This window comes from Anopheles moucheti (genome assembly GCF_943734755.1).
Source record: "Anopheles moucheti chromosome X unlocalized genomic scaffold, idAnoMoucSN_F20_07 X_unloc_1, whole genome shotgun sequence".
In the NCBI taxonomy this organism is placed as follows: domain Eukaryota; kingdom Metazoa; phylum Arthropoda; class Insecta; order Diptera; family Culicidae; genus Anopheles; species Anopheles moucheti.
Genome location: NW_026453515.1, coordinates 1376267 through 1448355, shown reverse-complemented (window position 1 = coordinate 1448355; position 72089 = coordinate 1376267). Strand labels below are relative to the sequence as shown.

General features: G+C 45.2%; 2 protein-coding genes across 2 annotated transcripts; one reads left to right on the top strand and one right to left on the bottom strand.

Annotated features, from left to right (window-relative positions):
• Positions 1-25828: 25828 nt before the first annotated feature.
• Positions 25829-33467, bottom strand: LOC128307508 (uncharacterized). Its single transcript, XM_053045390.1, has 4 exons — positions 33248-33467; positions 32760-32898; positions 26052-29814; positions 25829-25957 (listed from the first exon to the last, which is right to left on the bottom strand). The coding sequence occupies exons 1-4, from the start codon at positions 33465-33467 to the stop codon at positions 25829-25831; spliced, it is 4251 nt and encodes a 1416-aa protein (XP_052901350.1).
• A 743-nt stretch (positions 33468-34210) lies between these two features.
• On the top strand, positions 34211-45954 carry LOC128307507 (uncharacterized). The gene is made up of 4 exons (XM_053045389.1): positions 34211-34244; positions 35923-36777; positions 37388-38708; positions 45759-45954. Exons 1-4 carry the CDS (start codon positions 34211-34213, stop codon positions 45952-45954), a joined length of 2406 nt encoding a protein of 801 aa, XP_052901349.1.
• Positions 45955-72089: the final 26135 nt, after the last annotated feature.

The following is a 72089-nucleotide window of genomic DNA, read 5'->3' as shown; positions in this document are numbered from 1 at the left end:
TTTTATGGCCAAACCGGCCATGTAAAAATTAACTGATGATGATCCCCATTTTTCACTATTAAGACCCTTTCAGTAGGATCTGTGATCATTGCCCCTTGCTTTCTTATGGTATCCAACCGCTTGCATTCGGCAGACAACTGATCTAAAGTGATGTCCTTCTTGTCCTCGATGCGAGCTAAAAGACGAGTGCGACTATCAGCATCTTGTTCTTCTCGGAGTCCACACACGAACACTAAACATTTCAGCTGGTCCTCCGTCATTTTCCCAAGTTCGAATTCGACGCATGCTCGGTTTACTCTACAAGCGAAGGCCAGCATATCCTCCGTGCGTAACTTCGTGATGTTCGCGCACTTGAAGCGCTTGCTGAGGAGTGACTCCGCTTTGCCGAATAGCTGCTTCAATTTGTCCACGATGGCATCGAATGTAAAATTTGATGGGGAGCTAGTCAAAATGAAATTGATTAATCTTTCATGCTCTGTAGGACCCAACTTACGCAACAGCAATCGAACTCTGGCAGCCTCATCGAGTTGGGAGGCATCCTTGGTAAGCAAACCCTCGAACCGGGAGAACCAAGCCTCGAATGTGACACCAGTATCAGGTTCGAACCGAAACTCCGTAATTTGGTTAGCTAGCGCGCTCCATATCGGCTCCGAATTGCTGGTCACTGCCTGATGCTGCTGTGATGAGATTTGCTGCTGTTTTAAAAGTTGCGCCATAAACTGCTGTTGCTGGGCCATTTGCTGCTGTTGTTGAGCCATTTGTTGCTGCAGTAATTGCAGAACTTGAAACATATTATTTCCGTCGCTTGCCGATGACGCCGCATTTGCAAAGGAGAATGATGGCGGCTGGGCTGCATTTTGCGATGGCGGGAAACTTCCATTTTGTGCTGCTGGCACGTTCAAGTTCTGTGCTGGGGGCGGGTGGTGGTGTTGCGATGTGGTGGCACCGAAATCGGTCGGCCAGTGTAGCGATGCACGTCGCTGCTCATCCGCAGCGGAATTTTCTGGACTACTCATTCTTCGCCGTTTGCGCGTAATTTTTAATGAATGTTCGCGTACGCGTTTCACTGTGTATCACTGTAATCGTTACGTTTTCACTTTTAGTCCTCGTCGCCACTTTTGTGTTCGCGTAGGGGGTTTGGTGATATTACAAAAACAACGGGTTATAATATCGATAAAACACTGAACACAAATAACAGATTAAAACACTATATTAAAACATAAACTCCTCGCGCACACGCAACACGAACGCACCACGCGCGACTCCTCTTGTTGGCAGCTTAAGATCAAGTCCCCGCTCTTAGGTGCCAACGTCCTGGCCTGCAGGATGACACCAAAAATGGGTGCGCCCTTATCCTGTCGCACGTGGTACAGCTGACACCTGTCATCAAAGGTCTGTCGCGCGACACGAGCGACCCAGACGACAATGTTGCGCGTCGGTCAGCATGTCCACAACACCCAGCAGCAAAGTGGTAGTGGGGGAACCAAGGAATACGGCGGTGTTGCCAGATTTCACCTAGCGCGTGATCCGGCGAAGTTGCAGCGTTGGAGACCTTACTTTATTGTCATCCCTCGTATTTTCGCCAAAAACACGCTTATAAAAGGCCATTTTCAATGCGGTTTGCGTTTGTAACGCAAGATCAGACGCCAATAAAAGCAAATCAAGCGATAAAAAGTGTTTGCCGGCTAATTCAAGTGCAAAATACGGAGTGGCAAATTTGCGCAAAGGATTACAACAACAACAACAGTGTGTGTGTTCGTTCTCGTGTTTGCGTAAAAATTCGGTCCAAACGGGCCGGATGTGGCTAAAAACTGTAGTTTTTGCACCCCTGATCGTTCCAAAGCAGAAAATCGGATGAAAATCGGACAATTATTGCCGAAAATCTGCGATTGAAAAAGTGCGTGTGGTGCTACCACGGGAGCACGTGGTTTGTTAGTGTCGAAAATAATTACGAAACGCCAATAATTTTGCGAGTTTTGATCGGATTTGCGTGCGGTTTTCACCGCTGTGATTGTTTTCGTGTAATTAACAAGATCCAAGCAAAAAAAGAGTGAAAATCGTGGAAAAATTTTGTGAAGGAGCGTCCAGACTGTAAGCGTAACATACGCTCGAATGGTTTTCGAGCAGAAAATCGGCGTTTCTGGCAACCAAATTGACATAAAATTGCATTTTAGGATGAATTGGCAACACTGAACGGACCGTAAAAAGTGTGGACGCAAAATCCCCCGCGTAGCGTAACAAGAATCTATTTTATTGCTGAAATACATTATTTTCGCACAAAGACCATGGGAAAAAGTTTAATTCCGTGCTTAGATCAACCGCCAATGTTTAAAAATTGTTTCCGGTGCAAAACAACTCGAACTTGCTAAATTCGAGCATATGTTACGGTACGGATTCGACATTTCGCTATTCTGGTTTTGTTACGCGTAACAAGTATAACATAACAAAATTTTGTTACGTATAACTGTTAAGGAGCGTCCAGACTGTAGACCATAACAGTTATACGTAACAAAATTTTGTTATGTTATACTTGTTACGCGTAACAAAACCAGAATAGCGAAATGTCGAATCCGTAGTTTGGCGTAACATAACATATGCTCGAATTTTCAGTTTTCGAGCACAGTCGAGCAGACGAGCTGAAACCACAAGAAGTTTTGTTTTTCTTTGTAAATCCATGTGCTGGTGTTATTAAGTGAAGAAATATATTTGCGAAATGAATATCAAAACTGAATATTCTGAGAAACCTGTAAGTAAATATAAATATATCGTTACAGCAATTGTGAGAAAATTTTATCTAAATCTGTATTTTAGTCGAAATTAAATGAAGAACAATGCCTCTCTTTGATTGCGGAGGTGCAATCCAGACCTGCGCTTTGGAAAAAAACCAATGCAACATACAAGGACAAGCAAAGAAAACATGATTTGTGGATTGAAGTAGCCAACGTGTTGGGCATCAGCGTTAACGAAGCCAAGGACGGTTGGTTAAAGTTGCGGAGTTCGTACCGTACGATCCGGGCTAGGTTACGATCGCTACCGACAGGATCCGGTGAGTATTTCCTATGATATCATCATTGATTTGGATCATCATATCGATATGCATTGGTTATTCATTCGCTGGTGTTACCCTAGAGACGATTGTCTTCGACTTTTCGGATAAAGCCATTGTAGAATAGAGATTTTGAGACACCAACGTTAACTAAGCATTTACCAAAAATCGGTCCTTCAGTGATGCCACCAGGTGAGATGTCCATCCATGATGACCAGGCGCTTCCCCACTCGACCAGTCGCTATGCTGTCAAGAGTTGCCTCTAGGCTCAGTGCTCGGTAATCGATCGTCGAAGAGTCACCATATGGACAAAAAGGAGAATGCTGTGCGTATCGTGCATCACGTCTTTTGAAGCATACAACTTTGGAAGGTGTTCCACGCCAAAATTAACTTGGATCCACATGAAGACAAAACCCCCGCTATTCTGCTGGGGCGTTGGCGAGAAAGAATCTGATTGTCTGTATGATATTGTCTTACCTACGTAACATGAACGATGGATCATCATAACACATCTTGTAAGATCATTGCAGAAAAAATGGGGAGTTTTAAGTGTATAGTGTATATAGCTATAGTATATATATGTATCACACGTTCTATTCGAATGTCGTGGAAGCAAACATAAAAAGGTTAAAGTTTTAGTTTTAAAATAACATAAAAAATCTAAAATAGTTTTATTCCTTTTAGCTTCAACGGTTACCAGCAAATCATCACGATGGTTTGCTTTCGAAGCGATGGGATTCGTGGACGAAAATGATAAGGTTGGAGAAACGTCAGATTCAGTAAGTTACAATAATTTATCATTACTTACTTACTTACTTACTTACTTACTTATTTAATTTATCATTCTAGTCATTATGATTACTATCATTACTAAGAGAAAAAAAGGATGGGATTCTTGATCCTAGCTATGAGATTTAAATGGTATTGAATTTTTTATTCTTATAAATTCATCCGGAGATACTGCACTTCTTGCAGTGGATGTTCGCATCAATGCTGTACATGTTCGTAAAGCTCTAAGAAAAAAAGTGACCTTTTGTTAGTCACGTTTGTCTGCAAATGTTTGATTTTAGGCGATTATACAGACAAAATGGATTATAAATTAGAAACAAACATTTTTTCAATACATATTTATGCTCACAATAAGCGGTAATTAAATGTTCTTTATGCAATCGCCATCAAAAACATATAAAGCAGTAAAAAGGATGAGTTCGCCTTTTCCAGATTTTTTTTTTAAATTCTCTTCAGATGAAAAACACAACGAGAAAAAGTAATCTATTCTTCTTTTGTAGATGATAGCTAAATATATTGATTAGAATATATCGAAGTATTAAATCATATTATTTATATTTCCAGATGCCTGTCTGTCCAGAAAAGACTGTTTATCGGATGGAAAAACGGTCACGCATTCCAACTCTGAGTCCTAGCAACAATAATGACCATTCGCCAGACCAACAACCTGAACCAAGATCTCGGATTCCGCGTTTGAGCTGGGGAACTGGGGAACAACCATGTGCTTCGCGTGACCCGGAATTTCAACCCCCCATAAATGCCGAAAGTCCAAACATTATGCACACAAACGAGCTGGAACCCGTTGCGTCTACCAGCAACCGTCAACCTGTAAGACGTTTACCGCGGCAACCAACGAGCATTGATCCTCTCTTTGCTGAAGCACTGAATAACTATAATACATTGTGCGAAAAAATAAATAAGAGGTTGGACAGCAATGTAGGGTCGGATTCTTTTTTATCATACTTAAAAGAAAAAATGGATAAAAAAGTTCCCTCGGAAAGGAACGAAATAGAACGTCAATTATTGTCCGTTTTAGATAATTTTAGGGATTTAGCTATAAGTGAGCAAACCATCGAAGAAGAGGAGCATTTAGAAGAAGAATATTTAGAAGAGGAATGTTCAGGAGAGGAATAGGTTAGGTGCTAAAAAAGCATTGTATTACTGAACTCAAGAGGATATTACTGATAAATATAAATATTTCATTTATTTACACCTGTTTTGCACAACATCATGACTTAATATTTTGAACTCTCGCCTCTATCAACTCTATCTCCTCAATCATCTATCCAATGCTTAAGGACTCACGCTTCAGTCGCGTGCTCGCTTCGCACAGCGCCAGAGCGTATGTCCAATGATGTCGATGTCATCCGCAGGGAAGGGATGGAAATCGTGTCCCGGATGTCGAAATCCGTACTTCGCATGGTATCGAGCTATGATGAATAGCAAACGGGAGAGAACGTCCTTGTGTTTTATTCCCCAGTGAGATTCGAACGACTCCTTCGGCTCATTCGACATACTCTAATTTCCGAAGAATCTGTACTGCTGCATGATTTCCCATAGATCGGCGTGAACTATGATATAGCACGGAGGCCTACGGCTTTGAAATCGATGATGGTGGTGCGTGGGGATTATAGCATTTCTGGCGGGTATGGCGGAGAATTCTTTTAGCTTTCGTCGGTGCTAATTCAGATAGTAGTGCTTTACATCACTCGAATCTCAAGTCTCCTGTTTTTATGTATCCATTGCCTCGAACAGCATTAAAAAGCAAATAAACAAAGTCCCTAGGACAAAAACCATACTTCTGTTAGTTTAGTTAAGGGTACTGAAATCACGGTACAAGAAATAGTAACTGAATATAGAATAATTCAAATAGGCCAACTTGTAAGTCAGATAAAAAGAACTATGACGTATTAGTAAAAAAAGCGAAAAATAAACTTAACTAAGGTATCCTTAACTAATATATGATTAAAAAGCTAACTTTAGTAACTACATAAGAAAAAACTAACAAATAAGTAAGAATGCATGTTAAATAATCCAAATTAAAATCGAAAAAAAGAAGAAAAAACTAATTCCAAGCGAGTTCATGCGCAATATGGTTACGCATGGAAACAAGACCATTTGCTGGTCGTGTACAAATTGGGGCAAGTGGTGTTAAAGAAAGATTTTCATGACGCGTGTCGTGATTGTCTGCTGTTTGTCGCACTTCATCATGTGAGGCAAACAGCGGAAAGTTTTGATTACGTTTCCTAATGAAATTAAGCAAATAAGTAGAAGTTTTCACTACTTCTTTTGCGACAGTCGGTTGTAGCATAATAGTGTTCCGGAAAATTCGAAACATGCTACTCAAAATTCCGAAAGTTTGTTCCACGATTATTCGTCCTTTGGACAGGTGGTAATTGAAATTTCTTTCAATCGAACCCCGTGGATGATATCCTCCATAAGGCCGTATGCAATACTTGGTGAAGGCAAATGCCTTGTCCGCTAATAGCATGTACGGCACACTTACGGAGTACGGGCATCGCAAAATCTCCGCTTCGGGCAAATTCAATTCACCTTTCTCAAACTTCTCGTGAATTCTCGAATTCCGAAAAACACCACCATCGGATACAGACCCTTTGGCACCAACGTCAATATACAAAAAGTTATAATTAGCATCGACGATAGCCAAAAGAACGATGCTGTGAAAATTTTTGTAGTTGTAATAATCACTACCACCGTTATTGGGTGCTTGAATCCGCACATGCTTCCCATCAATTGCTCCTATAGCGTGAGGAAAGCCTCTCTTTCGCTCAAACTCTCGCGATATAGCTACCCATTCGTCCTTAGATGATGGTAACTGAAAACAAAATAAAATTAAGAATTAATTAGTTACTATCACTTTTATCTTCTCTTTAAGTTAGTTAGTACGATTCTAATTTGTATGCATCAATTCAGTTCGAGCCTGGCCACACAACAAGAGAGAGGGCGACCCAAGACTTAACCAAAATATAACTTACAAAACCGCCAACACTTGAGAATATCGATCACTAAAGTTGCGCTTCCTATTTTAGGTTCGATTGATTAATTAACCACGACTATTGAATTGGCCGGCCACGGTTACATTTGATGATCGTATACATTTACTATCGGCTAACCAACACAGCTTCCCAGAAATTTCTATTTTTTAATGGAAAATATACCTTCATGTAGTCCTGCAGCGCCTCGTTCAGGTATTTGCACACCTCCGGAACTATGGTGGAAATAGACTGCTTTGACACCTAAAATAAACAAAATCAAAAATAATTCCACAATGTACACAGTACGTAAAAGGTTTATAATAAGGTTTACTCACGCGAAACAAATACTGCAACTTTGTATAATCCTCACCAGTTGCAAGATATCGTAAGGTTATCATAAGCCGCTCTTGCACAGATATTGGGCGACGTAAATGGGTATTTTGTTTCTGGATTTTTGGTCCGATGGCAGCAACCAAAAAATCGAAGTCACACTTCCGCATTCTTAAAAAATTGCGGACTGTTTTATGACATTCCTCCTCCACAAGGTCGTCCAACAACTTTTGGCCGTCTCCGGCACGGTTGAAGGAAACCGGCCGCATCCAATATTCTCGGCCTTGGTGACGGTCGCATTCTTCTTTCACAGCGCTAACCATTATAAGCGAAGCATTGGCGAATTCCACAGCAATTTGCTCCATTTTTTACTTGAAACTTTAAGGAAATACTTGTTTCGCAAACAAACTCTCTTCACCAAAGCAATATAATCAAAAAAACGTGTCAAAATACAGCATGCGCGCGAACGTGTTAACCGCCAAAAGAACTCGACTGTTATTCAAACACAAGAAATTTCTAGCAGAATGAAACGGAGCATCGTATAAGAGCGAGAGGTTTTGCGTCCACACTTGTTACGGTCCGTTCAGTGTTGCCAAATGCAATTTTATGTCAATTTGGTTGCCAGAAACGCCGATTTTCTGCTCGAAAACCATTCGAGCGTATGTTACGCTTACAGTCTGGACGCTCCATTATGGTCTACAGTCTGGACGCTCTTTGATGGAGCGTATGTTACGCTCGAATGGTTTTCGAGCAGAAAATCGGCGTTTCTGGCAACCAAATTGACATAAAATTGCGTTTTAGGATGATTTGGCAACACTGAACGGACCGTAACAAGTGTGGACGCAAAATCCCCCGCGTAGCGTAACAAGAATCTATTTTATTGCTGAAATACATTATTTTCGCACAAAGACCATGGGAAAAAGTTTAATTCCGTGCTTAGATCAACCGCCAATGTTTAAAAATTGTTTCCGGTGCAAAACAACTCGAATTTGCTAAATTCGAGCATATGTTACGGTACGGATTCGACATTTAGCCATTCTGTTTTTGTTACGCGTAACAAGTATAAAGGAGCGTCCAGACTGTAAGCGTAACATACGCTCGAATGGTTTTCGAGCAGAAAATCGGCGTTTCTGGCAACCAAATTGACATAAAATTGCGTTTTAGGATGATTTGGCAACACTGAACGGACCGTAACAAGTGTGGACGCAAAATCCCCCGCGTAGCGTAACAAGAATCTATTTTATTGCTGAAATACATTATTTTCGCACAAAGACCATGGGAAAAAGTTTAATTCCGTGCTTAGATCAACCGCCAATGTTTAAAAATTGTTTCCGGTGCAAAACAACTCGAATTTGCTAAATTCGAGCATATGTTACGGTACGGATTCGACATTTCGCTATTCTGTTTTTGTTACGCGTAACAGGTATAACATAACAAAATTTTGTTACGTATAACTGTTATGGTCTACAGTCTGGACGCTCCTTAACATAACAAAATTTTGTTACGTATAACTGTTATGGTCTACAGTCTGGACGCTCCTTGACAGTTTTTGGTGACAATTATGAGTTATACACACGGCCCAGCTGACAAAATTTGAAAGGCGAGCAGTTCCCAGTAAACAAATATTTGAATCGACGGGTTCTGCTCGAAAAGTGCTCGAATTTAAAAAAGTGTGCATAAAAATTCGGGGAAGCCGTGGGGGCAAAGTGACTGCTCGATTCTATCAGTTTTGGTCGAGCTCAAAACTGCTCGAATTTCCTATTTTTATCAAATATCGCCAAAAAAATCGGAAACGACCCACAAAATACGGAAAGGCTTCCACGAACAGGGAAAACATCCCCCTGACCACCCCCCCGCCCGTTCATAATCGGCAGAGCTAAAATGGTTGAGGGGGAATATTCCGCTTTGCGTGTCGTAAACGTGTAAAGTGCCGGGACAATAAATAAAATCCAAATTTTGCTGCTGGCGTTCCGGCCAAACGGAAGTAAATCCTGTTTAAAGCGCGAGATAGTTTAAGCAGGCGATAGGAGCCAAGCCCGGACATGTCAATATCTGGGCGGGCGCTCCGTTCAAGGACACAGGCCGTCGGGGATAGGCCCTCGAAACTCCCCACCATTATGGAAGGGCGTGTGGTGCTTACACGGCCATCGGTTCCGGTTCCGAACGCGAAACCATCGAGTCCGGAGATGTTGGAGGTGCAAAAGCTCCTGGATGAGGCGTCGCTCACGAACGAGCAATTGCGTCCATAAGGGAGCTGCAACAGGAGCTGGTGATGCTGCGGCAGCGGTTGGACGCAAATGCGGATCAAGCCCGGCTGGATATGCGACTGACCCGGGAAGAGATGCAGGTTCTCCGCGAGGAAGCTCGCCAACGTGAAATGCTCGCTCGCGAATACAACAAGCGTCTACGCTGGGAGCTGATGGAGGAGCGAGCCAGCTTCCAGGAGCTAATGGTGCAGTCTATGGGATTTAGTGGTTCTCAGCGTCTGCAACGGCAGAGCACGGAGCAGGTATCAGCGGTGAAGCAGCTGCAGCAGCTGCTTCCGAGCGAGTGGCCGCAGCTGCCAGCGAAGCAGCAACTTCAGCGAGAGTAGCTGACGACCGAGCGACATCCAGTCGGTTCAGGGCTGGAGACGGCACGTCAATTGGACGGCGAAGGTGAGCAGTGGACGGTCGTTGGGCGGAAGAAACAGCAACGGCAAACAGCAGTGACTGCACCGTCGCAATGGCAGACTGCAGCAGTGGTAGGCAATGCCGGTATAGCGTCGCTCAGCATGTGGGGCCATCGACGGCATCAAAATGGCCCGGGTCCGGATGTACGCCAAACAGGTGAAGGCGTTAAGCGGCAAGTCGGTGAAACTGTGTGGCTGCGTCAGCTACATGTAGGAGGCCGCACCACATGGTGAAGTGACCGTGATACCACGCGAGGTGAGGCATTGAGAAAAATGGTACAAACACTCGGCCTTGCCCAGCTCAATGGGTGTACACCCATATTCGCCGGGAATGGCGTGGCACTGGCCAGCCATATAGATGTCACCTTTACCAGTTCGCGCATTGCACGTGTCGACACTTGGGTGGTTGATAGCAGGTACAACGTTTCCGATCATTTCAACATCGTGTTTGAGGTAGGCGTAACAGGCGGGGCATCCACGGATCGGCCACGACAAGATAAGCAGAATAGAAAACCGACCGGTAGACGCTGGAAGACGAGGGAGTTTAATGCAGATGCGTGCATCCTGGCACTTAGCCCAGCTAGATTCGAGGAACAGGCAGCGACACACTCCGGGCTGGTGGACGCGATGGTCAACGCGTGTGAGGAGACCATGCATCGTGTTCCGTGGTTGCCCCGCAGCTTCCGTCGGAGCATCTTCTGGTGGAGTCCGGAACTGGATCAGCTGCGGGAAGCGTGTCGAGTGGCACGGGACAGCATGCTTCGTACAAGTGACCTGCAGGAGCGTAGCTTTGCGGCCGCGCGTCATCGAACAGCGAGGCACGAGCTGGACAAAGCTATCCGTGCCAGCAAGCGTAGCCGTTTCGCCGATCTGGTCAAGCAAGCGAAAGACAACGTGTACGGTGCCGGATATCGGGTGGTAATGACAAGGCTTCGTGGCAGTTTCGTTCCAGCCAAGGCAGACCGTAAGGAGCTAGAGCGAATAGTAGAATACTTGTTCCCTACTCATCCAATCGTCACCTGGCATGAAAATGCAGAGGGACAGCACTGTCCCGCAGCAGAAGCACCGCTTCGTATGCGACCAGTGACAACCAGCGAGCTGCTAACCATCGTGGCAGCAATGGACAACAGGAAGGCACCAGGACTGGATGGCATTCCCAATTCGGCTGTTAAAGCAGCCATCAGGAAGTACCCGGAGGTCTTCTGCCGGATGTAACATGACTGTCTTGACCGTGGCGAGTTTCCATCGTCATGAAAGAGGCAGCGCCTGGTGCTGCTGCCGAAGCCGGGCACACCTCCCGGGGAAAGCTCCTCGTACCGGCCGCTGTGCATGCTCGACGCACTCGGCAAGGTCTTCGAGCCCCTGATTCTCGAGCGCCTGAACGAGTACCTGGAGAATCCGGAAGCTCCACTGCTGTCGGATGAGCAATACGGGTTTCGGCGCGGTAGATCCACCATCAGTGCGATCCAGCGGGTGGTCGAGGCAGGCCATGTCCTTCCGCCGGACGAACCGCCGAGACAACCGCTGCCTGATGGTGGTGGCGCTTGACGTCCGCAATGCAGTTAACTCAGGGTCGTGGCAGGACATCGCCAGTGCATTGCGCGACAAGGGGATCCCGTCTGTGCTGCAACGGATCCTGCGCAGCTACTTCGAGGGCCGTAAACTGTACGTGGAGACCAGCGAGGGAATGATCGAGAGGGACGTTAGCGCAGGGGTCCCACAGGGGTCCATTTTGGGCCCCACCTTGTGAAATCTTCTGTACGACGGTGTCCTTGCGGTGCCCTTGCCACCTGGCGTCGAGAGTGTGGCATACGATGACGATCTAATCCTGCTGGTCCCGGGAACTACACCAGAGGCGGCAGCAACATCGGCGATGCAGGCAGTTGCGGGGATACAGGCGTGGATGCAGCTTCATCATCTGGAGCTGGCCCCACACAAGACGGAGATGCCAGTGATCTCCAGCATGAAGAAGCCTCCAGCAGTGGCCATCAACGTCAACGGCGTGGTTGTGCAGTGCGCTCGCTCCATCCGATACCTTGGAGTTCAGCTGCACGATCACCTATCGTGGCTTCCGCACGTGAATCAGGTGACGGCAAAAGCCAATAGGGTTGCGGAAGCAGTCACTCGTCTGATGGAATATCATCGTGGCCCGAAAGCTTGCAAGTCTCGTCTGCTGGCAGCCGTGGCGGAGTCGGTGGTGCGGTACGCGGCGCCAGTTTGGATTGCTACGGGGGATTGGTCCGGATAGGATTTTGGTCCGGACCGTTCGTGTGAAGACCAGCTCCGCTACCGGGCCACCAATTTTATTTTATTTATTTTAATAATATTTTCATTCTCCGCAAACTTGCCGGGCGATCTTTGGGGCAGTCCGCTACTGGCGTCCCCTCGTGAGGGAGATTTGAAGCGTGGGCTTCAAGCATGGCGACAAACCGCTCCTCCCGTCCTAGGGCGAAGTCAACCGAGGACAGACCGAGGAAGTCCCTTTCGGCTGTAGAGCCGAAAATAGGGCTGACCAGAGCTTCGGCGTTGTCCTCGAAGTCGACGAACACTGATATGGCGGAGCTGCGCAAGCTCCTTGGCGAGATGACGCTCGCCAATGAGCAACTGCGCGTAATGTTGAAGGAGCTGCAGCAGAAAGTAGTCATGCTGCGACAACGAACCGAGGCCAACGAAGATATGGCCCGGGAGAAGCGAAAGCTGGCCCGTGAGGACTTGAAGTTGGCTCAGCAGCAGTTTAACCATGAACTGCAGTGGAACGAAGACCAGGCCCGCCAGTGGCATAAAGAAACTCAACGTCTCGAAAAGGAGCTTGAGAAGGAAACCGCGAGTCACCAGTAGTTGCTAGTGCATATGCTGGGTTATGGCGGCAACCAGGCACTGCAACCGCAGCTACGCAGCAGCAGCAGCCACGGCGGCTGCAGAAGCAGCAACAGCAGGGGCCAACACACTATCCTACTCAGCAGCAACAACAACAGCAGCAGCCGGCAGAGCCACGACCACAACCTGCGCCACGCAATAAGCCGGCTTAGAATAAGTCGGACGCAATAGAGATCGCCCCAGGTGAGGGACAATTCTGGACTGATGTGTATCAGTTGATACGCAGTGCACCGTCGTTCGCGCAAGACCAAGCTAAGCTTGGTGTAGGACGACGTACGACGCGGGATCGGCTGGTCATGGATGTACAGGACGGCGCCATTGTGGAAGAGATCTTGCAGCGGGTACAGGAGGTCTGTGCTCAGGCTGCACCTCCGGCCACCACCCGTCTGGTGACGGAGACCGTCGAGGTTCGATTGGACGAGGTCGACCCTTTAGCGAAGGCGCAGGACATAGCGACGGCGGTACAGACCTTCGCCAAGTGAACGGCGGAATCCTTCACCGTTTCCAGTGTGAAGTCGTGGAACGGCGCACAGACGGCCTACGTCCGGATAACGGTGAAGGCGGCGGAGCGGATGCATCAACAGCGGGTGAAAGTGTTGCACACCTCATGCCTGGCAACGCAGTTGACACCACCGATACGGGGCCAGCAGGGGTTTTTCAAGTGTCTGGAGCCCGGACACCAGCGGCATCAGTGCAAGAGCGACAAGGACTGGTCGACGCATTGCATCCGTTGCGGTCAACCGGGTCACCTGGCTCGGGTATGCACGTCAGCGGTTTGCTGTGCGGTGTGCAAGGGCTCACATCGAATGGGTCACCCATCCTGCACCCGCAAAGCATAAAGATCCTGCAGGTAAACCTTGGGCGTAGCCTGGCAGTGCAGGACCTGATGCTGCAGACGGCGAAGGAGGCGGGTGTACATGTCATTGTCGCAAACGAACTGTACAAGGTACCGAGGAGTAACGCAAACTGGGCGGTGGATGACGACCACAGTGTGGCGTGATCGCGACGGGGGCTTACCCGTCACAGAGGCTGCGGGGAAGTGTTGTGCCGGGCTTGGTGCTGGTAACCATAGCCGGTGTAACGTTTGCGAGCTGCTACGCCCCCCCAAGCATCGGGTTGTCCGACTTTACCGAGTACATCGGAGCGGTGGAGATGGTTGTAGCTGGACACGCGACGGTGGTGGTGGCGGGCGACTTCAGCGCGTGGAGTCAGGAGTGGGGCTGTGCTCGGACCGCTCGAAGAGGGGTTATTTTCCTGGGTGCGATGGATCAGCTGAGTTTCGAGACGCTTAACCGCGGCAACGAACCCACATTCCGTGGGAACGGAGTGGCTCGCGAGAGCATTGTCGACGTGTCCTTTTCGAGTTCTTCTCTCGCACGCCCTAACTCCTGGCGGGTCAGCCAAGAGTATTCGGGTAGCGACCACCGGTACGTGGAGTTTGAGCTGCAGCCGGGTAAGCAGCAGCAACATCAGCATTGCCAGCGGTTCTCCCGCTACGTACCTGCGAGCAGTGGAGCGGCCATGTTCGCTGGAGTCCGGTATAAAACCAAGCAGTTTAATCCGACCAGCCTTAAGCTAGCGCTCACCATCAAGGAGTTTCCTGAGGCAGACTCCCCTCAGAGCCTGATGGACAGCTTGTCGGCCGCCTGCAGCGAAACGATGGAGCACATCCGAAAGGCGACATTCAGTCGGTCTCCAAGGCTGTACTGGTGGAGCAACGAGATCTTACGTATACGCGAGCAGTGTGAGGAGACGGAAAAGCGCCTTAACGTGGCGGTTGATGCAGAGGAACGTGCAGTGACCTGGGCCCAGCTGTCTGATCTCCGCAGGACGCTCCAGCGCGAGTGGCTCCTCCCGAGACTGATCCTGCAGTGCTTGAGCCGATTGTTGACGCCCTGTTCCCGAGACACCCTCCTTTCGAGTGGCCAACGCTACCGACGGACAACGAGGAGGAGGACGTGGTGCAATCCATAACGCGAGAAGAGGGGCTCGCAGTTGCAGTAAGGATGGCCCCATCCAAGGCTTCAGGTCTGGATGGCATCGCAAATGCGGCTGCAAAAACTGCGATGCTGGAGCACCCGGAGGTGTTTGCCCGTGTCTACAACGATTTGCTGCAGCGGGATGAATTCCCCAAGTCTTGGAAGGAGGCGAGACTTGTGCTGATCGCGAAGCCGGGCAAGCAACCGGGGGAACCGTCGGCGAGTCGGCCATTGCTGGTGATGGGGATCGTCCCGAAGGGATTCGAACGTCTGGTGCTCGATCGCCTCAACGATCATCTAGAGGACAACAGTGCTCCCCGCCTGTCACCGAACCAGTATGGCTTCCGGAGAGGTCGGTCAACCATCGAAGCCATACAGCGGGTTGTAGCGAAAGGAGAGTTTGCGAGGACCTTCCATCGCACCAACAGGCGCGATCCTCGGTGCTTGATGGTGGCGGCGCTAGACGTAGCGAACGCGTTCAATACGGCCAGTTGGGAGGCGATCGCCCTGGCCCTCCAGGAGAAGTGGGTTCTGGCTCAGCTCCAGAATTTCCTGAGAAGTTACTTCTCCGAGCGAGAGCTGGTGTATGAAACAAGCGAGGACCCAGTCCGGAGAGAGGTGACAGCTGGCGTTCCACAGGGGTTGCTGGTCCAGGAGGATGCCAGGTGCCACCAGCGGAGACAACAGAGCGGGATTTCCATCGGCGATCTGCGAGCGGAGGAGCGAGAGGCCACTATGCGCCAGTGGCAGCAAGAATGGGACGAGTTGGCGCCTGCAAGTAGGTTCACCCGATGGGCGCACAGGGTGATCCCTGATCTTGCATCGTGGAAGGTCTGACATCATGGTGAGATGACGTTTCACCTGGCCCAAATGCTATCCGGCCATGGCTTTTTCCACGATTATCTACACAACCAGCGATTCGCGCCATCCCAGGACTGCGCTAGATGCCCGGGTGTGCCGGAGACGGCAGAACACGCGGTATTCTTCTGCCCTCGTTTTGCGGAGATAAGACGAGAACTGCTGGGTGAGGACGAGAAGCCGGTGATAACGCCGGACAACATCCAGCAGTACATGCTGGGGAGCCAGGAAAGATGGAGCGAGGTGTGCGAGGCCGCTCGCATAATTACCACCACACTCCAACAGGAGTGGTATATCGAGCGGGCCACGAGCGCACATGATGTCATGCAGGATGCTGCACAACGGTTGGATGCTGCGCACGAGAAATTGTTGGCCTTGCGCAACGAAAGGCGTAACGAGGCTCGTCGGCAGCTCACTGTTGAGCGACGAGCTGCGCGGGGGGAACCACCACCAGTAACCCATCCCGACGGACGACTGCTGACGATGGATGAAATCCAGGAGCGGGAGGATCAGCTGCGTCGAGTACGCAATAACGTTAGACGCTTCCGCGCGCGGCAGAGGCTACGGAATGTGGAGGTAGTTGACTGCCGAACGTACCTATAGGCACTCTTCGGGGTGGAAGCGTTTGACGAGGAGGACAAACCCAACGGGGATTTAATGGCACTAGGGCAATAGGTTACAAATAAAGGCCGCTGAGGCAAAAAAGAGGCGCGAACGCCCATTAGGTCTAAGACTATCCACTGAGCAGCTTGGGTTGGAAAAACAAAGTGAACTATGGCCGTTAAAGCAAAAAGAGGCGCGAACGTCCATTAGCTCTAATATTATCCATTCAGCAGCTTGGGTTAAAAAGCGTAACAAACTGAGGGCGTTAAGGAAAAAAAGAGGCGCGAACGCCCATTCCAACTCTAAGAGATTAGTCGATTAACTTGGGCTAAAATACGGAAACAACAAAGACCACTTAGGCTAAAAGAGGCGCGAAGCCCACACAGGCTAAACGGTTATCCGTTGATTTGCTAGGGCTGAAAATGCAAACCATAAATGGCCGTTAAGGCAAAAGGAGGCGCGAAAGCCCACACAGGCAGTACGGCCCCCGACAGCCCATCCCTCGCGGGTTACGGGTGTCGAGGGGAACGTCCCGTGTAATTGTCAAATTACGACTGAATAAACGGTGACATTGTTTAAAAAAAGCCACCCAAGCTCCAAACGTCACACGAAAGGGCGCCCGAAAATGCTCCCGCAGGGCGCCCGAAATTGGTACCGTCGGGCGCCCGAATAACGATGGCTAAGGCAGGTTTTGACATTTGCAGTAGCCAAAAAATTGGCAACGCTGCCAAAAACAAAATTTTCGGTTCCATCCTGCCCCTCTCCCACCATTCCCTACCAGTTCTTTTTTTCTTCTATGCATCCCCCAATCATTTTACTGTCTATATTTAGAATCGAACTCGTATTGTATGTGTTTGAATCTCTAATGTGTTATGTATTTGTCTTTTACGTCTGTGTTGAATTGGGGGCTAATATAGGGCTATAAACGCACCCATGATGGAGTCAAGCGATATATGCACTGCTGTGTATGTCTTCGTCATGAATTTGCGCTAGAAATTGATGGTGCAGTAAAAGGTCGGTATGTATTTTGGTTTCGTTGAAGCCTTGGCCTCAGCGAAAAGTATTTCCTGAATTGAATGGCGGTATAAATAGTCTGTATTTAACATTCATTTTCAGACACTGATTCCAGTGGAACAGCATCATCATTACCGTCATCAAACCGTCATGAGTTTGTCTCGTCTTGTTTTCGTGTGATCGTAGCGTAAACTATTGTGAATACATCAGAGGGGCAAATATAATGTAACAAGAGTTCTGCTTGCAACCAAACGTGCGATAATAATTTACCTTTCACGACAAAAAATGTCACATGCACATTCATAGGTCGGATGCGGTGATGAAAATTGTAACCCATTTTAACCACTGTGAGATGGCACTGGAGCTGTTGTGCGATGTAAAAGGATCATCTAAAGGTTAAGGACCCTCTTCTAGTACAAGATGGGCCTGAATCATGGTAAAAAAAGCACATTCATTTCTTTCATTCCTTTGGTTCTGCCGGCAGCATGATCATGACGGTGGTACCGGTTGCACGAACATGACGGTGATAAATGTGCGAATAACGCTTTTTTCGCTATGGTAGAAGATGCAGAAGACTCCTCATTGTTATTTTCTGCATGTAAACAACTGCATTTTATATAATTGCAGATAAAACTCGTTCGTTTCTGCAGCGGCTTCACTCGTGTTGTTTACGTGAGCTTCTTCTTCTTCTTCTTGATGACGGTGTGACACCCAATATGCTGCCCAAGGTACCAACATCAACAATAGCAATGCCCCCGAAGGTGGGCTAAAACTTGCAAAATGTTGAAAAATCGTCTGAATGTTAATAAAACGTATTGGAAAATTAGGTAAAATCTTCTTAAAGTCATATCACATAAAATTGCTGACCATAATGCAGTAAAATGCCTTAAAAACACGTGCACTCTTCGACTCTGTAGCGTAAATCGACAATGTTAGCCCGTCCGGCTGTCTTTTGCATGCTGGGCAGTTATCTCTGTGCCCAAAGAGAACAATTAGATTTTCAACGGCCAAAATTAAAGAGTGCTCTTTCTAACCGCTGTTGCTCTCCTGCTTGCGCTCTCGCCGAATCGAAAGCTCGCTCGATGACTGTTTCAAACCTGAAGGATATTCTCATGCTCTTCGCTTCTTTGGCGTCATGCGGTCTCGCTCGTGCTCATTATTTGATATTGCGCACACACATGTGCATTTTCTTCGTCAAATTTGCCGTGTGAAGATATACATTTTTGCGACGGTTGTTGATGTGTGGAACTGGATGGTATTGCAAGCGCGCTGATGTTTCGGATGAAAATCCAGCCATAAGTTATATGGCACGATGTAGAGAAGAAGGGTTAATGTATAATTTTTACTATTCCAAACATTTATGCGTGTAACACTAAATGGTGCCCTTATTATAACGAGGTCATTATGGCAACGAATGGTACCGGCACGTATATAAAAAAAGGATCGGTTGCTTTAAATTTACGGAACTGTAGGTTTGCATCTTGTTCAATAGCTCGGATGTCGGATCGCAAAAAACCACGTCTGAGCTGAATAAGTGCTTGTCGAAGAGTCCTACTTTATTACAATCCTTTTTATGATGTTTCGTTTGTCACTAATACTATCCTAAAGCTGCCGCTATAATTCATGCCGTAATTCCCAATGCGCAATTCCTAATTATCCCGACCACCATTAAAAATCTTATTTTTATCTACTTCTGTTGTAAAAGTAACGGCGAAAAAAGGTTTTGTCGGTTGTGCTAATCGTTAGCAACCACAAATTGGTCTTTATTGCCACTTAGTTTGGAAAAGAACGAAATCGTCCCTTTCACCCCCTATTTATACAATTTTCCGCTCTCCTAACGGCCATCATCTTTCTCCAATGTCGACTCGCACACTGTTTCGTCATGATCCTATCTCGCTTGACATTTCCTCAAACGGTGTACTTATTACTGCAGTAAACCTACGCTGTCACCGCGTGCGCACCACTACATTGACGCGTTGTTTTCACAACAACTTCTATAAGTTCATTGATTAATATTCATGCGAGTTCAATTATCTTATGTTCTGCTTATTTCACTAGTTCATGCAATTATCTTAATTTTCTGCATGTTAACTGTTGCTCTCGATTTCTTTTTTGGCTGCTTCTATTGGTACAATGCATATTTTTGTTGCAGGTCTTTTTACATGATCTGATTGAGCCGTTCGTAATGATACTACTCGCACTGCATTATCCTTCCCGGGATGTACATTTGTAATTCTAGCTAACGGCCATTTTGATGGCGCCACGTTATCTTCCCGGACTATTACCATCATTCCTGGTTTAAGCTCTGTAGCAATCCCATTCCACTTTGTCCTCGCATTCAGTTGTTGCAAATACTCCCTATGCCATCGGTTCCAGAAATGTTAAGCGCGTTGTTGTGTGGCTCGCCAATGATTCAAACGATTTTCTGGGACGTCCTTCATGTCGAGGTTTGGTAGCTGCTGCATGTTTGATCCAGTTAAGAAGTGCCCTGGGGTTAGCGCTTCTAGGTCCCCAGGATTGTCGGACATCGGCGTGATCGGTCACGAATTCAAACATCCCTCTATTTCAGTCAGCAAAGTCGTCATGTCCTCGTACGTCAGCGATGTGTCTCCAAGTACACGTTTTAGATGAAGCTTCATTGAACGTACCGCTGCTTCCCACAGTCCACCGAAATGCGGAGCACGAGGAGGAATAAATCGCCAGGTGATACGACTCAAGCTGCTCCACTCTTGTACAGAATTCTGAAATTGAGACGACTGTAATAGTTTATAAAGGGCGTTTAACTCGCTTGCGGCACCCTTGAAATTAGTTCCGTTGTCCGAATGCCTTCGGTGCGTTCATGACCCTTTCTGCTGGTAATTGTGCCATTGGTTGAACAACACTCGACGGCTTGGACTTGAAGCATATCACACACTGACGGCTCACCTTCCTAATAGTCGTTCTTGCGCCAAGCACCCAAACACGTTGACGAAGTGCGATTGCTGTTAACTGCGGTGCTACATGCAGTAACCTTCGATGATAGTGTTGCACTAACAGTTCTGATAGCTGATGCGTCTTAGGAATAACTATCGGATGTTTCGTCCAGTCGCTCAATGACGAATTATCCAGCCTCCCCTTCACTCGTACTAAACCATGGTCGTCCAGATAAGTGGCAAGCGTTGATAGTGGTGACTTTCCAGCTACTCGATCACCCTTTCGCAACAGTTTTATCTCTTCCGAAAATACTTCCACTTGAGCCAACCGACTTATACGAATTTCAGCATTTAATATCTCCTCCGTTGACAGACTCGTTGAAAGCTGCTTTCGTTTCGATTTCATCGGCGTCCCAAATCTCATACAATATGCTACAACTCGACATAGAGTAGTGATGAGAACGGATAATCTTAACTTGGTGAAATATCTGCGGTTTACTTCCTTTATAAAAAAGACGCGATCCTGTGGTCCGGTTGGATGTGGTCACTCTTCTATCTTTATTCATTTTTTTGCACGCTCGCTTGCTGTCACTACAGGAGTTGCTTGAGAAATATATCATTGCTCCTACTTTCTTCTTTTCCTAATTCCGCATAGTTCAGTTAACGTTTTGCGTTAACATTCCGGCCACCTTGAATTAACGCATTTATTTCAATTCTTCAATCGTTAGCAAAGCAATCCTTGAAACCGGCCGAGTAATGATCTTTCCGCGAGGTGTTCTTAATGATACTACTCTAACTATGTTATCTTTGCCAGGGTGAACGTCTGTTTTAAGGCCAAGCGGCCATTGGGCTGACGGGACATTTTCTTCCTTGAGGATCACAAGTCTTCCAACACTTATGTTGATTGCTGGATGGCGCTTGTCGGTTGTGCGTGCTTGCAGTTGTTGTAGGTATTCTGCATACCACCTGGTTCAAATGGTTTGTAACATCTTCTGGGTTTGCCTCCAGTGAATCAAACGGTTATCAGGAACTTTGGTGATGTTAGTGTCTGGAACCATTTGAAAGCTTGAACCTACTAGGAAGTGCCCAGGTGTTAACACTTCAATATCAGTTGTCTCCGTGGGAATCGGGATCAGAGGACGTGAATTGAGACACATTTCTATTTGAGAAGTGAGTGTCATAAAATCTTCGTACATCATGGTTGTTGTGCCAACTACCTTTAGCAGATGGTTCTTTAATGACTTGACTGCAGCCTCCCACAGTCCGCCGAATTGAGGTGATCGCCAAGTGATTTCATTTACCGAACACCTGTTGAATATACATTCTCTTGAATAATCGTCTGTCTTTAACATTGCATATATTTCTCGCAACTGGTGTGCAGCTCCTTTAAATGCTGTACCATTATCCGAATGGAGTTCGATCACCTTACCCCGTCGAGAAATAAACCTTTTTAATGCTGCGATAAATGCTGCCGATGACAAATCGCTGACTACTTCAATATGGACACCTCGAGTAGAGAAGCATACAAAAATAGCAATGTATACTTTGCGTGGATTGGAACGTCGTGTATTGAACTTCACTAAGAATGGACCACAATAGTCGACCCCAGATACTGCAAATGGTCTTGTAGGTTGCACACGGCTAGGTGGTAGGTCGGCTATTGGTTGGGTGATGAACGACGGTTTTTGTTTGAAACAAAGGATACTTCGGTGATATACACTACGACTAAGATTTCTGGCTCCAAGAATCCAATATTTCTGGCGAAGTGTAGCTAGCATTAGTTGAGGTCCGACGTGCAAAAGCTTGATGTGACAATCTCTTACTAACAGTACAGTAAGTGGATGCTTTGATGATAATATTATTGGATGCTTCGACTCCTCTGACAAGTTGGCATGGCTTAACCTTCCACCGACACGAATAAGTCCATCATCACGTACTTTAGGATTCACCCATCTTAATGGAGACGAACGTGGAATTGTTCGGTTTTTTTGTAGGGCAATTAGTTCTTCGGAGTACATCTGCTTCTGCTGCAGTAAGTGTAAGCATCTTTCACCAGCCTTTAGTTCTTCCGTTGTCACCCATGGCGAAAATAATGTCTTCGGAACATCAGCTTGTTTCTTATTCTGCATGAACCGATGTTGTAGATACATGATGAAACGACGATAGTAAACTGTCAACATGAGAGTGTGTGTCAACCGGGATGAAGCATGTCGTGGTGGAAACCAGGCTTCATCGCTACTCATAGGTGACATGGACTGTCACCTGGTGATGTGTGCGTGGTTGACAAACTGGAACACACTTGGACACCGGCACTGGAGCAAGAACGACACGACCGGAACGAGCGGACGTCGAGCGGGTCTCCGTCCTTTTAGCGTTGTGTGTTTTTAATGTGTAATAAAAAAGTATTATTTGTAACCAAAAATACAACATAAACCACAGCACGACGAAGTTTAGTGTAGCTTGAATACCTTGCAAACAATTTTTCACAGAACGAACTAGCTGTTGCAGTCATTGCAACAACTGTTGAATTGCGACATTCTTCGTTGACGACAAATGGATCAGTAAGATCAGGGATTCCTTTTAGCCATGTATGTTTGTGATAACCAAGATGGTCCTGACCACCAACGAGGGGAATTAATTAAACCGACTGGATCCATTCCTCTAGAGATGTCATCGGCTGGGTTGTCGATTCCTGGGACGTGATACCATTGGCTGACGTCTGATGCTATTCTCGATTCTAAAATCTCGGAAACCATTCGTAGCAAATCGAACGTCCATCTTGTAGGTGTTGCTTGGAGCCAGTGTATCACAGTTGTTGAATCTGTCCATAACATAATCTTGGAGGGTTTGCATTGTATTGCTACTAACACTTTTGGTAAAAGACGGATACATAACAGCGCCGCGCATAGTTCCAAACGGGCAATTGTGTGTCGTGTTGAAATCGGAGCTACTTTAGACTTGGACACAAGTAAGTTTGAATGAATACCGGTGTTAGACATAAATCTTACATAACAACATGCTCCGTATGCTTTCTCTGATGCATCGCCAAAAAAATGTAGTTCAAATGCTGAGTTGTTTGCAGTAAAGATGAACCGCGGGATGGTCAATTTCTTTAACAAGTGGATGTCATTATGAAAAGATTTAAATGCTATTTGGAGTTTTAAGGGTAACGGCTTGTCCCAACCATACTGTTTTCCCTGTTCATCTGTTACTAACCAAGCTTGCTGCATCATCAATTTAGCCTTACAGACAACAGGACCAACTAAATCCAGTGGGTCAAATATTTGGAAAATTGATGAAAGCAGGTTTCGCCTGGTTACCACAGCTGGTGGCGATGAGTTTATGCTTTTAAAGCTGAAAGCATCTTCTGTAGGATTCCATGTAACGCCAAGGGTGGTTATTGTGTTTTCTGCTTGAAGATCATGACATTTATGCAAGGCTAAGTCTTCATTTGAAATGTTTTGGAGCACTAATGTGGAGTTCGAAGCCCATTTTTTTAAACTAAAACCATATTGTTTCAGTACTTTGGAGACGTCTTGTTGCAGAGCTATAGCTGATTGCTCGTCGTGGGAACCAGAAAGGAAGTCATCTACATAAAAATGGGTTTGTATGGCATCAGCAACGATCGGCTGAGATTCGGTTATGTCTATTGCTATTTGTTTCAAAGAATGAGTTGCTAAAAACGGTGCCGAAGCAGTTCCATATGTAACCGTTTGTAATTCATAACATTGCAATCGCTGGTCTGAATTCGATCTCCAAAGGATGCGATGTAGCGGTTGATCATCACGGTGAATCAGAACCTGGCGGTACATCCTCTCTATATCCGCCGATAACGCAATGGCAAAGGTTCGGAAGCGTAAAATTATGGAGAATAAATCAGGTTGCACTATAGGTCCAACTATTAAAATGTCATTCAGCGAAAACCCTGAATCGGTCTGACATGAGGCATCGAATACGACACGTAATTTTGTAGTTGAACTCGACTCTTTTATCACCGGATGGTGTGGCAAGTAACAGTGCAGTGTTGAGTCGTTGGTAAGTTCCGGCATCAGTGCCATATGACCTAGCTGTTCGTATGTAGACATAAATTGTCGATACTGCTCATAGATGTTAGGATTGCGTTGCAGGCGTCGTTCAGTAATGTAAATTCTGCGTTCAGCTATTCTCCGAGATTCACCAAGCTTAACTTTGGAATTTGATGTTTTAGGTACTCTCACAACGAATCTGCCTTCTTCATTACGAGTAGTTGTCGTTTTGTACAGTTGCTCACACGGGTCAGCATCTTCGGAAAGTGCACTTGACGTGGCGACCGTATCCAGCTCCCAAAATCGACTAATTTCTTCTTTTAACGTATCAGGAAGCGTTGCAACATGAGATGACTGCCGATTGTCAACCGATTTTTGTAATAAAAATACAAGAAAAACTACGATCAGGATCACACAGAGCGGATCTGCTTTAACCTCTTTATTCGCCAAGCTCCTGTAAGCGACTCTCTCTTCGAACCGCTCTCCCCTTTATTTACACGTTTACATCCGCTCTCTTTTCTCTTTTCGTCCTCGACACTCACACCACATTTTATAGGAACCGAACCTGTTATAGTCCAGCCAAATTTAGTGTTAACTAACGATGGATGATTTGGACCGATATATCGTTTTCCCGGACAGTGGACTAACCAATATGCTTCGCAACCAAGAACGATGTCGATGGGGCCTGGTGTGTGAAATAATGGATCGGCTAATGGAATGTTGTCAATATTCCACTTGCAAGGATCAACTTGTACTATAGGTAATTCAACTGTTGGAAAATCGATAACTAGGAAACAGAGCTTCATGGAAAATTGCTGAATCTTGGATGCTATTATTGCTTCAACAGATTGGCTAATATTGCTCTGACGTTGACCTATTCCAGCAATGCATACGTCGGTGTTCCTCATAGTATTGGACAATCGTTTGGCTAAAGCAGTTGACATAAAATTACACACTGACCCGGAATCTATTAATGCGCGCACTTGGTAGACTTTGCCTAAATCATCAATATATCTGCCGTTTCCAGTAAATCAACTTGATCTTTCGTTGGTTGTTCCACAGAATTCGCAACTACTTCTTCCATATAGAGCAATGTGTGGTGGTTCCATTGACACTTATAACATTTGTGTTTTGATTTACACTAGCTAATTGGCCCGGTTACAGGGCTACGCATCTTAAATTTCTGGTGAAATTAACATCTTTCCCTGATCCTTGACACGGTGTTGTCTTCTTGAAGTTTGTTGTGTCCAAAATGATTCCAATTATTCGATTTTAATCGCATTTTTTCACTTTATACAATCAATTCTATGCACTATTAATCTTTCAAGCAATGAAAGTACGCAATGAATCCTTTTATGGCCGATATGAAGGTATTATCCTGTATAGATGGATAACTTGCTTCTTATACATATTTCCACATATTTACGGCTAAAAATATGGAAGAAAGAGACAAAAAAATTTGTAAATCACAAAAATTTTCAATTAACGTTTTTTTTTAATTGAAATTCTTCGCACTGGACCATCCCTCCAGGATGGTATTTGAAATACCACCATTAAAACTGTCTCTCACTCGCTTTCTTCATTTTTATCATAGTGCGTTGGTTGCAGTGCCATTCTGTTTTACCACGGTTCTGGGACGTCTTTGTTTTCCTGTTAGGGTAATGTAAGTTGATAAATATTCTTTCATTAACTGACCTGATAGAATGAACTTACCCTATAATCCAACATTTAATCCCTGATAACCTCTTGGTACACGACATTCTTCACCGCAACACCGTTTTGATTTTCTCGCTCAGGGTTCACGATGAGCACCTTTACATTTGATCGCGAGGTTACTCGGGACAGTGCTACGTACAGCTGTCCGTGCGCGAACACCTCGTTGGGCAAGTACAGGCCCAGATGGTGCAGGGACTGGCCTTGCGCCTTGTTATATTGTCATCGCAAAACAAACCTGGACTGGAAACTGCTTGCGACGGATTTGAAATGGAAGGCTCGCATCGTTGCTGTCACAGAAGATCCGGGGCAATAGCACGTCGTCTCCTTGATGTTTGCCAGTCAAAATTCGTGCATGTAAGCAGTTCGATTTAAGTGCGATGATTTGCAGGCGCGTCCCATTGCACAGTCCGCGTTCGGTATTTAGATTTCGCAAAAGTAATACCGGTGTATATTGCTTTAGAAGAAACCGATGAACCGGAATTCCGCTCATGTTGAGCGAGTGGAGGAATTCAGTGGGCAGCTGTAGCGCATCAAGCTCTTCTTGGTTAACCAACGTGTCAACTGATAGGTATTCTTTTTCGGAACCAGGAAGTTGTTGAAGAACGGTATTATTAATGGCTGTTACATCCAAGTTTTTCGGTGACAGGATTGCACGATCAGTAAAATATTGCGGTTGGTGATAGTTTTGTCTAATATCCGGGTAAACTCGGCTGATTAACGATCGAACGTCGGCCTCCAGGTTGGTTGTACGGGGCAGTACCATGTCGCGAGGGAGCTTGGCAATTGAAGGATCCGATCCTAGGAACGTTGGATGGCGGCCCTCTCCAATGCGGAGCAAAAAGTCGGCAAACTCCTTTATGTCATTTGCATGTTGCGCATCCGGTGCCGTTTGAACCCGCATATTAGTTTTCAAGCGCAAAACTTGGAACTGTTGCCATAGTTCACTCTTTTTGATACACTGCTGCACCACTTGTGCATGAGTACCTTTCGGGACGATTGGTAAAATCTGGCGAAAGTCACCGCAGAGCAACACCACCTTACCACCAAATGACCGACGTACACCCACGATGTCCTGCAGAGTACGGTCGACGGCTTCGAGGGCGTAGCGACTGCTCATTGAAGCTTCGTCCCAGACGATCAACGACGCCTGCCGCATCAAGTTCGCTAGTGACGACTGGACAGGTATGGTGCATTGCGTGTTCTCATCTAACGTAAGGGGCAGTTTGAAAGTAGAGTGCACCGTTTTCCCGCCACTAAGAAGCAATGCGGCGATTCCACTCGATGCTGCAGCGAGAGCTATCTTCGACTGGCGACGCGTGTAAGCCAAAATCTTTTCAAGAAGGAAAGATTTGCCGGTGCCACCAGGTCCGTCCAGAAAGAACAGGATTTGTTCCTCTTGAAGAAGACAATCCGTTCCCACTCCATTACGGTCCACCGCTGCAATCACAATGTCATACACCATACGCTGCTCAGTATTGAGCACATGTATCGAAGCAAGTGTTTCATCACGTTCGCTGATACTGTATGAACGCTCAGCATCGATCAGAAAATTATCACTCGACGTATGGTCAACTCGGAGGAGATCGGCTGGTAAATCGGAAAACTCACCGAGCTGTGGCATGTCCGGAAAACTGGCCAGTTTTTTCATAGGAGTCGTTTCGCGAAGATAATCGTCGATGATACGCAAGCTTCGAAACTGTTCTACCGCACGCAACAACCGATTTTGGTCCGATTCCTCGGAAGTGTATCGATCCCTATGTTGCCAATGAAAATCTTCGCATAGGTGGTTCGCATACACCTCCCAAAGTCGACGTGGATTTTGCGGCATACCTTCTGAAAGGATGAGGGCAAATAGTTGGCGCAGTTGATGGGGCATTCGGAACGAAACGGCTTCCTGGAGCGCTCGTTCCCACTCAAGATCGTCCTGCAGTAGTCCGGTCATGATGGCTGCTTGCTGGTAGGATGCACAAATCGTACCGTCAACTGTCCTCAGATCCTCGAATGATGTAGGACCCTTTCGGTAGCATAACATCAGACGCAAGCAGTAACGTTCCATCTGCGACATGGGACAGTAAACCATACGGCCAACTACAATGTCGGTCTGACGAATGCGCGGGATCCATTGGTTTCCTGTGCCATCGTACCACGGTAATCGCCGCGAGGGTTTAGCGTATCGATAATGGGCCGGGATCTCCTGGTACGTTAGTGAACGGACGCTCGGTTCGTTTGCTGCCAGCTGGAAGAAGCGCGTCAGCATGGTGTGGTGGCCTCGTTGAAGCACGGAATCCATATTATCGTTCGCTCGATATACGACACTTTGCTGATGTTCTAAATGTATTGGCAACTGAACAACAGTTACCGTTTTGGCCTGCATCTCAAAGCCGAAGATGGTCGACATGGCCTGAGACGCAGAAATGTATCGAGCGTCCAAATATTGCTGTATTTCGTCCAAAGACTCAGCAGCAGAAACGGCAACACGATCGTGGCCCTTGTAGACATATTTGTATAAATATTTCACACTGGCCACGCTCGAGCACACTTCAACGTTGATATGGCAGTCGTACTTATGACATAGCCATGGGTTGTACGGCACCACATAACAGTTGTTCAATGGTACACCTTTAACAATGACAGTGCGGCCATCGTTGCGGCGTCGATAAACTGGATAACCGTCCTCTGCCTGGCGTGTTTCGTTGGTGAATTGCTTGGGAAATTTTTTCGAGCACACGCCGTCTTTCATGCAGGGTGCTTGTGGATTCGACCGACCACATGGTCCGTGCATCATGCACTTGCGCACCGTGTCATAAAGCTCCTCGTTTGCCGAGTCAGGAATTTCAGCTGACACCAGTCGGTCGTAGTCGGCTGCCGACCGTGGTTTGTCAGCATCACTCAGAATCACCAGACAGTGGGCATGCGGGAGACCACGTTTTTGATACTCGATCACGTGTATGCGTGCTATCTCAAGCCCAAGCACACCCGCTGAAAGGTCGTTTAGGATGGCTTTAAGTTTTAGACGAAAAACGCGAGCTGTGAGATCCGGTCGATCAGCGGCTTGTTGTTGTGGAAACAACGCTTCGGTTACTTCTGGCCACTTTGGGTTGCAAGTAACTGTAATGAAGAGATCGGGTTTTCCTAACGCACGTACAATGCCCATTGCGTCCTGGTATTGGGCCCGCATGAACCGGTCGCTGCCGGGAAACGTTGGTGCAAGAATAATACGCGACCCAGCGCGATCCAACGTTCGTCCGTGACTGGTAGTTTCATCGAGAGTTTGGTTATCTGCTAAACCTGCGTAGTCCAGAATACCAGAGTAAGCATCGGCTCGTAGCTGCGCCTGGTGTTCCCGTTGATATTTCAGTCGTTGCTCTTCAATTTTACAACATTGATCTACACTATACTGTTGCAGCAGTCGTCCGGCACGGTGTATCAATGACATATCCCCGTCCCGTGTACATAACCGATAGGCGGCATGTTCGCGGGGAGTTATTTGTCGTGATGAGCGTAAACCTTCGTCTTGTACCAAAGCAGCATTACCGTCGGGTTGGTCATCGCCAGTGCGGCCATTTGCTTGAGCATAAACACGACGCAGTTCCTTTGGCATGCCATACGACCAGCCTACTTCAGCGTATGGATGTAGGATCGGATATTGAAACGCATCAAACATCTGGTGAGATTCGTATACCCGGATGAGGCTCCCGGTAGTGCGGTTCTGCAGGACGATATCACGCGGTTGACCATTCTCGGAGCTGAGGAATATACCACCAATTTCTTCAGCGATGGGTCGGTTATAGCGACGCTGATCAAGACCGGGCAATCGCGCATGAATGTGCAACGGTACGTCCTCCAGGCGTGCCATCCGCTCGTACGCGTGACGGAATATAGTGGTCAAAGGATTGCAGATTTCAAACATTCGCTGGAGTTTTGTTACAATTTCGCGATCTAACCTGCTGCTCAGTGCCAAGCGCGTTTCGACCATTTCGTTCCATTGCTCCTCAATGCTAGAGTCGTGATAATATAATTGGGCATACTTTGGAACACGCCCGGGAGTTCGATCTAGTGAACCGATGCGATGGCAGAGCGCTCCCTGTATTCGGTAAGTATATATTCCTCTACCATCAGTTACCGTGTGGTCCTGACGCACACGATCATTCGGTCGGATTGATGCCCCCATCGAAGTAAATGCGAATACGTTATTGTACGACCGAATATTTGTTAAAAAATGAGGATTGGCGAATAGTTCGATCAGTTCGCGTGGCGGTTCGGCGAATGATGCCCGTTTCTCCTGGCCATTTATGTGCTGCACAATATTGGCATGGTTCGCGAATGCTCAGCCGATGCCGAGTAGGGCGATTGTAAACATCGTGGTAGCCAAGTCCAGCTTTTAACAACCTTGTCCCATATCGACGACGGAGCTGTTGGCGACGTATTGCTTCCCACCGTTGACGTAATGGGAGTTGGGCAAAATCGATACTGGTGTAGATGGGCATTGACGCAGCATTGGTATCAGATGTAGTAGTTGTTGGTTGAGGTACAGATGATAACAAAGAAAGTTCCATTGTATTAGAAGCACGGCGACGTTGTCTATATTCGGCTTGTCGCTTTCGTTTCTGACGGCGATTTCGCTCAATAGGCGTTTCATTGGGCGGGGTTGCATATCGTGCCATCCAGTTTGAGGTGGATGGTATTTCTATCGATGCCTCAGAAACAGGAACTTGACCGATGGCACCCGTTGATGATTGCGTAGTTGAGGGTAAAGGCATCGTTGTATTATTTATCTCAATAGCTGTTGAGGATTCTTCCGGTACGGTGATTGCTGCTCATTGTGAAGCTTACCCGCTCGCCAGTAGTATCGTTTAATTTTTCACAAATAAAAAAATCACCGTTATAATAGAGCACAAGACGTTGGCGGTATTCCGCTTGTCGTTTGCGTTTTAACCGAGCAATTCGCGCAATAGGTGTTTCTTCTGGTGGAGTTGCATAAGGCGCCAACCTTGATGGTCTGGATAACTTTCGCCAGATTCCAGACCCAATACTCTCTTCTTGCTCCTGATTTGTCGAATTCATTTTTTTCTAAAATCAATATTAACAGTTGTTTATTACTGTTAGATACTTCTTTACATCATTGTGAAGCTTACCCGCTCGCCAGTAGTATCGTTTAATTTTTCACAAATAAAAAAATCACCGTTATAATAGAGCACAAATATTGAAAAAGCTGCGAAACTCAACTTGATTGGTTGCTTCTGGTGTAGTTTTTAATGCGTTCTGCGCCATGTAAAAATCGCATTTATTACCGTGGGCCGCAGTCGAAGCATACTTGAATTTTTGTATAGCGATATCACTCATTTTTGAATGGTTACCGTCGGGGACCATCCACATTTAGGTGATGTGTCGTTAAAAGTGTTAGTGACTTCATTTATTTTTTTTTTCATCATCAATATCATCAATAAAAGCAAATTAGGATGCGTAGCAATTTGTTGTAACACATAACTTTTTTATTACATTTTCTAGATTCTGGCTAAACTGGCTGGTTTGTTCTGCAAAGATTTATTTTGTTTTAGTTCTGCACTAAACCAAGCATTAAAATAATTTATTTTTTGGTTTAATCAAAGCTAACGATCAAAGCAACAATGTGCAAAGATAAATGCTTCACACCAAAAAAATGATCCAAGGATGTGGGAAATGGTAACATGGCAACGTTATGCGTCGCCTCCAACTAAAATTTGTATAGCGATTCCTTTGCAGAGTGTCCAGTTCTGAAGCAGTTGAAACATAGCTTATTGGTGTTGATGAGCTTACGTCGCTCACTAACATGCATAGATTTGAAAACATGACATTGGTAGAGTAGGTGTGATTCTTCACAAGCGTGGCAGCGATTGGACATAGAAGCTACATTAGTACTAGCCAGACTTTTTGTTTGCTTTGCGCCGGTCACCTTCGTGGTATTTGCTTGAAGAAGAATTGATACAATATCATCTTGTAACTGCGGACCGTTAAGAAGGATGTCGTTCAATGATGTTCCCGTGCTGGTCTTATGCGAGGCATCAAATACCATGCGGCACTTTGTAGTTGTGCTCGCTTGTTTCAACACCGCATGACGAGTTAAATAATAACGACTTCCCTCCATAAGCTCCTTCTCAGCAGATGAAACTTCGGTCATGTGACCCAGTCGAAGGTATTCTTCCATGAACTCGCTATATTGCTCCTTGAGTCTGTTGTCTCGTGCCAAACGCCTTTCTATTGATGCAAATCGTTTTACGGCACCTTGCATGGAATCACCTAGCCTTTCCTTGTACTGAGGTATCTTGGGTAGTTCGACTACATAACGTCCAGTTTTCTCTCGTGTTGTCGTGTGTAGATACCACTGTTCCATAGCTTCCTCTTCGCTGGACTGAACTCTTTCCTCCGGTATGTTTTCGAGCATTACTAGTTGTTCCATGGCCGCATTTAGATTTTCTTCCGATAATACGCAATTAGCTAGTGTAACCGAAGACTCGATGGAACCCTTACATACTTCACGTCCACTAATTATCCAACCAAGTTTCGTTTCTAAAAGCATGGGTAGGTGTGGTGCCAATCTTAGTTGTCCTTGTTGTAACAACTCTCCGAATATTTCTGCACCAATCAGTAGGTCTATCTTCTCTGGCTGGTTGAACCCTGGGTCTGCTAGCGGCAAGTCTTCTGGAATTTTCCACCCTTTGACCAAAGCACCAAACACTCCAAACACGCTCCATACGATGAGTTACGAGATTTAACGTCTACCGACACCAAGGTTTCCACGTTGAACACTGCCGCTCCAACACCAGAAAGTGGTCTCTGCACCCGCCTTTTCTTCAGCCTTAACTATTGCGCCACTACTTCCGAGATGAAGTTACACTGCGAACCTTGGTCGAGCAGTGCTCTTACAGGAACTTCTACTCCCCAGGAGTTACTAATTAGTACTTACACTGTAGACAGCCACACCATACTTTTCTTGGTATCCCCTCGGGCCATGGCATTGATCATGGTGACTTGCTCCTTGCCCACTGTCAATCGACCTTCTTGCTGGATACCGTGGCTATTACTGCTCAGCTGTGGTTGGTTTTCTGCACATTAAAACGTGATGTCGTCCCTTGCAAATCTTGCACCTTTCTCTGCTTCTGCAAAACCGAGCACAATGGTTTCCCTTTAAACAGTTGAAGCACAAGGTGTCCGATGCTATAACTCGCTGTCGCTTATCCAGAGCCATTTCCTCGAACTTCGGACAATTTGCCAAGGGGTGATTTTCGCTACATAGTGAACACCTAGCCATATTTTCTCCTCGAGCTTCTGCCGTACATGCCATTGCGGCCGCTTGTGAACCTCTCGGCTGACTGGTACGCCCAAGTGCCTTTCCAGATAGTTTACCTGGAAGACTAGAAGACACATTATTAGAAGTTGCACTTTTCGTATTACTTGCCGATTTCGTGGTGATAACTCTGATACTATGACTCGAAACGTTGGTGAACATCTTCGTCTGCTTCTCGAGGAATTCTATCATCATCTTGTACTTGTCTTCCGTCGCATCGGCTGACGCCCTCTCCCACTCCAGCAACTGCTGCTTATTCAGCTTCAGCATGGTCAATGCGACCAGTGGTGTATCCCAGTGAGTGATTGGTTCCTTAAGACGTTCCATTCCTCTAACCAGACGCTAGATCTCATTAACAACACGCGTAAGCTCTGATACGCTATCCGACGTCATCGGCTCCAGGTGCACCAACGCCTTGAAGTACTCTCGCCTGGTCACCTTGGAATTATCATAGCGATCCGTTAGGGCTTTCCATGTGCTGGCATAATTGCCGTCGATCAACTGCACATGGTCAAACTGCTGCGCTGCTTCCCCCTTCAGTGACGCTAACAAATACTGGAGCTTTAACACGTCAGACAAATCGGCCATTGCGTTATTTCACCACTGAATGTCGGTAATTCCATCTTTGGCAATCTCACTCGCGACGCTCCGTGTAAAGTTTGCGACATGATACTGTTCCCACCGAATCGGACACTCGTGTCCAGATATTTAATATTCTCCGCGGCCATTTTGTTGTTCAAAAAACCCTTCACTTGGTAGTACTGCTGGTAGAATAACTCGCGATCAATTCGCAATTGCTCCGTATCACAATCGTCATTCTCGACCAGAAGCTTATCTCGAGCCACTTCAAAAGCCAACTTTGCATCTTCTAAACCTTGTAACCGTGTCTCTATTTCTACACTATGCACTAATTCATCGTAATTTGTGATGAAATTAACGAAACCATGTATCGTACTCACTCGATCGTTGTAAGTACGCGTTAGCTGCTGCAAAATCTTTTTTTCCTTGGTTGCCATTTTATTGTTTACAATTTACGCGCCTTCTAGCAACGATGGTGTGATGTCGTAAAAATGACGCTATCGGCACTCACTAGCGATCTCCTTAGTGAGTTACACCTTACTGAGTTACCCGTGCTGCGCGGTAAACTAACACTGATGTCCAACTGGTTAGCAATACTATTGGCTACTGCTAAAATCGAGTAGCTCACGCGAGTTACGCTACGTACACTGATTACCGACGCTATCACTCAGCACGATAGTAGTTGTAACTAGTTGAAAGTTCAACGGTCGATCTTAGTGGCCTCACCTTGGTCATTCACCCGATCGTGATCCTCCACTGCTACACTACGAGTCCATAACGGTTCGGACCGATAAAATTACACGAACCTCACTTTGCAGACCGTGGATAGCGCACAGAATGCTCCAATACGATGCGATGCGATCAACCTTTTTACACACCAACACACTGCCAACTTACACGACAAACTAGCCCAAGCACGATAGCGTGTCTGGCACACACTCAATCACACTGTCCACGTTATTGTGTGTCCCGCAGAATTTCGATTACTTATCTGTGACACACGATTCCGTATGGTAGCGAGCAATAACCGCTGAGTTAACACTTTCACCTACACTGCTCAAACACGGAATACTCAGGCCAAATGTTCTTGGCGCCTATAGTGTAACTCGCTCGCGAAACAACTTCGACAGTACTGCCATATCCAACAACGGCTACAGCCGTTCGCGAAATACTTTCCGAAATAACCACTCTTACAAATTCAATACAACTCTTCAAAATCAAATGATTCCGTTCAAAGGACCATGTTCAATAGCTCGGATTTCGGATCGCAAAAAAACCACGTCTGAGCCAAATGAGAGCTTGTCGAAGAGTCCTACTATATTACAATCCTTTTTATGATGTTTCGTTTGTCACTTATACTATCCTAATGCTGCCGCTTTAATTCATGCCATAATTCCCAATGCGTAACTCCTAAACACATCTCCCGAAAAAACAAGACACTAAACAAGCAACCAACTCCAGTGATTACATCGCAAGTGTTCAAACATTTTTATTTCATCAACATGAGTGATTTGAACCGCGAACGCCGTACCGGTGCTTTTTACAAACAGGTGGCTAAATTCATAAAGGTGGTCGCGGCCGAAGAAGCTGACCAGCAAACGGACTCTAGCCGACAAGTTCTACTGTTGTGTGTTAATGTGTCGTGTAAAATAAGGGCTCCGTTTTTTCAGTTCCCATCGAAGCGGTTGTGGAATTGCCTGGATTGGTAAATTTCAGTCCATGTCGATCGACGAAGGCATCCATTACTGAGCGCTATCTTACAACGAAACGCATCACAATTTGATGCATGTGCACGATGAAATGATTCGTTTCTATGAAATGTGTTGTGATCCAACCTGGCCGAGCTAATTAGACCAGTTGCTCGCCGTTGACAGACAGTGCGCGCGCGGGTCCGAGTCCTTAAGTTGTTTTAAATATATGTAGTAACGTTACTTATGTGTTGTTCGAGTGTTACTTTTAGAATAATGTTCGCGCCTAATGGGTAGGCAATGCGCGAATTCTTGTAAAATGAATTAAGAGAAGAGAACTGTGGAAGAAGAGAACTGTGAGAAGAGAAGAGAGAATATACAGTTCAGTGTAAATTCAGGATTAATAAATCATCACTCACAAACGAACCTTCAATCGAGTACACACGTAATTTCATCAGCTAAAGAGAAAGATCTGATCATTTTGGTCCTTCGAGCCGATCGTTACGAAATTCCAGTGCGGTTGGAATTAATAGACCAGTGCAAAGAGGACTTCGTCACCATCATGAACAAGTTGGAAGAAGAAAAAGAAGAATTAGTGGATGACGAGAATCATATTCAGGAAAGAGCGTCATTTTTCAAGCGATATTGTGTTGTGAAAGGGTTTCTATTACATCAATCTGTAAAGGAAATTGTTCCTACGGCGAACTCTACCTTCAATTCGTCTTCCGGTAGTGCAAGCTTCGGTGGTCCCATGCAGTTGCGTCTGCCAAAAATCGAGCTTCCCTCGTTCAATGGCGAGGCTACAAAATGGCTGACGTTCAAGGATCGCTTCATCTCCATGATCCATAGTGCAGCTGAAATCCCGGCGGTAATGAAGTTGCAATACCTGTTGGCATCATTGGTGGGTGAGGCTGCGACACATTTCGAACACACGGAGGTCATCGCTGACAACTACGCGGTTACGTGGGATGCCCTACTTAAGCGGTACGACGATAAGAAGGCTCTAGTACGCGAATACTATCGAGCGCTGCATTTCTTGCCGCGGATGGAAACGCACCACGTGGATGATCTGGCGCGCTTAGTCGATGACTTCACACGGCATGTTAAGGGTTTGCGGAAATTGGGTGAGCCTATCGATCATTGGGATACTCCTTTAACCAATCTCCTTTTTTTGAAGATGGACAAATTATCAATCGTCGCTTGGGAAGAACTCGGGTCCGAGCGAGACGGATACGGAGAATTGGTGAAATTTTTAGAGGAACGCGTTCGAATGCTTAAATCATCCAAGTTGCTGGAACAACCGGCAACTGACAACGTCGTCAAGGTGGCCGGCACGAAGGTGGCCGGCACTAAGTCCTCCGATGGTATCGGTAACCATTCCAGCGATTCATCCAAGAACAATACGTCCAAACCGTTCAAATGTCCTTTGTTGTGCACTGAAGCCCACAACCTAAACACGTGTCAAATGTTTGCGCAGAAAACTGTTAAACAACGTCAAGAAGTAGTGAAGCAGCATAGGCTTTGTTGGAATTGTTTGCGGGCAGGTCATGCAGTGAGGAATTGTGTTTCGAGGTTCACGTGTCAGACGTGCAAGGCAAAGCATCACACACTACTTCATGATCCTGCCGCGAGTCGACTCAGCATGGTAGTTCAGGCCGAAGAAACCCAACCCAACGGTCTAATATTGCTCGAGACAGCAATAATATTCGTAATGGATGACTATGGCCATGTATTCAAGGCCAGGGCGCTGTTAGATTCGGGATCTATAAACAATTCCATGACCCAAGCCTTCGCGAAGCAATTTTTGGGATCCAGGGCTCCAATTGATATCAACGTCATGGGCATTAGCAACACCATCACGAACGTAAAGTCTGCAGTTACAAGCCGAATTCAGACTAAAGATGAACGGGTCGTAGCGAGTTTGCAGTTTTTGATCTTGAACCACAACCTCACAACCTCGAGTATGCGGTTTATCGTCAGCAACCGATCCCTTAGATTGTATCCGGAAAAGATTTTGGGAATTGGAAACTATCAATGATGGCATCAACCCTACTGTGGAGGATGCAATGGAGCATCATTATACGAATACTACCACTCGTGATTCTTCCGGTCGATACATCGTGGCTCTTCCTTGGACTAACGATCAATCAATCGTCTTAGGAGAATCGAAGCCCATAGCAGATCGTCGGCTGTACGGAATGGAAAGGCGGTGGGAACACAATCCCACTTTGAAGACGGCTTACCTCAGTTTTATGGAAGAGTATCTGCAACTTGGTCATATGCGAAAACTGGAGGAGCCGATAGATGACAACGTTTCGCATTGTTATATTCCGCATCATGCGGTCTTCAAAGAATCAAGTACGTCGACAAAAATTCGAGTCGTCTTTGACGCGTCATGCAAGACGAGCTCCGGTTTCGCGTTAAACGATGCACTTATGGTGGGACCTGTTATTCAAGACGACCTCTTCAGCATTTTATTGCGATTCAGAAGCCGAAGAATAGCCTTTACTGGAGATATAGAGAAAATGTATAGGCAAATACTGCATGATAACAACGACAAAAGGTTTTTGCGGATTCGCTTTAGAAAGAATCGCAATGAGCCGATCGCAACGTATGAGCTGCAAACGGTTACCTACGGAACGGCTTCTGCGCCTTACCTGGCCACCAGAACGTTACAGCAAACCGCTAAGGATATGGGCGACAGATTTCCATCAGCAGTAGATCCAGTGCTGAACGACTTTTACGTTGATGATCTCTTGAGTGGTGCAGATGACGTCACATTAGCCAAAGCAAAGGTTGTACAAATATATCAAATGCTGGACTCAGCTGGTATGAAGATAAGAAAATGGGCAAGCAACAGCTTAGATGTTCTAAGTGACATACCGATTTGTGATAAAGCCATTCAAGACACACATGAGTTACAAGACAGTTCGGTTTCCACGTTAGGCCTAATTTGGGACACAGGTTCAGACACACTACGATTCAAGGTCCAAATACCCGATCCTGAACCTAATTTGACAAAACGGATGATACTATCGTACATAGCGAGAACCTTCGATCCACTTGGACTTCTAGGTCCAACCATCCTAGTTGCAAAGCTATTTATGCAACGATTGTGGGCGTTAAACCACAATGGCAATGAATGCAAGTGGGATACTGTTTTACCGCCACTACTTCAAGAGGAATGGAGAGAGTTTCATTCCGATCTTCACCTACTAAACAACATACAAGTCCCTCGTTTCATAGCGCAACCACACAGTAACATACAGCTACACATGTTTGCAGATGCATCGAAGTCAGCGTACGGTGCATGCTGTTACGTCAGAGCTGAAGGAGCCAAGGACGTTACTGTGCACTTGTTAAGCGCCAAATCAAAGGTCGTATCGATGAAAAACACCCAGTCTATCGCCAAATTAGAACTTTGCGCAGCACAATTGTCAGTTCAACTGTATGAAAAGATAAAGGCAGCATTAAGTATTGATCCACTGACAATATTTTGGACTGACTCAACGACGGTATATTATTGGTTGCAATCACCTCCCCTTCGATGGAAAAGCTTTGTAGCAAACCGTGTTGCAAGAATTCAACAATCATCGGATATAAAATGCTGGAGACATGTAGCCGGTGTCGACAATCCAGCCGACGATATATCTCGTGGTCTAACTCCGAAAGGCATCTTGAAGTCAGAGCGTTGGTGGCACGGGCCAAATTGGTTATCTCTCGCGTCAGATTATTGGCCTAATATCATACCAACGCAAGAAAGGGGAGAAATCCAAGATGAAGAGCGGATTACAGCGGTACCTTGTTTTGTCGGTGCGCAATCAGAAAACGGTGATAGTGTATTCGTACGGTACTCCAGTTTCACAAAACTTAGACGTATTATCGCGTATTGTTTGCGATTTTTTGATCAATGCCGAGCCCATCGACGTACTAAAGCTTCAATCAACGGTGGGACTAGTGATTTCAGTTCGACCTGGTTGACTACAAACGAGTTGCAGCGAGCCGAACTCCAGTTGTGTAAATTGGCTCAATTGGAATCGTTCTCAGAAGAGATTTCCATTTGTTCATCGGGTAACCAGATCAACAGTTCTTCTCGACTGAAAAGATTACATCCTTTTCTCGATGACCAGAAGATCCTTCGTGTTGGTGGCCGGCTGGAGAACTCGCAGTTGTCACCATTCTCCAAACATCCAATTGTTTTATTCGCTAAACATCCATTGTCGACATTACTGGTAACATACTTTCATCACAGGTTGTTACACGCTGGCCCACAGTTGATGTTGAGCACAATCGGTCAAAGGTTCTGGATGATTGGAGGGAGAAATTTAGTCAGATCAATATATCATCGGTGTCTAATCTGCTTCCGGAGCAAGCCAGATTTAGTCAAGCAGTTTATGGCTGATCTTCCATCATCGCGTGTATCACCTACCAGACCGTTTTCGGTGAGCGGTGTAGATTATTGTGGTCCCTTCTACATCAAACCTGGTGTCCGGTGCCGAAGTTCCAGAAAGGCATACATTGCTGTTTTTGTATGTTTCGCGACCAAAGCAGTGCATATCGAATTGGTCGGCGACCTTACGTCAACATCTTTCATCGCAGCGCTTCGTCGATTTGTTGCTCGTCGGGGACGAATTGTCGAGCTTCACTCAGACAATGCAACAAATTTTAAGGGAGCATCTCACAAATTGCACCGGTTGTATGAAATGTTCAAGGTAGACGCTAAGGATCGCGAATGCGTGTTTAATTGGTGTGCGGAAAACGAAATCCAGTGGAAATTTATCCCACCTCGATCGCCGCATTTCGGAGGGTTATGGGAGGCAGCGGTAAAGGCTTTGAAGGGACATCTGCTGAAAGAGATAGGGAACGTAAATATTGGATACGAAGAAATGATTACGTTGATTGCGCAAATCGAAATGTGTCTTAACTCACGACCGTTGACCGCATTATCGACAGACCCAGCGGACTTTGAAGTATTAACACCAGGGCATTTTCTAGTAGGCGGTAATATGCAAGCTATCCCTGAAGTAGATTTGAAAGATACGTCAATCAATCATTTGCCATCGTTTGAGAAAATTCAGAAACACTATCAGCACATTTGGTCACGGTGGCATACTGAATATTTACAAATGTTGCAAAGTAGGGCCAAGAAAGGTTGTACACCACCGGTAGAAATGAAGATCGATCAACTAGTCCTAGTAAAGGAGGATAATGTGCCGCCAATGAATTGGCCTATAGCGCGTATAGTAAAGATGCATCCAGGCAAGGGCGGAGTATGTAGAGTTGTATCTATACGTAATTCGATTGGGAAAATTTTAACGCGTCCAGTTGCACGAATCTCACTAATCCCGAACCAGTAACCAGTGACAGCCAAATGGATGGTCAGGAGTAAACAATAACAACAACATGTGGTCATCATTTGACAGATGACCAAAGTCGATCGAATCGTGGCGTACTCTTGCGAAAATTTTAAAAATTACAATTTTTAGGTGGCCGGAATGTTCGCGCCTAATGGGTAGGCAATGCGCGAATTCTTGTAAAATGAATTAAGAGAAGAGAACTGTGGAAGAAGAGAACTGTGAGAAGAGAAGAGAGAATATACAGTCCAGTGTAAATTCAGGATTAATAAATCATCACTCACAAACGAACCTTCAATCGAGTACACACGTAATTTCATCAGCTAAAGAGAAAGATCTGATCAAATAATATAACGACCATTAGGACCGAAACATAAAAAAAAAAGATCTGCCATTTCTATATACCATTTTGAAAACGAATTCGAACATTTGAAGCGTGTGGTTTGCAGCGGTTGTAAAAATTTGGAGCAGGCGACCAATCGGATCTCGGAGTTAGAAGACTTCTACAAATCAAAGCCACCTCAGCAGACCATAACCTATCCCTCCCAGCAGAAAATCATCTCCAAAGTGTTTACCTGTCCACGGTTCACTTTGCAGACGAACGGGGGAGCGCATGGTTTCTGACCACGGACGGCACTATCAACTAGCTGCAGTCTGTCTCGGATGGCACGTATGGTATATGACTCGAGCAATATGCGCCGTACATATCCGTACATATCCGATGCCTCCCTACTCCATTCGTTGCAGAATGCTGGGAATTGTGGATCTAAAATCACTCCTCTCACATACGCAAGCTATTTTCATCGCTAAGATTCTCCTCAACAATATTTGTGCCCCATCCTTACTATCTATATTCATTCCGGCGGGCCTTACCTCTTACGGCCAAAATGATCCTTTTCTGCGAGCTATGAAATCATTCAACTGCTTTTTTATCATTTCGATTATAACATCTCGATATCTGCTTTTCGGGCCCGACTAATTCAAAACTCAAAACACAAGGAATACACTAAAAAATCACACCAAAACAATATCATTCGATTAACTAAAAAATTCGCAACATATAATGATGAGTCGGGCTTGCGACACGTCTTTATTTGTTGGTGATTCGAACAGAAGAGAGGCTTGTTCTCCTATTTTGCTAACGCATGCATCCAGCATCCACACACATGTATGCAAGGCAGCGTTTACCATACATGGTACTCTTCTTAGCTTGTAGTATACCAGTTGGTATATAATTCCTCCGGGGGTAAGAGTCGAGACGTCCTCGGCTGACGTGGTATAGGTGTGCCTCATCATTACATTCGTTTACATTTTTTTATATAACATTATAATTCATTTGCTTAATTACTACTTAATACTTAATTACTGATTTACTCATTTTCTAACCCTTGATAATCCCTAACGATTAACCTTTAAGTCGCTTGATTTTGTTTTTATGACGCTTTACTCCTCGATTGTTCATGAAAGTTCTTTCTTTGACGATATTTGCTGTTGTTTTGTTTGCTCTTGGTTGAGTTTTTGTCCGAATATTTGGTGTTACGTATACATTTGTGGCTTCTTGTACAGTTGGTGGTATTTCTCTTTTACAATTCTTGCTTACTTGTCGTTTAACGGCTGCTTCTAGGTTGTGTTTTGCATCGGCAAAGAGTTGGTTGGAGCTTTCTAATATTTGCGCTGAGCTAACGTTATTTGCGTGATTGAACGTTAATTCATTACGAGTATACTTAGTAGCTGAATGGATTGTATTGTTGTATAGCGCTACTGCTATCCTTATCGTAGATTTGACGTCGTTGTTTTCGTACTTGTGTTTATTTGTGTTGTAAATCTCGGTGATTGTACTATGTATTTTTTCTATCTGTCCGTTGGATTCTGAGCATGAAGCGTATTTCAGAGCCACTCCTAATGATCCCAAATAGTTTTTGAGTTGCGTTGATCTAAACGTTGTTTCATGATCAGTTATTATCTCGCTGGGTATACCGTATTGTGCAAAATATTGTGAAAGCTTTTTTTGTACTTGGATAATGTTCTTGTTTTTTATGTGTAACATTTGTAGATGTTTCGAAAACGAATCGATTAACGACAAGAAACTTGTATGGTTTATTATGTAAATATCCATGTGTACACGTTCTAAGTGTCTGCTGGTTACTGGCCGCGGGGATATTTTTATACGGTATGGCTTACGTTCGTATTTGTGAACATTGCAAACTTCGCAATTGTTTATATAATTCTTTATCCGCCTCTGCATATTTGGGAAGAAGAAAGCACGTTTGAGTTTGCATTCGACCTCTGATATTCCCCGATGAGCCCTTTCGTGTTCTCTGGATATGATAATATTCTGATTGTTCGTGTCTATTACGTCTTCGACTATTGTTTTTGCCATGACAAAGTGACCTTTGATTGAATAATTGTCCCTAAAAGCCGTTTGTAACACTTGCGTTAGTTCTTCTGGGACAAGAATTGCAGTTTGCTTACTATTATGGAATTTCAGTAAGTAGCGCTTGAAGTCTTCTATGCCAAAACTGTTTTTAGTTATTACTGTTCTATGGAAATTAGGGAATGGCGTTTCTCTTACAACAGTTGAGTGTGTGTTTGAAATTTTGAAAATTAGCTGGTTGCGATAGTAATTAATCGGTCTGTTCGTTATATGGATGAAGTAATCACTTGAATCGTCGGCAGAATGTACAGTTCCAGAGGATACGCCCTTTTCATGATTCGTAGCTTTCAGTGAGACCATTTTTTTAACAGTAACGTTTTGAGTTATTGTTTCGTTTGCGTTGACTTCTTGCGATATTCGACTCAGCGCGTCTGCTACGATGTTAGTCTTTCCTTGTCTGTATTTTACATCATAATCGTAATTCTCTAACTCTAATCGCCAATTAAGTATTTTAGAATTCTTAAATGATGTTTTTATGAATACTAACGGCTTATGGTCGGTCACAAGGGTGAATTTATTGCCATAGAGATATGGTCTGTACTTTCGTTTCCCCGTAGCGGTACGAACAATCGCTTGTCGTACTCGACCATCTCGCCCTGCGTGAACCTCTATGACTCTATGATGGTTTGAGCACTGGTGAATGTGTCTGCACACTTGTATAATGTTGTCGCCATTTCTCTTTTTAGTACGTTGCTCGCACCCACGAAATTGGTGCCGTTTTCAGAAAAAAATTCAACTGGCGAGCCTCTACGGGAAACAAACCTTCGTATTGCCATTATGCAGGAATCAGTGGACAAATTATGCACCATTTCCAAGTGCACGGCTCGGGTGACGAGGCATGTAAACACTGCGACGTACCGCTTTTCGTTACGCCTGCCGTTAGTTACATCGATCGGTCCCAGATAGTCCACTCCAACGTAACTGAAAGGGTGTGCTCGAGCGGTGAGTCGTTCCACGGGTAAGGCTGACATCTTAGGGTAGTATGGTTTACTTTTTGTTATCTTGCAGCGTTGGCAGTCTTTTGAAACTCTGTCAACCACCGTTCGCAAATTCGGTTTGCAGAACCGTTGACGGACCTCGTTCACCACTGTTTCCCGATTCCCATGTCCCAGCTTATGGTGGTAATCTTCTATCAACAAGCTGGTTATGCGGAGTTGCTTTGGTAAAATGATAGGAAATCGCGCGTCGAAGGTTGCGTACTCGGCATTCGCAGTACGTCCATCTACGCGAACAACCCCAAACTCGTCTGAAACAGCAGATAACGAGTGCAGGACGCTTTTTGTGCATAAGGGTTGACCCTTTTCCTCTCCACTAAGAATAACAACTTCCTTCGGGTAACATTCTTGTTGAGCTATGTGCCACAGCACACGTTCTGTCCTTATGTACTCCTCCGACTTGAAAGGGACATGCTTTGCTGGTACGGTTAGCTTTATGTATCGCCATTGTCCTTCCGTAGCTGGTATAGTCTCGATCGGAAGCTTCTTTCTTTTTCGCTGGCCGTTTGAGATGAATCGATAGAGTAGAGCTATAGTCCGTAATAGTACTTTCCACTTAGAGAATCGCTCTATCTCTATGATTTGCTGTCCAGTACTGTGATGATGAGTCAGTATGTGTGTGGTTCTTCGTTCTTCCTCAGTTTGCTTAATCGCCTTTTGTGCTGGCCAGTTGGACTGGGGAAGATAGAGAAATGACGGCCCATTGAGCCATCGACTTTTGGTTTCAAGCTGCGTATCTTTACCCCATTTTGTTAGGCAATCGGCGGGATTCTCTTTGGTAGGCACGTGTCTCCACATGGTGGGTTCAGTAAGTGAGAGAATCTCACCAATTCGGCACGCTACGAACTGCTTGAATTCCCTTGAGGGCGAACGAATCCAAGCTAACACTACCTCAGAGTCCGTATGTATATATTTCTCCTTGATCGGGAGACTATGACTCTCCAATACCTTTCGTATCAACCTCGCTCCTAAGAGTGTTGCTTGCAGTTCCATTCTAGGAATGGATTGGTATTTTACCGGAGCCACCTTGCTTCGAGCCATAACTAAAGAGCAATGTATATGTCCGTGTTCTTCGGAGCGTAAATACGCAACACACCCATACCCAATCTCGCTCGCGTCCGTGAAAACGTGTAGTTGGAGTGTACTGCTGGATGCTGAGCAGATATTATTGAAGTAACATCTCGAAATTTCCAGACGATGAATTGCCGGAAGTAGACCCACCCATCGCTGCCATTTCGCAAAGTCGGTGTCGCTCATTTCCTAGTCCTTATCCAAACCTACACGCCACAGGTCTTGCATAATCATGCGGCCGTGAATCAAGAGGGGGGCTAGTAGACCCAACGGATCGAACAAGCTCATGATAACTCTAAGTGCTATCCTCTTCGTAGGGCGTTTTCCTTCGACTACATAGGGAACTCACTCGTCGTGCCAACATGAGGAGAACCGAAATACATCGACAACAGGGTCCCATACCATTCCAAGCACCCTAGTGTGGTTGTTGTTTTCCGTTAGCTTAATGACTACTGGGTTGGATTTCGCATCCTTTTCCTCCACACTCTTTAATACAGATGGGTCATTACTCACCCAGTTGCGCATGTTGAGGCCGGCTTGAGAGTGTATGAATTTCACTTGTCTTACTCGGTCGATAGCTTCTTCTCGCGTATCGCAGCTGTCGAAATAGTCGTCTACGTAGGTCGAACGTTTAATCGCGGCTGCAGCGATCGGATATGTCTTCGCATGTTCGTCGGCATTACGTTTGCATGACATATTGGGCAGAGCAAGGGTTGCTCCAAATGTAGCGACGTCCATTAGATATATGTCAGGATCTTTACTCTGGTCGAAGCGAAACAGGAAACGCTGACTGTGGGTGTCTTCTGGTCGAATGCGGATCTGATGGAACATCTTTTCTATGTCCCCTCCGAATGCAATCTTCCTCTGTCTAAACACACTCTATACTCCGGGGAGCATTGCCAGCAAATCCGGTCCTTTCAGCAGGCACGAATTTAGTGAAACTCCTTGCACTTTTGCCGCCGCATCCCAAACAAGACGGTATTTGTCTGGCTTATGAGGGTGTCCAACCACATTTAGCGGGAGGTACCAGATACGTTTAGGATTAGCTGTTGCTAATTCCTCTTCGGTTGCTCGGTGTGCGTAGCCTCTCTCGATGTACATGTGCATTTGTTCGTGTACTGTTTTCTTCAGTTGTGGGTCTTGCTCCAGCTTTCGCTCTAGTGCATGTAGTCGTTTCGTCGCCATCGCAAGGCTAGTAGGGAGGGTTATGTCATCTGATTTCCATAACAGTCCCGTTGTGAAGCGACCGTCCCTCTTCTCTGTTGTACTTTCAAGAAATTGTTTGGCTCGCACTACGTCTTGTGGTTCTGGCAAGTATTCGCCGAAGCTAGTCACGACTGTTTCTTCCAAAGTGAAGTACTGGCGGAGCATTTCGTTCAGTGCTTCATTTTCCCTTTTGGATCGCTGTTCTACGTTGTGCACGCTGCATATTGCTGGTTGACGGGCAGGGTGGTTTGTCTCATGGGGACCGTAGATCGCCCTGCCCAGTACCGTTTTTACGGCGATTGGCTGTCCCGGCTGACCCGCCCGTGTATCCAACGGCTTCATCAGGTCCACGTTTTCCAGCCCGATGAGAATTTGTGGAACACCTTCCTCGCCTTGGTTGACTGGAAGATCCTGTAAGTAGTCATAAGAACTTATCAGTGTATTTATTTTAACGCTCTGAGAGGGGAGACTTAGCTGGTTTACGGTATGAGCGGCCGCTATGAGATAGCGCCGCTCGCCTCCCCGTGCTGAGATCTCTAGGCTGATCCGTTGGGAGGCATCTTCTATACGCTTTACGTTGGCTGTCCAATTCAGCTCCAGTGGCTCAGGTTCTCCTTTGATCCCCAAACTCGCCGTTAGAGAGGCTTCTACCAAGGTCACCGATGATCCTTCATCTAGAAACGCGTGTGTGTCGACTCGCTTTTCCCCGTTGTGGATGGTTACGGGCCCCACGCGAAACAGGGTTGTTTTCGCCACGTGTTGATGCGTCTGGCACTGTGCGGTTTTGGCTGACTTTGATACATCTTCCTTCTTCTGATGCAACAGGCTGTGATGCCGTCCTCCACATCCCGGAACGCGGCAGGAGTATCGTGATCTGCATGGTTTAGTCCCGTGGTCAGCCAGACAGTTAATTCAGACTTTCATCCGTGTCACAGCCTCTAACCGTTCGACGGGAGACATGCTCTTGAACGCTTCGCATTGTCTCACCTTGTGGTCCGGCTTCCTGCAATGGTGGCACGGCGTCGAATACGTTATGACTGGTGGTGTTTTCAGTTCTTGAACTGGCTTGCCATATGTCACGGAAACATCATTCAAGTGCGGAGTAGAGTTGTGCACATTTGTACGATGTATCGTCTTTTCAGTGACGGGCTTTTGTGGGTTGTACTTAGTCACCTCGCAAGACTCATCCACCAGTACGTCCATGAAAGCACCGAACTCTTTCATGGTAGGTAACTTGCACTTTCGACTGTACCGTACCCACTCCAATTGTCGCGATGCAGGTAATTTTTCCACCATTTCTTCCAACAGCTCGGAGTTGGTGAGATAATGCGCAAGGTCTTCGTTTTTTAAGTAGGAGCAGAGGTGTTGTACGGCCAGGCCAAAGGTAATCAGCTCATCGAGTCTTTCCGGCTTTGGTGCTGGTATTCCTCTGACCTTCGTTACCAAATCCTTAACGACAAGTGAAGGTCGCCCGTATAACCTCTTCAGTGTTTTGACTATGAGTGACACTGACGACGGGTTGTCAAGCCACTCTTCAACCGCTTCCCGCGCTGGTCCTTTGAGACACTCCTCCAATCTTGCTACATTTTCCGCCGGCGAGAGTTTGCACGCTTTTGTGGATTCCACAAAATAGCAATAAAACTTTGGCCACTCGCGTGGCTTGCCTGAGAACGATGGTAACTTTTTAGGCCATACCTGTCTGGCTGCTATGTGGTCGGCGGTAGGTCTCTATTCCAAATCGTCGGTTTTTTGGTCACGTGGTGCTTCCGCATGCTGCTGAATGGGTTTGTTGCTGGAACATGCTTGCGGCTCAAAAAACTCGGATTGACGTTGCACCCACTCAGACGTTTTCGCGTAGCCACTAACGCTGGAACCTCCAAAATCACTCGCGTCTTCCAACTCATTTCTTTGTGCCTCATGTTCGATTTCCAACGCGGCCAACTTACACTTCAGCTCAGCTTCCGCCATTGTCTTTTCCTTCTCGGCCATTAGGAGTTTAAGCTGTAAGCCTTGTCCCCTTACAAGCCGTTCTAACGCCACACGTTGCGCTGAGGACGAACACCGTTCGTACTTAGATGAAGGAGCTTTTCCCTGAGCCCAGGATGAGCATGGCTCGTCGTTGGGAATAAGAAGCTTATCCTCGCGTTTTTCATCCGCTGCTTCTTCCATCGTGGCGAGATTTACCCGTTGGCCAATCTTAGCCTTGGCTGCCATTATTCACTCACTCCTAGGGCGACGACCCTGGGCTACATCCGCGGTTGCGGTTCCGCTACCCGTTTCAGGTGGCGCGTTCACGGCGTTTTCACGATCACCTGCCGCACAATCTATTTTCTGCGCTTCTTGCGACATTTCAATTTTCAAACACAATTTACGGGTACACGGATTTTTGCTCTAATTTAAGAGTTTTATCGAAAGTTTTTTAAAAGCTTGTTAATATTAATCGCACTCGCTTAACCACTCGCTTGACGAGGTCCAAAACCTTTGAAGAGGAATGACTATTTTTCTCAATTTGACACGATTTAAGAACTCGCGGATCTGCTCGTTTGCTATACGTTCGCCTTTATTGCACCTTTCCCAAAGAGAACAATTAGGCTTCCAACGGCCAAAATTAAAGAGTGCTCTTTTTAACCGCTGTTGCTCTCCTGCTTGCTCTCTCGCCGAATCGAAAACTCGCTCAATGACTGAACGATATTCTCATGTTGTTCGCTTCTTCGGCGTCATGCGCTCTCGCTCGTGCTCATTATTGGATATTGCGCACACACATGTGCATTTTCTTCGTCAAATTTGCCGTGTGAAAGAGTACATTTTTGCACCGGTTTTTGATATGTGGAACTGGATGGTTTTGCAAGCGCGCTGATGTTTCGGATGAAAATTCAGCCATAAGTTATATGGCACGATATGTAGAAGAAGGTTTAATGTATATTTTGTATTATTTCAATCATTTATGCGTGTAACACTATACGGTGCCCTTATTATAACGTGGTCATTATGGCGACTAACGGTACCGGCACGTATATCACAAAAGGATCGGTTGCTTTAACTTTAAAGAAATTGTAGGTTTGCATCTCCCGAAAAAAACAAGACACTACACAAGCAACCAACTTCAGGGATTACATCGAAAGTGTTCAAACATGTTTATATTATCAACATGAGTGATTTGAACCGCAAACGCCGTACCGTTGGTTTTTACAAACAGGTGGCTAAATTCATAAAGGTGGACGAGGCCGAAGAAGCTAACCCGTAAGCCCTAGCCGGAATGGCAAGTTCAACTGTTGGGTGGTAATGTGTCGTGTAAAATAAGGGCTTCGCTTTTTCAGCTCCCATCGAAGCGGTTGTGGAATTGCCTGGATTGGTGGATTTCGGTCCATGTCGATCGGCGAAGGCATCCGTTACTGAACACTATCTAACAACAAAACGCACCACAATTTGATGCATGTGCACGTTGAACTTATGCATACTGCTTCTGCGTTTAATACTTTTGCATGCCAAAGCCACCTTAGCAGAACATAACCTAACCCTCCCAGCAGAAAAAAAAACATTTCCAAAGTGTTTACCTGTCCACGGTTCACGGACGAGGGAGCGCATGGTTTCTGACCACGGACGGCACTATCGACTAGCTGCAGTCTGTCTCGGATGGCACGGATGGTATATGACTCGAGCAATATGCCCCGTACATATCCGTACATATCCGATGCCGCCCTACCCCATTCGTTGCAGAATGCTGGGAATTGTGGATCTAAAATCACTCCTCTCACATACGCAAGCTATTTTCATCGCTAAGATTCTCCTCAACAATATTTGTGCCCCATCCTTACTATCTATATTCATTCCGGCGGGCCTTACCTCTTACGGCCAAAATGATCCTTTTCTGCGAGCTATGAAATCATTCAACTGCTTTTGTAGAAAACGCAAAAAGCCGATAATTAATTAGGAACGCTATCTTACTAGAGCGAACCAAAAAATTACTTCTTTATTCGTCAACGTTTTCTAGCGGTAAAAAAGGGCGGCTCGCGCGTCGTCCTGCCCTTATATACATTCTTTTTCGGTTAGTCCTTCACTCACCGCGGTACTCAGATATCCCGACCGTGAAGCTTTCTTCCGACAACTTCGTAAATACGATATAATGTCCGACAGTGACAGCAGCGGTCGGTGTAAACATCGTTTGTTTACAACATTGCCTCCCGCAGTGAGACAACTGGCTTTTCATCCTCTACTCACTCTCACTCTACTTCCTGTTGCTGTCGCTGCCGATCACTGTCACTTTACCATGCGCCGTACTTTGTTTATCATTCCTAGCTCACGCAGGTAAGTTTCCTTTCCGTACATCTAATAACGCAATCTTTGTTGCAGGGTGCACTTCCACTGGCGGTTTGGACGCTTGCCTGTTTTACTTGACCGTCCTGGGCCCTAACTACATCGATCACGCGTCCCTTTGGCCAACTGTTCCGCGGCAAACAATTGTCGACTACTACTACTACATCTCCCACCTGAATCGGCCGCACCGACTCGAACCACTTCGATCGACGGGTCAGCGTGGGGAGGTATGCCGATACCCATCTCCTCCAGAATACGTCAGCGTCGCGTTGGGCGGCTCTCCACGCTGATTTAGCAGCGGTACCACTGTCGTCAAATACGGCGGGCGGCTTGCACCCGTTGGAGCTTCCGAGTAGTAGATGATTTGGTGTGATCGGTGTGTCCACCGATGTGTCCATCTCGTCGTCCAACGGCACGTAGGTAAGTGGTCTCGAACTCGATTTCCGTTAGCGTCGACATCAGCACCTCGTCCGTCGGTTTTCGTGGAAGCTCATCTTGTGTTAGCGGTTCACCTAAAATGACATCTTTCCTGATGGCACGACGGACATTAGTGACAAATCTTACCACATACGCAACTGCCCGTAGAAGCCTTCTCCATTTCGAGAAACGATGAAAATCAATGAGAGGCTCTTGTACCGTACGATGCAACACGTAGTTCTTCGTAGTGGGACGTAGTTCTTCGGGGGTGTCTGGAGATGTTGTTTCCGAGCCAGGCCGGAGTGATTCAGAGCCCCATAAGAAGCTCGGACCGTTGAACCAGCGACTAGTAGGCGATAGATCCGGTGTTTTCGTCCACTTGGTCCCGTCATCAGCTACGTTCAATTTCGTTGGGATCGTACGCCATTGCTCAACCTCCGTTGTTTCGAGCAGTTCTCCGATCCGAAATGCTACGAACTGATTATAGCGATGATGATCAGATCGCAACCAACTCAACACGTTCCGCGAGTCTGTCCAAAACATCGTGCGCGAGATGTTTAATCGGTGTAAGTTGACGATCGTAGCCGCTAATCGGGCACCAATCACCGCCGCTACGGCCTCTTCCTCCGTTTCCACACTCACGAGCATATCGTCCACGTAGTGCTCGTCTTTGATGCATTTTGCCGCACGCGGAAACTCTTTCTCGAATCGCTCTGCGTTGCGATTCTTCACGAACTGTGCGCTGCTCGGCGAACAAGCAGCGCCAAACGTCAAACGGTGACTACGTATACGACTGGATCGCCGTTTGGATCGTCTCCATCCCAAAGGTTAATCTGGCTTCGTTGGTCTTCCGTTCGCATCATCACTTGATGGAACATTTCCCGAATGTCTCCCACAACAGCGACGCGAAACTCTCGGAACTTAAAAAGAACGGAAAGGAGCCCGGCAAGCAGATCGGGTCCCGCTAAAGGGAACGAATTAAGGCTGACTCCACTCACCTTTGCCGCCGCGTCAAAAACCATGCGAATTTTTCCCGGTTTATTAGGGTTGGTAACCGGCAAAATAGGTAAAACTCAGTCGTTTGGTCGTTTGTCCTCCGCCTCACTCGCTGATAAACGTCGAATGTAGCCCTTCTGGATGTACTCTCTCATCTTCTGATTAACCGCCGCAGCTAACTCCGGATCTTTACTCAGTTTTCTTTTCAGGAGCTCGTACCGTTTCATCGTTGCAGCTTTGTTACATGGCAATCGGACGTCATCATATCTCCATAGTAAGCCCGTTTCGAATCGATCGCCCTGCAGTTTGGTTTCTCGGTTAAGTATCACCAGGGCACGTTCATCGTCTTTGGATTTGAGTAAGCGTGATGGCTTAGTGATACCCAGTGAATTCAACGAGAAGAACGCCTTAACCTCGCTTGTGAGTACATCATCGACGTTACCTTCGCAGCGGCGGATGTGAAAACTTCCGTGTCCTCCAGTTACACTAGCGGTTGCAATAGGGCAGGGTCCGTATATCATCCAGCCCAGCCTAGTTTTCGAAGCAATCGGTTCATTAACACGTCCTTCTGTACATTTTAGCGGCTTTCCCAAACGACAATTGTCTACACCAATTAGTACTCGAGGTACGGCATCGAAGTAGGAGGTAAACGGTAAACCCTTCAGATGTGAATACGCAGATTGCAGTTGTTTACCATCTATCGTCTGCGCGGGCAAGGCTAGATTGCTGACCGTGTGCACCTTTGTCAGCTCATGCACTAGAGCCCCTTCGTATGCACCTGATATTCGCACTGCCAGCTGGACGGAAGCCTTTTCTTCTCTGGTAGTATCTCCGGTCCACTTGAGACACAATGGCCGTGACGTTCCGATCAACCCTAATTCGTCCATCAGGCTATGATCGATGAAGGTCGATGACGAACCTTCGTCGAGAAAAGCGTACGTTCGAACCGTCCTGCCATCCTTCCCATACATCGTTACCGGTACGTAGCGGAACAAAGTGTGATCGTTGGAGCCGGAATGAGTAAGGCAATGCTTTTCTGTTGTGTTGGTCATACCCAGAGAACCATGTAGCAACCTATGGTGCATTGCCTCGCACCCATTGGATCCACAAACTGTTTTAAGGTGACACCACCCCTTATGGTACTTGAGACATTTTCGGCATTGCTTCTTATCCCTTATATGTTCCTTCCTTTCAGCGACGGTCATCGTTTGGAATCGTTGGCATGTATCCAGTGCGGCACACTCTCCCTGGCAGGCTGAACATTTGGAAACATTTATATGTGGGTACTTACCGCTCGTGGTGGCGGCGTGCATGTTCAAACGTGCGGTGGTGGGCTGGCGCTGATCTGGTCGTACCGGTTTTACACTGCTCCGATGATCCGCGTCGCCGGATCCACTGCGGTCGAAACGTTCGCTCTTTACCGGAACTACCCTGCTGAGTGCTGCAGCCAACTCGCCGATCCACCTTCCGAAGTCCGACAGCGTAACAGAGGGCAGCTGCTGTTGGTGCCTCGCCCACTCGATGCACGTGGCCGACGGCAGCTTCACGATCAACTCCTTCAGCAGGATAACGTTGCAGGTATATTCCGGCAGCCCAGATGCTTGGATGGTCGCACACAGGTTCCTCACCGCGAATCCGAACTCCACCAGAGTTTCTAGTCCATCCACTCGTGGGGCTGGCATACGTCTCACTTTCTCCATCAAATTTTCAACGATCACCTCCGGCCTCCCAAACCGTAGCTTGAACACTTCTATGGCTTCCTTAAGTCCGGAAGGCAGCAACAACAACGAGCTGACCGCTTCCAGCGCAGCTCCTTTCAACGCCTTCTGTAGCCTCAGCAGGTTCTCGTAGTCGGAGTACCCGCAGATTGCTGTCGAGTGCTCGTAGCTGGAGATGAAGAGCGGCCACTGTTCTGCGGAACCCGAAAACGTAGGTAGCTCTCTTCCACTGGCTTTCCGCGCGGCGATTTGTGATTGACTTAAGAAAGTCGATCCCAAGCTTCCAAGTGTTCCCGCATGCCCGTCGACGAAAACATTGTGCGGGTACGTTGCTGGCGCGCTCGTGCGCGGTTGGGCAAAGGTGCTGTTTGCCTGACCAAGTCCGCGGGGCGGTATAAACGTGTAATAACCGTGATCGAGTCCGTGTGGTTGGGCGGTGTGTCCGTATCGGTTTCCGTGTGTGTGTGTGTAGACGTGCTGTGTTCGAAATCGTGTCCGTGGGCGGATGCTGAAGTGTCGTGATCGGTTGCGTGCGGTTGTGCCAACGTGCTGTGTCCAAAATCGTGTCCAGGTCGATGCGTTGTTCCATTTATGCGGCGAGGATCTCGCGACATGAGATCCTCCATCGCGCTTTGCCACTCGCGAAATTCTGCGTCACGTCTCGCGGTTTCGTTCGCTGGCCATGTCGGGAGGTGCGTCGGTGCATATTTACTGGTGGCCACGGTAGGGTTGTCCTCAAATCGGAAGTGTTCCGTGTCGATATCAACGCGCCTTCAAGCAGCATCAAGGGAACCACCATTTTCTCGATGCAGCAGCCAAGCACTTGATTTTTCTAGTTCGCATTGCGATTCGCGCGCAATTTCACACTCCCCTTTTTGAAAACTCCAACTCGCGCGCGCGGAGTTCAAGTTTTCGTTGCTGCAGCTCGATTCTTAAACGCTCGAGTTCGAGCTGCTTCCTCCGGTGTTCCCGGTTAGGGGTCATGAACCCTTCATGGGTTGCTGACCGGTGCGCGGTCGCCATCGCCGAATTCGATGCGCCATCGGTGACGCGTCTTAAACCCTCCGGTTGCGTGTGGCCATTTTGTGCGTGCGTGTTGGTGTGATAAGGGGACGGCCGGGCTGCTTCTGGTGTCGCGTCCAGCGCGATGGCATCCCTGTGCCTCACCGGAAAGTATCCCCACGGAGTCTGCACGGTCTGCTCGCCCCGTTGGCCCAAAATCCCTTCGCTCTGGGACGATTCTCGTACGGCCACGGGCGATCGAGCCGAACAGGAGTGCGTCGCATTCGTCGCGACTACGCTTTCGCGTTCAGCCGTCTGTTCCTCCGAGGGGAATACAGTATCCTCTCGCTGGCTCGTCTGTTGCCCGTCTTGCACCGTGTCATCGCCGTGTTCCATTTCGCGAATCACTTAATACGTGCGCACTATAAACTGGAATCCACTATCGTTCGTTACGCGATCGCGATTATCCCCGGTGGATAATTTACTTTCGATTCGAGCGAATTAAACGCGCACTAAACTTTGCTTTGCGACACAAATATTCTTGCAAACTATCGCAAACTTGTTGAAATTTGAAGATTTCCAACAAACTATTTTTTCGAATTAGTTGGAGCTAATTTCTTGAAATTAGAAACTAATTTTTTGGAATGTAGAAAACGCAAAAAGTCGATAATTTATTAGGAACGCTATCTTACTAGAGCGAACCAAAAAATTAGTTCTTTATTCGTCAACGTTTTCTAGCGGTAAAAAAGGGCGGCTCGCGCGTCGTCCTGCCCTTATATACATTCTTTTTCGGTTAGTCCTTCACTCACCGCGGTACTCAGATATCCCGACCGTGAAGCTTTCTTCCGACAACTTCGTAAATACGATATAATGTCCGACAGTGACAGCAGCGGTCGGTGTAAACATCGTTTGTTTACAACAGCTTTTTTATCATTTCGATTATAGCATCTCGATATCTGCTTTTCGGGCTCGACTAATAAATGACTCCTTATAATCCTCTATGTTTAGTTTTTTTCCTCCTCTGACGCGTTATTAGATTTAAGATTAGACTATAAGATTCCTTTTGTGAAGCCTTCTGAGCGGACAAATTATTTTCCGTATATGTCTGAACAAATTATTTCCTCTTAACACTATACAATCATTGTATATCCCGCAAAGGATACACCCGTGACCTGTCGAACGGTGCTGATCTTCTGTGTTTGACCAGTTGACTTTTGTGTCACAGCTACACACTTTTCAAGGCGACTGAAGGGACGTCCTCAGTCTGGTAGTTGGCGGTCAACTGCAGTGGCGGAAATAATATTAACGTCTTACGTATTTCCTGGCCAAACATGTCATGTTACATTGCGCATAAATATGTACACATTTACATTAGCTGGAGACCACAGCAATAATTTCGTGAGCCCACCATTCATCTGTCGCTACATTGTGAAATGTAGAGAATAATAAAACTGTCTTTGAGATTGTTATATCTTAAACCTCAACAACTACAAAATGCAATTGTTTTTTGTTCAAGTGCTCATAGCTCTAGTATAATAAATAGATTACAGAATTCAGTTATGTATTGTTTTCTGAAAAATGGTTTGCTGAACAGCAAATCGATCGCCTGATGCAAACCGATAGAATATCGTGCCACGGATGTCGTTAACTAGCCTTGCGCTTCGTATTACACCTTCCAAGGAATATTAAGTCTGCGCGAAGAATTTACCGGCCCAAAAACTTCTCTACTTGTGGCTTGTACTCCGAATTTACATTTAGGCCTTGATCAAAATTCTCTAGCTGTTCCTCCGTTTCTAGCCGTGCTAATTCAAAATCCGAACGAGGGAGGAGCCCTTCATCTGGCCTGGTTGATGTTGCAAATTCTTCATTCGCCTGTCTTTGCGAGCAGCGCCTCTTTTAATACGGTTGTTCTAGAAACGATCCATCTTCCACAATAATCCACGGAACACCGTTGACAAAAACAGTTTTTATTTCCATTTCGACAATTTCACAACAGAACACAACCAACTCGAAAAACTCAAGGAATACACTAAAAAAAGACAACAATTGAAAAAAACACAATAAAATAATATCATTTGACTAACTACAAAATCGCAACATATTATTGCGCACACACATTACGCAACATTTTGATGCATCCTCGAACCAAAACCATGACTTCAACGCAGCGGATTAAGATTAAAGTTTCACGCGCTGCGCGTAGAATAAAACGCAGTAGTTAGCAACTCTCTGACACGCTATCGCCGTAGCATCATCTTCAGACGAGCACCGCAAACACTCATGGTAAGAATCCGTTCAATTCCGCTTTCTCTTCGATTGTTTCCTTACAGAAATACAGACCTGAGCAGGTTGGCCAATATCACAATAATGTCTTCCCTTCACTTTCCCCACACACAGCTGATATGTGGTAGCAGTAGCAGGACGACAGAACAGCACATTCCACGCCAAGGAATAAATGCTAGGGCGAAGACTAGAGTAAAAAGGACAAATAGTACTGATAGACACGTGTACCACCACCACCACCACCTTATTTTATTTTTTTGCCTTTCGCTAAATTTCCGTTCGTTAAATTTTGCAAAAGCTAAAAAAAGCGCTTTAGCCAAGCCACACACCTCAAAACGCGACCGAGTTGAGGTAAAACCGGCAAAAGAGTAGGGCAAAAGAGGGCAAAAGAGGGCAAAAGAGTAGCCCAAAAGGTCGCGCGACCCAAAACTTGGAACTAATCGCGACCGTTTTTAGACGTCGCGTTTCGGTCTTGATTATGTGCCAAAGGAAGCAGGTTTGACTTCAACTCGGTCGCGTTTTGAGGTGTGTGGCTTGGCTAAAGCGCTTTTTTTTAGCTTTTGCAAAATTTAACGAACGGAAATTTAGCGAAAGGCAAAAAAATAAAATAAGGTGGTGGTGGTGGTACACGTGTTTATCAGTACTATTTGTCCTTTTTCCTCTACTCTTCGCCCTAGCATTTATTCCTTGGCTTGGAATGTGCTGTTCTGTCGTCCTGCTACTGCTACCACATATCAGCTGTGTGTGGGGAAAGTGAAGGGAAGACATTATTGTGATATTGGCCAACCTGCTCAGGTCTGTATTTCTGTAAGGAAACTTCTGAAGAGAAAGCGGAATTGAACGGATTCTTACCATGAGTGTTGCGGCGCTCGTCTGAAGATGATGCTACGGCGATAGCGTGTCAGAGAGTTATTAACTAGTGCGTTTTATTCTACGCGCAGCGCGTGAAACTTCAATCTTAATCTGCTGCGTTAAAGTCATGGTTTTGGTTCGAGGATGCATCAAAATGTTGCGTAATGGGTGTGCGCAATAATATGTTGCGATTTTTTTAGTTAGTCAAATGATATTCTTTTGGTGTGATTATTTAGTGTATTCCTTGTGTTTTGAGTTGTTTGTGTTCTGTTGTGAAATTGTCGAAATGGAAAACAAAACTGTTTTTGGCAACGATGTCCTGTGGATTATTGTGGAAGATAAATCGTTTCTGGAACAACCACATTAAAAGAGACGCTGCTCAGCAAAAAAAAAGCGATTGAGGAATTTGCAACAGCAACCAGACCAAATGAAGGGCTTCTCCCTCGTTCGGATTTTGAATTAGCACCGCTAGAAACTGAGGAACAGCTAGAGGATTTAGATCAGTGTCTACCGGTACATCCGGAGTACAAGCCACAAGTAGAGTAGTTTTTGCGCTGGTAAATTCCTCGCGCAGACGTTAATAATCGTCTGCATCAGACGATTGCTGTTCACCAAATCCTTTTTTAAAAAACAACCCATAACTGAACTTTATCATTTATTTAACATACTCCAGCTATGGGAACTTGAACAAAAAACAATTGCATTTTGTAGTTGCTGTGGTTTAAGATATAACAATCTCAAAGATAGTTTTATTATGTTCTAGATATTACAATGTAGCAACAGATGAATGGTGCGTTCACGAAATTAGTGCTGTAGTTTGCAGCTAATGTAAATGTGTACATATTTGTGCGCAAAGTAGCATGACATGTTTGGCCAGAAAATACGTAAGATGTTAATGTTATTTCCGCCACTGCAGTTGACCGCCAAGTACCAGACTGATAACGTCGCTCCAGTCGTCCCGAAAAATGTGTAGCAGTGGCGCAAAAGTCAACTGGTCAAACACAGAAGATCAGCACCATTCGACAGGTCACGGGTGTGTCCTTTGCTCGATATACAATGATTGTGTAGAGGACATAATTTGTTTCCGTATATGGAAAATAATTTGTTCGCCCATAAGGCTTAACAAAACGAATCTTATAGTTTAATCTTAAACAAACAGATAAAACAGATAAACAGAGATTAAACAAACTAAACATAGAGGATTATAAGGAGTCATTAATTAGTCGGGCCCGAAAAGCAGATATCGAGATGTTATAATCGAAATGATAAAAAAGCAGTTAAATGATTTCATAGATTGCAAAAAAGGATCATTTTGGCCGTAACAGGTAAGGCCCGCCGGAATGAATATAGATAGTAAGGATGGGGCACAAATATTGTTGAGGAGAATCTTAGCGATGAAAAAAGCTTGCGTATGTGAGAAGGGTGATTTTAGATCTACAATTCCCAGCATTCTGCAGCGAATGGAATAGGGAGGCATCGGATATGTACGGATATGTACGGGGCATATTGCTCGAGTCCAAAGGACCTAGCATTTTCTGGCCCAGTTTACGTCCTCTCACGTAGACTTTATCTATATTAACATACGTGCAGGAAACCATTCGTCCCTCACGTTCGTCTGCAAAGTGAACCGTGGACAGGTAAACACTTTAGAGATGATTTTTTTCTGCTGGGAGGGATAAGTTATGTTCTGCTAAGGTGGCTTTGGCATGCAGAAGTATTAAATGCAGAAGCAGTATGCAGAAGTTCAACGTGCACATGCATCAAATTGTGGTGCGTTTCGTTGTTAGATAGTGCTCAGTAACGGATGCCTTCGCCGATCGACATGGACCGAAATCCACCAATCCAGGCAATTCCACAACCGCTTCGATGGGAGCTAAAAAGCGAAGCACTTATTTTACACGACACATTACCACCCAACAGTAGAGCTTGCCATTCCGGCTAGAGCCCACCTGCTGGTCAGCTTCTTCGGCCGCGTCCACCTTTATGAATTTAGCCACCTGTTTGTAAAATGCACCGGTACGGCGTTCGCGGTTCAAATCACTTATGTTGTTAAAATAAAAATGTTTGAACACTTGCGATGTAATCACTGGAGTTGGTTGCTTGTGTAGTGTCTTATTTCTTTCGGATGATGCAAAATACAGTTCCTTCAATTTAAAGCAACCAATCCTTTTGTGATATACGTGCCGGTACCATTCGTTGCCAAAATGACCTCGTTGTAATAATGGCACCGTTTAGTGTTACAAGCATAAATGTTTGGAATAGTAAAAATTATACATTAAACCTTCTTCTACATATCGTGCCATATAACTTATGACAGGATTTTCATCCGAAACATCAGCGCGCTTGCAAAATCATCCAGTTCCTCATATCAAAAACCGGTGCAAAAATGTACTCTTTCACACGGCAAATTTGACGAAGAAAATGCACATGTGTGTGCGCAATATGAAATAATGAGCACGAGCGAGAGCGCATGACGCCGAAGAAGCGAACAGCATGAGAATATCGTTCAGTCATCGAGCGAGCTTTCGATTCGGCGAGAGAGCAAGCAGGAGAGCAACAGCGGTTAGAAAGAGCACTCTTTAATTTTGGCCGTTGAAAGTCTAATTGTTCTCTTTGGGTAGTATAGGCCTACAAGTTGGTTCGTGGTTTCCAGGTTGGACAAGTATTCGGCCATATTGAATTTGAAATAATTCATGATGCGCATTGCATAGATACAGGCGTATAACGGAAGCGGTGAGAAATGGTTCACGCGTTATAACGTAACGCTTGAAATTAATTTTACTCATAATTTTACCGCGGGTTGTTCCGTTTTATAAATTCATTCTATGTTTTTTCTACCAAATAAATAATTTAACAGAATAAATAAGGTGAAGTATTAATAATGAGTTGTAAGTAATAGGACCAATTTTAATATGAAACATGTAAATCTTATATGAAAAATAAGACCAACGGCTGATATCGGTTGATATAAATGCGAACGAAATATTTATATTTTTTATGTAAAATATTACTTATGATTAACTGTAATTCCTATTTCAATAATAGCTTTTTGTACATATAGCTTCTTTTGAGTATGAAGGTTCCTTACTTTTATTATATTTTTTTATTCGTGAGGAAAGACCAGGCCATATTTCTTTTTTATTATAATTCTTTTTATTTTATAATGTTTTGTATTTGTTTTGTATATTGTTTCTATAGGGGCGGGCCAATGGTGTATTGGTTTAGGTGACGGTCTTCATAAGACCGTATATCCCATCCGAACCAATCCTCTGTACGCAAAATTGACTAATCGGTTACGGGTAAAAATAAATTCACAGTAAGCCAGAAATGGTAGAGCTAGACTTTCTGATGTTGTTGAGCCGAGGAAGAAAATGTTTTGTACTTAAACAAAACAAGTTATTCGGTCCTTTTAAAGCTATGCAACTTAGGATTGTGCATAGTGTTCGGAACTCATGAATGCATTCAACTGATATTCTAACAGTTTGCACTATGTTTTATGGATCGTTGAGTAAATCTCTCGCTCAGATACATGTAGCCTTGTGAGTGTATCCTACCTTCGATCATAGGCTGATTTTGAAGACAAACACGGCCCGAAAATGACAAGACCAGACCTCTTGAGGTTGTTGTGGTGATAAAGAACAAGATGTGTTTGTTTTAAATATTCACTGAGCTGGGTAAAGTTTAGCTTCTTCCAATCTAATTTTACAAATAAGAATCACGTTACAAAATGTTAAGCAATTACCAAATCTTATTACCACGTGATCACAAGTCGCTTAGTTGGTGGTTAGTTGATTGACGCTACATAACGATTATCTCATAAAGAAAGAAGCAGCTGGCGCGACTTTTTCAGGACAGCGAGAGAAGTGTGCAATTATAACCCCTGTTTTACTGACTACAGCATACGAATTATTTTTTCCAAATCTAATAAGTGCTGATCTAATCTAATTGTTTGTGATGATTTGAGTTCGAGACTATGTTGTACGTTTCAGTAATCTGGACTCTAGCTGGAGGTATCCAAATCCATAAAAAAGTAGTTTTTAGGTAAACTTCCAAACAATTCATAAACAACACGCAACGTGGATTGTAAAATTCTACACGATCGTCTCGCAATATCGTCTCGTGGTGTTTCGCCGAACTCCTTTGAAACGACTGCACCGATTTGTCCTTCGATGGACATTCGGTTGGTATGCCAGAAGGTTTTTTTGGGAAATTTTCATTCTACTAGTCGACCTGCGTCCAAAGTTATTCGCTCTAATCAGCTTGGCTCGTTGAGATGTACCATAGAAATGAAAAAAAAAAATAATAATAAACATATGAGGTTTTGCTAAGCTACTGAATAATTACTTTGAATGAATAAATCGATGAATATATCTCGAATGATTTGATCTGTTATTGTACAAATTGGACATTCAACCGAGCAATTCGCGTTTTTGGCCTCCTCCTCTAAACCGCTTAAACTGTGATCACTTATTTGTACGTCACCTCTGCGAAAATTAGGATTTGTTAGCAGGGCCGTTGGTGGTGCCACTTCAACTTGGATTTTGCCTCGTTAATATAAGACCGGAGGATTTCCGACGCTTGCTCAATCCTTTAGTAAGCATTTGCTACGTAGGAGCACCATAAACCAATGATGTTTATATCGTCAGAGAGTGTGTTAGGATCTGGATTGACTTCCAAGTCGCAGATGGCTCTCACTGCAACCGTGAAACCATGCAATTTTATAGTGTTTAATTAAAAAATAGTGCATTGAAATTCGTTATTTATTACAATCAAAAGGTAATCAACCAACATCCCATGATGCATGTGTTTGTATGTATGTGTATGTGTTACAATGCACGATGCCATATACACCACGTAGTATTTAAGCCGCAGAAAAATAATTGCAACACGCATGCGAAATAATCGAGCTTCACGAACAGAGAAATAGTTCTGTCAACATAAATCTAGTACATTGTCATTTACTCGACCAGAAATAATTTTTGTATGATGATGATGATGGCACCACTCTTGGCAACCATATCCCGAGGCCGCACCTGTTACAAAGTGTGATGTCATTCGTTTCGATAAAGGGTCATGGGGGTCTCGACCGGAGAAACCAGATCACCGGCACGCTCTCGACTGCCGACCGTCTCGGTTTTAATAAACAATTTTTAAACACAAAAATTTGTACGCAGTTGTCGATCAGAACCATTGCTATTTCTATAAATGATTACTCTTATGCAAAAAGCACGTTGTTAAATTTTATAAAATAATTACTAAAAGAAAAAAAACTAGTTATTGAGTACGGAAGATTCATATTTTTTGGTAGCCCTAAGTTTACCGGGATCAGCTGGTATCACGTAACGTGCCCTCACGTACGTGATCATACGTTGCAAGTGTAGGTATAGGCCGAGTAAGAACGGACAGGTTCGACAGGAAGACAGCAAGACAGCAAAGCTCTTGAAATCGTGTAATGTGATTTGCCTTATTTTAATGGAACCTGCCATGATTTGAATGAAATATAACTCGTTAATCAAACTGGATATAAAAAAACACTCGTAACTTCTTCGTAGCGTCGACCATCCAGGGAGTAGGTGTTGAGTTATGAAATAGGAAGCTTTTAATTAGAGTGTGGGAGTTTACTGATAAATTATTATCATTCCGGACATTTCTAACGATTTTCTCTCATCCAAATTATTATTTTACAATCTTGCAGTGTGAGCTTTCTGTACTTGTGCTCTTTGTTTTTTGTTTGTTTGTTTATTTTATTTTGGTGTAAGAATGGCCAGGCCGTTTAGACTTAATTTTACCGCACGGATTGTGTTACACGCCGAGCTTCTTCGGCAGACCACGCGAAGGACTGATCCTGAAGCCTCTGTGCGACGGTAACAGAGTTTTCCCGGTGAAGCAGAGGTGGTGATTCGCCCCGCTTACCAGACCTTCGCGCTAGTTGCTCCTTATCCAATGCTTGGGGAGCCTATTCAGAGAGAAGGGCGTAAGGTGTCGAAAACCAGAGCTCTGATAAAAGAAACCTTCACTTGTAGCTGTTTCTACTTTAACCGATTTACAAACTACTTTATTTAACAATTGCTCCCGCTAATATAGCTATTTAAAAAAAATCATAGCTTCCTTAAACTATTTTTCATGGGGTTTACAATATTACAATTTCGTATGGTTATTTCGATTCAAAAATTCCAAAATGCAACAGATAGGATCATGGCATGGTTCCTTTGTGTCGGACCGGCATGAAATAGTTGTATTAGTAGTATTCGATCATATGATAAAATGTCAAGTAGTTATGGGATGCATTGCATCATGTATGGGAAGTCCAGTAATAGATATAATCTTGCAGATCTAAGGAATGCTTAGAATGAAAAAAGTTATTTTTTAAACTTGTTAACTATCCCTCGCGGCTACTTACTCCGCTTACCGTTAAACCTGTCACAGGGGAACCAAAACTAAATCTTGGGATGAATCAATAAGTAAAGGATAAACCGCGAATAATCCCCGGACAAATACCTTAGAAGCCGTTGAAAATTTGCGAATATCTGGTAAAACAACAGTTACATACAGAGCGTTCGATCGTTTCGTAATTGTTCTACCATGCTGTAGATGGCGTTAGACTCTCTTTTGGAGAAAGCGACAAGAACAAGACAACATATATGCTGAGCATTTGAGCAGAAAAGAGACAATGAAAGCTGTGAAGGTCAGGGTCATACGAAGCCCGATCAGCTGATCGGTTATATAATAGCAAAATAGAGACGAACGAGAAGAAACGATTTTAAGCAAAACCATACCATAATTCACATCACATAGTACAAATACGAACAAGATAAGTGGATATTCCGCCAGGGGGAAGCAAAGTGGATTGAGTACACCAGGATTATATTTTTGTCGTTTATTTGTCCAGGACCACGTCCATCCGCGTCAGTCGCTTGCTACCAACTCCTGACAAGCCGCTTGCGTCGCTCGCAAACGCTCGCTCTCTCTCTCTTCTACTGACAACGCTCTCTCCTAGACGCTCACTGTCAATGCTCTCTCCTAGACGCTCCCTTGTCGCGCTCCTTTAATGTTGCTCTTCCGTTTCGTACGGAACATACTCCCCAGCGGGAAATGTTTAGCTATTCCTGTAACCCTGGGAGTGGCGCTAATTTATGAATTGATCGCTTGTATGTACCTCCCTTTGTGTAAATATCTACTACCCGTACTAAACCATCAGCTCCTGCATACGTCTTGATTATGCGGCCCATTTTCCACATCTGTGGTGGCGTGTTATCCTCTTTTATTAACACTAACATATCTGGTTTAACGTTCGCGCGTTGAGTAGTCCACTTACTACGAACCTGTAGCTCGCTCAAGTATTCTCTTGCCCATCTGGCCCAAAATTGATCCCTAAGCTGCTGTATTCGTTGCCATCTGTTTAGTCTATTCTCCGAAATATCCACATACGATGTTTCAGAAATCCCTACTAAAGGTCGATTGATCATAAAATGAGCTGGAGTTAAACAAGATCCTCTCAAGATCCTGAGGGTCACTAGAATGAGCATATAATGGCCTGGAATTAAGAATCGCTTCAATCTGACACAATAAGGTGTAAAACTCAAAAATTGTTAAAGACGCTGTCTTATACACCTTCTTCAGTACCGACTTAACACTTTTGACCCCAGCCTCCCAGATTCCACCAAAATGTGGAGCGTTAGGGGGTATATGCTTCCAGTTAATCTCTTTAACCTGACAAAACTCAACAAAGCCCTGAGCAGTAACCGCTGCTTTATACGCATTACGCAATTCCCGGAGCTCAGCGTTAGCACCTACAAAATTCGTGCCATTATCACTAAATACCTCCTGTGGTATTCCTCTCCGTGACACGAACCTCTTGAAAGCCGCCAGAAACGCCTCAGTAGTTAGATTTTCAACAGCCTCCAGATGGATCCCCTTGGTTACCATGCACACAAATATGCAAATGTAACCCTTCGACGAGGATATGCGCCGCAAACCTGATCTCAGCATTATGGGTCCGGCATAATCCAACCCAACTCGTTCAAACGTTGGCGCCGAATTCACACGATATGCAGGAAGGTCACCCATTCGTTGATTGATGGTTGTAGGGTTAGCCTTGAAACATACTACACATCCACGAAGTACCTTGCGTACCGTAGATCTTGCATTTGCCAACCAATACTGTTGGCGTAGAATGGTTATGACGCCTGAGCAACCCACATGCAGATTCTCACGATGTATCATGTTGATGATTCTAGTTGTAACCATGCTCGTATTGGGCAGCAATAGTTGATGTCTGGATTCATATGGAAGTTGCGAATGTTGTAGACGACCACCTACTCTCAGCAAACCGTCTTGCAGGAACAAATTTAGGTTTGCATAACGATGATTTCGGCCACCGTTCTTTACAGCCGCTATAATGTCAGAAAGTTCCATCATCTGAACTATGCCAACAATTCGCCGTGATGATTCCTTTAGTTCCGATATCAATAACACCGAGCCCTTGATTCGATCCTTGTCCTTACGCCTAGCGTTGGCTACAAAACGTAAAACATATGCCATTATTCTTTGGATCTTTCGAAATGAATCATACCTGTTTATGAACGGAAACTCTTCCCTGTTCATAGAAACATGAATCATCAGTTTCGAGCGCAGTTCCGGTATGGCATCATCTGGAAGATCTTCTGGACGTTCCGCATCTATGCTACATTCGGTTAAGAATGCTGGTCCCTTCCACCAAAGATCGTTCTTCGCAAGCTCAGAAGCAGCTTGCCCTCGCGAAACAATGTCTGCTGGGTTTGATGCTGTGTTCACGTAACTCCAGGTGAACTCACTGTGAGAAATAATCTCTGCCACTCTATTACGTACAAATACCTCCAAACAATCCAACGGTTTCTTTAGCCAAGCTAGCACCACTTGACTGTCTGACCACAGGTAAATGTGCTGGAACGATGTTCTGAACAAAACATCCACAACCTTTGTTGTTAATCTGCTCAGAAGAAGCGCTGCCAACAACTCCTTACGAGGGATAGTTGCAGGTGAAATAGGAGCGACCTTGGATTTGCTCGTAACCAATTGCGCCTCAGCATGACCATCGCTACTGATCGATCTGATGTAGATACACGCACCGTAGGCTTTGTCCGATGCGTCTGCGAACCCATGTATCTCATAGACGCCTGAAGTATCATTTACCATTTGTCTGGGAATCCTTATTTGATCTTCTCTCGGCAATGCGTCCATGAAGTTTATCCAATCCTTGAGCAGGGAATCATCAATTTGTTCATCCCAACCAACCTGTGCCTTCCATAATCTTTGCATAAGCAATTTTGCAAGAACTGTCACTGGTGAGATGAGCCCTAGAGGATCAAATATCTTAGCCAATGCTGACAAAACCTCTCGTTTTGTTGGGGACGAGATTTCTGGTATCTGTGGAGTGATATAGATAAACTCATCCGTAGTCGGATTCCACCTTATACCCAACGTCTTTATAAACTCATTGGCTCTGATCTCATGTAACGCCGTGTAAGGATCATGATTCTCTCTTGGTATTTCCTCCAATAATGTTTCTACATTGGATGCCCATTTGTGCAAATGCATACCTGCTGACCTAAACAGCTGGATTAATTGCTGCTTTATTTTCAACAATTCATCTACCTGGTTTGCTCCGAAAAGGCCATCATCCACATAGAAATTTTCCTTCACCACTCGACTGGCTAACGGAAATCTGTCTTGTTCATCTGCAGCCAACTGCAACAGCGTCCGTGTTGCCAAGAAAGGTGCAGCAGCAGTTCCATATGTAACTGTTGTCAACTCTAAGGTCCGTATCGGATCTGTTGGTACCGCTCTCCAAAATATTCGTTGCAGGGGCGTATCACTCGGGTCCACCTGAATTTGTCGGAACATCTTGGCGACATCAGCACTTAACACGTACCTATGCATACGAAACCTCAGCTGGATCGAAAACAAATCAGGTTGCACAGTCGGACCTGCCATCATGACATCATTCAACGATGTACCGTTCACCTTAGCCGATGCATCAAACACTACCCTACATTTGGTAGTAGTTTTATCAGGAGTTAAAACTGCATGGTGAGGAAGATACCATCTTATCGTATCTGCAGCATCGAAAGATTCGTTAACCGGTTTACAGTGACCCATAGACTCATATTCTTCCATAAACGAAGAATATTGCACTCTTAAATCAGGACGACGTTCTAACTGCTTCTCCAAAGCAAAGAATCTTCGCAAGGCCATCGATCGAGAATCTCCAAGTTGATGTATAGATTCCCTTAATGGGAGCCGAACGATATACCTTCCATACTCATCTCGCTTATGAGTTGCTTTAAAATGTTCCTCACATCGTTCTGCTTCCGATTGGACACATTTCTCACTAGAGATTTCCTCAATCTCCCAAAATCTTTGCAACAGTTCATCGACATTGTTAGAAACCGCAACATTAGTATGAACATTTTCGTCAATCGCACTAATGTCTATGCATCCACCTATCACCCATCCTAACTCCGTGTCCATCATAATAGGTAGATCGTTCGATAATCGGATAAATCCCGACTTCATGATAATCGGAAGACGATCCATACCAATGAGTAGATCCACCGTTCCTGGCTTATTGAACTCCGGATCAGCTAGGTCAACATGATTGGGAAATTTAAGATTTGCGATACTGAAATAAGAAGATGGTACAGTGCCCGTTATTTCGTCATACACTAGACACGTCAAATCGAATACAAAATCTCTACAGCCAGATTTCACTGTTACCGAACAACATTTGCTGACCGATGATCTAACGTTACCAATTCCTGTAACTGGTATGTTAGTATTTGCCATCTTCCATCCCAGTCTTTCAACCAACTGCCGTGTAATACAACTTATCTGGGAACCAGTGTCCAGCATCGCTCTGCACTGCACTAACTTGCCGCCACAAGCTACTACATTCACAATAGCTGTTTGTAAAAGCACACGCATTCTTGGCATCGTTGAAATCTGCGAATGTTGACTCACACTAAACATTTCAGTATCCGACTTTGGTACCACTTCCGCAACGGTATCCTTTGCAAATCTGTCCGTATTGTCGTGGTGCATAATTGTGTGATGTGACCCATTACACTTTTCACACTTTATCGATAACTTGCAATTTCCTTTCCAATGACCACTCTTTAAGCAACCAAAACACAAGCCACGTTTCTTGAGTAAAACAGCTCGCTGTTTCACCTTCAACCTAATCAGCTCAGGACATTTATCCGTCTTATGTGAAGCTTTACAAATCTCACATCCCTGTCCCTCACTTATAACTGAGTTAGCCTTGTAGCTAGAACGACCTGGTTTTTCTGCGAAACGAAGTTGCTTCTCTTGTCTGTCATTGTTCTTGCAACGCTCTAAAACTGATACTCGACCCTTTAGAAACGTTATAGTGTCTTCATATTTTGGGAACTCGTTCCGTGGTACAGTAGACTCCCATTGTTTCCGCGTCTCGTTGTCCAAACACTGAGATATGCTGTAGATCACGAACTTCTCACTCATACCATCAAAGTGTTCACCAAGAAACTTCAAATTTGAAACATGAGTTTCTACACACGTCACCAACCTTCTAAGGCTCTCAAAATTCTCCTGTTTAATTTTGTCCATACTCAGAAGTCCCTTAATATGCATTTCCACTATCTTTCTTTTGTCCTCGTACCTTTCTTCCAGCAATTGCCAAGCATGTTCATAATTACCATCGTTTATGGTTTTAATATCGATAACCGTGGCTGCTTCACCGGACAGCGCCTTTTCTAAATGGTATAGTTTTATTCTAGGTGGTTCGTTAGTTTTATCAACCACATCCTTGAACATCACCTTAAACTTATGCCACTCCTCGTAGCGTCCACTGAACTTAGGAATGGCGCGTGGCAACGGCGTTTGCACTACCACATGCGCATTCTCTACCACAGGCTTCGATTCCGTTTCCATTGTGCACACAACGATTGATTGTCTTTCTAATGCCGATTCCAATTCCGTCAACGTGTCTTCATACAACGTACGGAATTCTTGGTAAATCGCATTCTCCTTATGACGCTCACACACTGGTAACTGTGCCAATAAATGTTGGTGTTGATCCAGAAACTGAACACTTGCACTTTCCACTGACCTTTTGTAAACTTTCAACCTTGTGTTGGACAATTCACTCCTCGTATCAGCGGCCTTTTGCAACGCGTCCCCTATTCTGATCACTTCATCGTATGCGGTTTGTCGCATATGCCCATACGCGCCGGGGTCCTTTTCTTCGACCTCAACATCAGCCGCATGTTCAGCATCAGCCGCATTTTCAGCATTGGACTTTTTCTTCGCGTTCTTCGGGGTTCTAGTCATCATTATAAACACTTATAAACCTTTTACTCGATCCGGTTCGAAGGACCAATGGATATTCCGCCAGGGGGAAGCAAAGTGGATTGAGTACACCAGGATTATCTTTTTCTTCGCGTTCTTCGGGGTTCTAGTCATCATTATAAACACTTATAAACCTTTTACTCGATCCGGTTCGAAGAACCAATGGATATTCCGCCAGGGGGAAGCAAAGTGGATTGAGTACACCAGGATTATATTTTTGTCGTTTATTTGTCCAGGACCACGTCCATCCGCGTCAGTCGCTTGCTACCAACTCCTGACAAGCCGCTTGCGTCGCTCGCAAACGCTCGCTCTCTCTCTCTTCTACTGACAACGCTCTCTCCTAGACGCTCACTGTCAATGCTCTCTCCTAGACGCTCCCTTGTCGCGCTCCTTTAATGTTGCTCTTCCGTTTCGTACGGAACAATAAGCTTAAAAAAGTTTCAAAACCTGTAAGGTTTTACTCTGTTTTTGATTTTTATGTTTTTATGTTTATGTTTTTAAACATAATGGCATACATAGCATACAGATGAACAGATCTACACAAAACCTCCATCCTTCCTTAATTTATGATTGTTCGAGGATAACATTGTAGACACCATTGTCGCTATGAAATATGTTCATACCTTAGCTGTTAGGAAGGCATATTCTTTCACTCGGAGCTGACCTGTTAGCGCATCTACATCGCAGTCACATCGTCAGCTACTGTAACCGTCAATAGCTAAAAAGGGGTAATTACTTCCAAAACGCCCAACGATCACCTCGATGATCATGTTGCACAATCGAAGCTTAATGCTAACGGTAACGTATCCGACCTACCACACCCTGAACGTGTCATCGCGAGTGCAAGTGTTTTGCACTACGAAAAGAACCATGCGAGCGATAATATTACATATGCATCCAGTACGCAGATCAAGTTGTTAGGTCTATGGCTTTATTTAAAGATGATATAATTTTTATTCAACCACGGTTATACTTGTGAAGCGATGTGCGATGTTCCCCCTTATTGGAACGTTGGAGACATTCTTGCCTTTCCTTGGGTAGGGGTATGCCCTCGAAATGAAACTAGGCGAATAGTTATGATAGATATACTCTACTCCCGACACACGATCGAATGAACGTCCGAATCTCTTCCGTGTGTCGGTTACACTGCATTATTTATACCATTTCTGATGGGTACTTTTGTATAACTTTTTGTATAATATGTCTATTTACGAAAGTTTGTTCGCTCGTTGTGTCACAGTCAACATGGTTACAATTTATTTTCCGGTGTTGTGTGTGTTGGTATCATCCGATTTATAGGTTTATATTTCAATTATGGGTTAATCATTGGTTTGTCCCTAGTCAAAATAAATTACTGTGTAACTAGCTATCTTGCGCACTTATTCCATTGCATTTGGTCGCAGTTAGCATTTCACTGTCTCTCTTCTTGGCGTAACGACTTACTAGGTCATGCCTGCCATTTTTGGCTTACTAAATTTAGTAGAATGACATAGCTGCAACAAAATAAAAGTGAATGCAGCTTTCAAATGTTTGGGTTCATCTCACCCTGTTACATACATTGTGACACGCGATAGCGGCATTTGACCACGCGCGTACACAACAAACACAATATCACATTTTCGGCGCAACCTTAGCCTAGTAACTAGCCAGTACATACACCATGGGTAACAACAGAAC

Coding starts and splice junctions, on each gene's coding strand:
- LOC128307508 (XM_053045390.1), bottom strand. CDS start 33,467: ATGGAACGTCTTAAGGAACCAATCACTCACTGGGATACACCACTGGTC. Junction 29,815..32,759: donor ATGGTGTGGCTGTCTACAGT/GTAAGTACTAAT, acceptor TCACGACTCTAG/CATTGAGGAGCAATGGAACG. Junction 25,958..26,051: donor GCAAGCAGTTTCCAGTCCAG/GTTTGTTTTGCG, acceptor GCGCACGGACAG/CTGTACGTAGCACTGTCCCG.
- LOC128307507 (XM_053045389.1), top strand. CDS start 34,211: ATGACGCTATCGGCACTCACTAGCGATCTCCTTA. Junction 34,245..35,922: donor ACTCACTAGCGATCTCCTTA/GTGAGTTACACC, acceptor ACGAAATTCCAG/TGCGGTTGGAATTAATAGAC. Junction 36,778..37,387: donor TAAGTCCTCCGATGGTATCG/GTAACCATTCCA, acceptor GTTTATCGTCAG/CAACCGATCCCTTAGATTGT.